Raw genomic sequence first — 66651 nt, 5'->3', positions numbered from 1 at the left:
ATTGATATCTCATTTCCTCACAAAAGTTTCATTTCAACCTTTCCTTTTCATCAAATTCCATCGGGAAACCAATTACTAGCTACAATAATGAACCAAAAGATGAAGAATTCCTTCCCATTGGACTACACTTTTCTTGCTTTCTTCTTTCTCTTGTTTGTTTCAGTAAGCTCCGATGTCATTCAGGAATCTTGCGGCAAAGCTGCAAAGGGTGACCCCAATATAAACTTCGACTTTTGTGTTGCAAGCCTTGAAGCGAATCCCAAAACCAAAACTGCCACCAGCACTCAAGATTTGGTTCCCATCTCAATTGAGATAGCCATATCTAATGCAAAAAGCATCAGCTCCATTGTTTCCAAGCTTTTGAAGAACAAAAATATTGAAAAGTACACAAGGAGCTGCTTGGAAGCTTGCTCTGAACTTTACTCAGATGTAGGGTCTGATTTACAAAGTGGTGGCCAGGCTTTTAAGGCTAAAGATTATGAAACAGCTAACGTGAAAATAAGCGCTGCCCTGGATGTCCCGGTTACATGTGAAGATGGGTTCAAGGAGAAGCAAGGGTTGGTGTTTCCATTGAAAAAGGAGAACAACAATTTCTTCCAGCTGACAGCAACCCTTCTTGCCTTCATAACCATGGTCCAATAAGGATAATAATACCAACGTTTCTTCGTGGCTTTGTATTTGATGTCACCACACAGTCGGTCGCCCCAATAATTAAGCACAATTTGTCTATCTCTGTGTGAATAATTCATGCTTTTAATGCGATATATATTCCATCTGGATGTAGCAAATTAATTTGCTAACTTGTATATTTTCTTTGGGTACGTACTGAACTTTCCTTGTTTTTCTTCTGTTTCCTGAGTTTCTTAAAGGTGAGGAAATTAATTCAGCCAAAAAAAAAAAGTGAGGAAACCTCCTAAAAATATATTGTTCTTAATTAGAAAACTATTAAACATTACAACTGAGCATCGGCTCAGAATTCAGATAGTACACATGTTGGATCAAAACTCAGCTACTACAACTTAAAAAAAAAAGTCTATAGAGCAAAAAATAATGGTATAATTTTTTTTTATAATTTAATGACATTTAATTAACGATGTTATTTGGTTAAGGTTTTTGTATCTTAGCCATATAAAAAATTGCTGAACTGATGGCCTTAGTGAGTTAAGAATAAGAATGGACCATCTGCTAACAGCCACAGGCACTAAATCTTCAGCCCAACAGTATGCAGAAGGGGGAATGACTCGGCCCATTAAAAATAAAATTTCTCACCACACCAGTATTAGTAAAAATGGAATACTCTCGACAAAATTCATCTCTGTTGCTTCAGTAAAGATCTTTCTTAGGGGCTTTAATTACTGTTTTTGGAAGGTAATAGATCACCCAGGCAAATCTTTGGTAATCTTCTTGGAAGCTTCCTTCACTTGCCACTATAATTATACTTGCAACCAAAAATTACATGATCTTGTATCAGTGGATTGTTTATTTATTTATTTATTTATTTATTTTATTTTTATAAGAAATGGACATGTGATCTTAATCAACTACTATATCTCAAGCTTTTTCATTTTTCTTTCTTTTCCTACCTCAGTGGATGCATTTATGGTTTACCATGTACTACCCTATAAGACCAAAAGAGAAAAGTTCTTAATCAAGAATAATTTATCTCTGGTTTTCTTTTACAAAAACAATCAAATTCTTTCGGTCTAGGAAGCTTCCTTGGTATGAGAAAACTCGTATCATTATAAAAGCTTACATGATTATATGTATATAAAGATTTTGTTGCAAGTTGCAGTAAGATCGATAACAAATTACAATACCAAGAAGAAAAAAATGCAGCATGTCTCTTTCTCATCATTCTGCTGCTTCTTCTTGGTTTTCATCTTCTTTCTGTTCACTCCTAAAGATGAAATCTCTGCAACAACCACGTTGTCTGTTGATGTTATCAACAAAACCTGTAAAACATGCTCGGACAAGTCCAGTGTCTTTAACTACAGCTTCTGCTCGGCATCTCTCCAGGAAATTCCTGTCAGCCACACGACAAACCTTCAAGGTCTAGCAATTGTTGCAATGGAGCTAGCTTTACAAAATGCGACCAACACACTTTCAATCATAAAAGAGTTACTGAACAACAAAAGTTTGGTTCCTTCTTCGGCTTGCTTGCGGGATTGCTCTCTGCTTTACTCTGATGGAGTTGAAACACTGGTGGATACCATTGGAGCATTTTTGACAGGGCAGTATGGAAATGCTGGTGCCTGGATGAGTGTAGTGATGGAAGGAACGACAACATGTGAGGAAGGGTTTCAAGATATGGAAGAAGTGTCTCCATTGACAAAACAGAATTACAGTCTTTTCCAGTTATGTGATGTTGCTTTATGCATCATGAACTTACTTGCTTCGGATGTATATCTTCTTAAATCTTAACTCTTTTCACTTATTGTTTTGATAGAAAAATCGTAACTGCTATGTCTTATTGAACTCACAATTCTAATTTTCCTGTTTCTTGGCTGATTTATGTTGCTAAATGCACATGTTTTGGACTTTTGGCAAATCTTTATGCATGCTTCTATGCTGCCATTATTATGAAGGTCAACATGGGGCCATAATACAGAAAAATTCACAAAATTCAATGCCATGCATACCAGCAGACATAGCCGCATACCAATAATTTTTCCAATAATTCTCCTTGTCCCATGTCTTATGAGAACCTCCCTAAAGCCAAGTATTTTCCCTCACTTCGAGAAAATGGATATTGGAAACGAACAAAATGCAAAAGCAAGAAAGTCTAATCCGTTGAAACCTCCAACTTCATTTTCTGAGAAACTCTTAAAAGATTAAAAGAAAAATTTGATGAAACTGGAAATACTAAGTGGAGATGGAAAATAAGCTTGTCAAAAGACCCAGTACTTGAAGTCATTGAATTGAAAATTCTTCTGAAATTCCAAATTTGATATATATGTCAATATTATACAAGGTAGTTGGAAATCTTTTAAATCTTTATTGAAGCAGCAAATCTGTTTTCATCTGCTTCATTTAACCAATAGAAATTCCACTAACAAAGAAGCTCAAAATTTTTAAGCACTGGTTACAAAATCTGTCTTAAATTTGTGAAGCATGAAGCCCTTCTTCAGATTCTTCCTCCTCCTTGCTATTGGGATCATAGTTCTCACGATTTGAACTCAACAACAACCGATGATCTCCTTCTGTATTACTTCCAGCACTTTTTACCAGGGAAAGCTGATCCATCACAATTGCATTTCTTTTGTAGTTCCACACTAGCATTGATATGTAGTCCTGTGGTGAAACAAGCCCCTGCTCTCCAATGCAACTTCTTTGCTCTTCCAGAGTTTTTGGATCATCAAGCCTTATATATTCAACTAGTGCCTTCTCATGATCTGGCCTCCAATTGCTAGGGAAGGGTGTATAATCAGTCTCAGGAATGAGAGACATCCTGGTATACTGAAGGCCATCAATTGACTCAACAAGTCCCATTCTCAGCAGATTCTGGTACTCAGGTGACTGTCCTTTCCTCTCCTTCAGAGGACGGCTCAAATTTCTTGCACCAATTTTATAAACCTTTGCTCGTGAACGAAGTTTGTACTTTGCAGCATAGAGCTTTGCCAGTGAACCCCTAATAATATAAGAACCAAAATTAACAACTTTTTTCCGATTGTCTGCATATCTATACCACTCAACCATTGTTGACAAGAACTTGTTCATCTGGGCATTGGTGTGAGCTTGAGTAGCATGAAACATTCTAAAACATGGTTGTGGGTCTGGTTCTCTATCACCCTTAAGAAAGTTTAACTTCCTAAATTGCTTGATGCATTGTTTCAAACTAGCTGTGACCGACAAAAGGGTGCCAACACCTTTCTCACTAATAATCTTACCACCAGTAGCTGTGTACCGAAGAGTTGGATACACCACTCTTCGACACAGTACATGGTCAAGAAACATTATACCTTTGGTTATGTGTTCAATTGGGAGGCTCTCATTATCAAGCTTGATCATATATTTCTGATCACAAAACTCAATTAACTGTTTTCTCAGCGTTGCTGCATCTGCCCTTGGTCCACGGATACCGATCAAAATGTGACCTCCATAGCGTATACAGTCCATCTTCCGGGTCTTATCTGGCCCACTTGTTGGCACAAATTCTGGCCAAGATGTGTTCCCCTGTTCCGCTTCCCCTTCAGGACTATTCCATATGACATCACTCTTTGATGGACGATAGAACTCCTTAATCTTACCTTCCATCCACTGGTCCAATTCATCAAGACATATATTAGCTAAAAGGGGACTAATAATCCCACAATGCCCCCATGAAGGAAGTTTCTCTGCCTCCTCTGGAGCAAATCCAAAAAAAGTCTCCAACCAATAAGGATCAGGCTTTGGCTCATCCTCTGCCAACACCTTCTTCTTCTGATACTTCCTCTTTTTCTTTTTCTTCTTTTCCTCCCCATCAACTGGACTAGTTATCACAGGTGTAACTAATGCCAACTTGATTAAATCAATAACCTTCTTATCCCTCACATCCCTCATCAAAGCACTTATCACCAACCCCACCTTCAGTCCATCCAAAATTGCACTTAAATTACCCTTTATATACCATAAATAACCAGCAAAACTTTTCCTAATCACCCTCAACACTGTGTGCGCATTCCTCCCTGGCCTAAAGGAATATGACTTCTGTGAAAACCGAGCCTCATATATAGGCTCGAAAATCATAAACAAAACCTCTTGCACTAACTTATCTTGAAATGGGGCGGGCTGAGTAGTGGTTAAAATGGCCTTAATCTTCCTCTTCGACAAAGATTCATAATCGGTCTTGTCCTTAGGTGATTTTATAAAGAATTCTAACCTGGCACCCCACTTAAACCTATTATCAAGAACAGCATTTCTTAAGGCTAACAAATCTTCCAAAGCAGACCTAGTGATCGAACTACGGGGCATATACGATCCTATTTCATCAGCACAAACTTTCTGATAAGCCAATACCCATAATTCAAATCTACGAAGATAAGAGGTCAAATTGGTGACTATCCTATCAGGTTCTCTAAAATTCTCAATCCACATCTGTGAACAAACTGATACACCATCTTCTTTCATTAGGTTTGCAGGGTCATCGGGATCGGGTACACGCCGGTGCACCGGAGTAAATGAAAGTAAGCGAAACAAAGCAAACCCATTTGCTCTACGCGTAAAGGGATTAACTGGGGAGTAAAAAAGGGTACTTTTGATGGGGATAACATTGGGATTTCTACGAATTTGATAGGTTAAAATGGTGATTCCTCGATGCATTTGTGAATTACGAAACTAAGCTAGTAATTCACGGTCATTTTTCGTAATTAAAGAATTATTGACGAGAAATCATAAGGGCAATTGAAGAAAGTGCAAAAGTGAAACAGGATAATGGAAGTTTGAAAGAACAACTGAAGTGAAAAATGAAAATCATAAGAGAAAGAAGATTTTGAGTTCTTACTTGAAAGAATTGAAGAGCCCTTCAATAAAACCCTTTCTCTTCAGTTGAGGGAGGAGTTGGATTGAGCAAACCCTCACTAAACCCTGTGCTCGTTTTGTTCTGATGTTGCGTACTGCCCCTTGCTTTTGCAATAATTACATTGGTGTCCCCCTCCTTTCTTTGCACTACTAATTTATTGAATATTAATATTTTATGTTTTGTGACAAATAAATGTAAACTTAAAAAGTAGCATTATCGTTTATTATTTTTTTTAATGTGACAAAAAGATGTAATTCAAAAAAAAAGTATTATCACTTTTTTTTATCATTTATAAGAAATTACGTCAATAATAACAAAAAAAATGTAATTATAATTATACCATTTAATATTTTTTAATATAATAAAAATAGTTGAAAATATTTGTTTGATAAATAAATAAATAAATATATTAGATGATTTATGTTTGTGCTGAGCTCCGACGTAAGGTATTCTTGAAAGAACAGAAAATTGAAAGAGAACGATTAGATGCAAAAATATGGAGTATTCTTTACGTTTGTATTTTAATGCACAAGTCAAAATAAATGAGGTAAAAAAAAAGGGTAATGTAAAGGATTAAGAGTAGATGAACTTGCTTTAGTGATGTCTGAGTATTTATATTTATAGATAAAATGTAAGGGGCTAATAGGGGACAATAATGATATGGCTAAACTGATGTGGCACTAAGTATGTTATATCAGATCAGCACAAATATTTAAATTACCCATGGCTATCTATTAAGGCCTTCTAATGAGAAAAAAACTATTATACATTTTTTATCATCAAATGCTTTCGACATTCTATCCTTTCATTGAGTAGTCTAAGTATCAGACCGTTAGGTATGTGGTAAACACATTTCATGCACACTAGACAGATGAAGGAGGATGACATGAAATTTGATCTTTTGTAGCTAAGGTCATCATGAAAGTCAGCATTGAAAGATAATTGGCTTTTAGCTATAGTCTGACTTAATGGGGGGTTCGATTTCATGCGTGTGCTTTGAGCTGAGTACATGGCTAGCTTAAGGGTTGCTAAGTGTTAATTATTCGGGATGATCTAAGATATGATAAGAGTTCATCTAGTCAATGTGGGACTAAAACTTTTTTTTTTGAAAGTTTGAATTTGATCTTTATTTTGAATTTTGATGAAAAACTAGACATCAGTTCATCAGGTTAGTTTGGGCTGAGGGCTCTACTTGGTATGTACTGAAGAGCTATTTGGTCTGGCTTGTTTGACCTTGGGAGCTATCTGGTCTAGTCAGTCTGATGGCATTAAATAAGGAAAGAGGTAACTTAAGTAGAAAAATCTAGAACACGTCTTCCTATCTATGCTCTGACATGTGGTGTAATCTAAACCATTTATCTTATCTAAATTGTGATTATATAAAGGGTCGTTAGGGCCTTCATGTTCAACCTTTTTGCTTTCATTGCTCTTAATCTAACCTAAATTTTCTAACCTCAAAAGCTTTTTAGCCTTATAGTTCTTATTATTTTCATCTATTCTATTTACTTTTTTTAGTATGTACTTTCCATTATGTCTTTTAATTTTAGTTTTGGGGAGGCCAGGAGTTTCAGGGTAGAACCTAAGGGAGGTTAGCTTAAGGAGGACGATGATGACCTAATTTCACCAGTCATTGAAGGTCAAGACTATAAGAGGATGGCCTATTAGTTCAACCCTACGTCTAAGAAAAGGTAACAACAAAATGATGATAATACTTGGGAAAGAAAAAAACGTGTTCTGAGCATAGAGGAGCTATATGCTAAGATAAATTTTGATTTAAAAAATCCACTTTCACATCATTATCTTGTCTCTTAGGTCAATTTATCTTCTTTAGTCGACTTTCATTCATCTTTGGCTGTTCCTCCTGTCAGGATAAATTTTTTTTTTTTTTGCTTTGTCACCCATAAATGCTCTCATTGTCACTTTTATTCCCTCTTGATCAACTCTCATTGAGATTATTTCTTTTCTCGAGGGATCTTCACCTTGCCCTTCTTCTCCTGTGGTTGTAATGCTCTCAGCCACTATTCTATCTCGAAATCATGCTATTGTTCAAAGTCAGAGTCTTCTGGTAGTGAAAATTCAAACGATGAGGAGGGTATTGAGAAAGAATAGGAGGAAGGGGTACCCCAGCTAGGGTAACTGACGAGGAGGAGGAGAATCCCTTAGAGTAGGATGAGTTGGCCGAGGTTTTGATATATACTTTTTATGACTTCGGTATGATATCCAAAGATATGATGAAGGAACTAAAAGGCAAGGCTAATCTTGAAGACTATCCTAACTTATGTTTAGCTCATCACATCCATGCTTTAACAATGAACTTTTATTTTTTAGTAGAAGGATACAGTATACTAATGTCGAACTCCTCAGATTGGGTAACAGATAAACTAAAGCCACATCGGCTCTGCATGTATTGGGATTTATTTGTGGCTGGTCTGAAATTTTCATTTCACCCTTTATTTGTTTCAATTTTTAATTCTTATAATTTAAATATCACATAGCTCACTCCTAACTCTATACGGTATATAATATGCTTTATCATTATTTGCCAACACTTAAATATTTTTTTCGATCTTCTTTTATTTAAGAAATTTTTTTCATTAAAAAATACCCTAGTGATAGAGGTGATATTACATAACAGCATGGCCCAATAAAAAATTTTTCGTTGATTGTTCAAGCTCTATAAAAAATTAGAAGTTGCTCTTTCTTTACCTTCAAAAACAAAAAATAAATAAGTATGGTGAGACTGAAGTCGAGCCCAAGGTCGAAGTTGAGCTATGGGAGATAATAAATAAGCCTGACAATTTTATAGATATGCTAATTACTTTATTTGTCTTAGACTTATTAGATCAAGATAAAATAATAGAGTACACTCATAGAAAGAGCTTGTTATCGATGTCTACAAGTTGACCCTAAAATAATAAATGAGTCACAATACTAAGGTAGGTATAAGATAACCTCATAGGATTTTATTTTAACTTGATTTTTATCTAACTCTTAGTTCAGTTTTATATAGATTTTTACTAACAAAGATTTTAACTTTTCCATATTCTAACATAAATTGATGCCCAAAAAGGCCCAAAGTAAGAAGATTCAGATCAGGGCCCTCTCTCATAGGGAAAATAGGCTTATCAATCCCATAGTGGGTATACCACTAAGCATCTCAGCCTAGCACTCCTCCATTGGTCAAAAACAAAGTCAACAGCTCATCAAGAGTTTTTCTTGATAGTATCTTCTCCTATCAAGAAGTTAAATATCAATGTCTCATCTTCTACCTTAGAGAATCTCAAGTCAAAAGTGTTAAAACCCAACTTAAAAAAAATCTACATAAGGTTAAAGTATACCCAAACTGATTATCCCATAGAAAATCTCGACGAAGCGAGAATAATTTGCAAGGTCATAGTTCTTCCCCTTGGTAAGCATTGCTTAACTCTAATTCAAATTTTTAATGTTTTTCTTTTTTATTTTTGGTTAAGTCAGAGGTTTATCTTATGTAGTTCATTAAAAGCTCTTACCTTAGCCCCTTGACAACACTAGTCAAGCCTTTTACCATGTCTACCTTGCTATGACTCACTTACTTAAGGTCAAAAAAGATGTGACTGCCTTAAGTAAAGAGCATAAGAAGAGCTCGGATGCTCTAAGCAATGTTAGGTCTAGCCTTAATGGGTCATATAAAAAGAAGATGAAGTAAATAAAGAGAATAGATGAGTTGATGACCAAATTAGAGACCATCCATATTGAGAAGGCCTAAATAAAGTCAAGAAGAGAGCGGTTAAGCTGAAACTTAATGGCATTTAGGCTGAAATAGCTAGGTTAAGGTCTGAGCTGAAAATGAAAAAGAAGGAAAAAAAGAGCTAAAAAAGTATGCTATTGAGGATTTTAAGGCTTTAGGCAAATTTATCAGGCTTTAGGTAGAGTTTTCTAGGGATAACATGCTTGGTGACTTCGAGTTGGCCAAAGACAAGGTGTAATTCAAATTTGTCAACCTCAACCTCTATCTCATTGATATTGATATCAATAATATCAAATCAAGATTTCCTCCAAATCAGTTTAAAGAGGAAGAAGAGAAAGAAAATGAAGATAGAGCACTAGATGTTGAGCTCAAGGTTGCTCTAAGGGTTGAGGCTGAGGAGGCTCAGGCTGAGGTTATTGCAATTGCTCCTGATGATTTAGGTGCCACTGTTGTTATTACTGTTATTGATTACTAACTTGTTTTTATTTATTTGTTAGTTTTGTAAATTTTTTGTTTAGAACTATTGATGTGTGAGGTCAGTTTTTGTTATGACCTCAAATAAAAATCATATGATGATAATTATTGTATTGATGTGATCATTTAATAGAAGACTGAATTCATTTTGTTGAAGTTTCACTTTAGTTTTATTTTTTCCTTTACTCAAACAAGTTTAAGCTCAATTAACTGACGTTGTGACATGAATTTTGTAGATTTACCTCAGAGTAATCAAAATAAATAAGCCAGTATTTGATTTGATTGAAATTAATCGCAAGTTTAAGGTCAGTTAGAGTGAGTTGAAAGTGAACTTGAATTAACTTGAGATCGAATTTTATTACATTGGTTGGGTCCGAAGCTCAGAGTAAAATATTGGTATATTAACATGTTTTTAGTTGGATGCATCAGGTAAGGGGTTGATAATAAACGTGAGCCCTATCGGATGAATATAATTTTTTTTGATTTCATTGATTTTTGGGTTACAAGTATGAGTTCGATTTAGTCAAGCTATTGGTAAAAAACCTTTTAGTTATTCACATTTCATGTCTTTGGGATGGTATTACTATTCATATCTTGTAGTTTGTAGGTCATGTCATGGATGATCTTCTTAATTACATATGATCCTTTCCAGATCAGAGCTAATTTGTCACCTCGATCATCAATTTTTAGGCTTCAACTTTTTTAAGTACCATGTCATCTTTCAAGATGTTCTTACGTTAGACCTTTTTATTATAATAGTTGGATATCTTATGTTAATAAACTACTATTCGTGTTAAGGTCACATTTTTTTATTTTTCAATGAGGTTTAGGTCGGCCTTTAAAGCCTCATCATTTTTTTCTTCTGAACCTAATTCAACTTTTATGTTTGGAAGGTTGATCTCGATGGGCACCACGACTTTCATTTCAAATGCCAAGTGGAACAGGATTTCTCTTGTTGGTATTTTAGTAGTCGTTCTCAGTGCCCATAATACCCTAGAAAGTTTATCGGCCCACTTTATTTTTGTTGCATCCAATTTCTTTTTCAAGGCTTCTAATATTGTCTTATTCATTGCTTCAACTTGTCCATTAGATTAAAGGTGGATGACCAATGTGAATATCTAGTTGATGTGAAGGTTTGAACATCATTCCTTGAACATTAGGTTTTTGAATTATTTGTCATTTTTTGTTATTATAGACTAAGGTAGGTCAAATTTATAGCCTATGTTCTTTCACACAAATTTCTATACTTAGACCTCTGTTATAGTGGCCAAGGCTTCAGCTTTGTGACATTTCATGAAGTAGTTTATCACTACTAAAATAAACTTTTTCTTACCTATGGTTGAGGTGAATAGTCGAGGATATCCATTCATCATCTACAAATCTCAAATAAAGTAAACTAAAAGATTTTTTCTATAATTTTTTATTGATAATCATGTATTGAGGATCTTTTTTTATTAATGTTTTAGCTCAGACCCTATCTTCAAGTAGCACTCTCGATGTCATCAAAGTTTTTTTTTTTTTTTTACGATTTGTTCTATAAGCTTTTCTTTGGTGTTTTTTTGTACTAGTTCTTTTACAAAGACTTGATCCAAACTATCTATTATTATTCTTGAAGCCAACTTAGATAAGAAATCTATTAGTGAGTTTTTGAACCTTAGTATCTTTTTTATCTTGATTTTCTCAAAATTAACAACCCAGGTTAGTACTTTATCCAAATATTTTTGAATCCCTTCTTTTTGAGCTTCAAAATCTTCATTGATCTAATTGACCACTAATTGAGAATCACTATAGATGGTTATATGTTAGACATTTAGCTTGGTTATCAATCTAAAGTCAGCTATCAATGTCTCATATTTCATCTCATTATTAGATACCTTGAAACTAAACCTCAAGACATATTGGTATTGCAGTCTTTCAAGGATAATCAGAATGAGACCGACTCTTCCATTATGATTCGTGGCTGATCCATTAACAAAAAACTTTCATCTTTCTTTATTTAGAGTTTTTCCATTTTTCTCAGGTTATCTTTCAGAATGGGCTAAGGTAAACTATTCAACAAAGTCTGTTAACACTTGAGATTTGATGGCCGACATGGATAGTTTATATAAAATTCATTGAACTTTATTACCAACTTTATTAATCTTTCTGATAATTTTAGCTTCTATTAGACCTATCTTAGTGGTTGATCATTCAGTGCATGGACCACATGAGTTTGGAAATATGGCCTGAGCTTTTTATTTGAAGTGAAAACTGCGTAAACTAATTTTTTTATACTACTGTAGTTTTTTCTGGCACTGTCAACACCTTGCTCACAAACTAAACCAAATTTTGCTTTCTTTTTTCTTCTTGAACTAAAACTAGGCTGATGGTTAGTCTGTAGTGGCCATGTATAAGTACAAAGTTTCATCGTAAAAGTTTTTTGGCATTGAGGGATCCACCTTATATCAGTGATGTTTTTAAAAATTTTAAAGAATGGCAAACATCGTTCTACTGACTTAAACATGAACCTACTTAGGGTGATTATTCTTTCAGTTAGCCTTTGCACTTTTTTTACCAAAATCGATGCTTTTATGTTTAAGATTGCTTGAAATTTTTTTGGGTTCACCTTTATCCTTCTTTTATTAATCATATAACTGAAAAAATTTTTTGACGTGACTCCAAAAGTATATTTGCTTAGGTTAAACTTCATATTATACTTTTTTAAAATGTTAAAAGTCTCTTCGAGATCTTTTAAGTGCTTTACCAAACTTATGCTTTTGACATCATGTCATCCACATATACTTTTATGTTATAGTCAATTTGATGTTTAAAAACCTTGATGACCAACCTTTGATAGGTCACCCCCGTGTTTTTCAATCTGAAAGGCACTATCTTGTAGCAATAAAGGCATTTCTTGATAATAAAAACCATTTTTTTCTCATTATCCTTCAACATTTTAATTTGGTTGTAGCCATGGTAAGCATTTATAAAGTTAACAAGGTCATGCTTGGCATTATCAACCACTAACCAATTTATGCTAGGGAAGAAAAAATGCTAGGGAAGAAAAAACTATCTTTTAGTAATACTTTGTTCAAGTCAATAAAGTCAACACACATCTTTCATTTTTTACTGTGTTTTTTGACCATGATCACATTGGTTATTCATTTAAGGTAATAAACCTCCCTGATAGAGCCTGCTTGTAATAATCTATCGACTTCCTCATCGATATCCTTTTGTCTTTTTGGGGTAAAAGTTCTCTTTTTTTGCCAAATTGGTTTTACATTAGGGTTAGTATGCAGCTTATGGATTATTATCTTGATATCAATTTCAAGTATATCGGATGGTGTCCAAGCAAACATGTCAGCATTATTTCTCAAAAATAAAATTAACTGATTTTTGTGTTAAAGTTTAATTTTGATCTGTATATGTTTTTCAGGGATGTTATCCCAGAATGGTATAGCTATGAGATCCTCTGTGATTCAAGTTGGTTTTCATTCGAGTCATGCCTTTGGTCAATTATCTCTTTTTGTTCAATTAGGTTAGGATCATTTCTTACGAAGACAAATCTTGAAGTGATGATTCATATGTCATTGATAACTTATTGAAATATTTGGTTGAATCAGTATGTATTTTTCATTTTAAATTATATTTTGGTTAACTTATTTGATTGGTTCAAATGATATGTAATTATTTGTATCAACTTGAGAGCTCGAACATCTTTAGAATTATTTTAAAAATTCAAAAGATAGAAGAAAATATGTCTTTTTATTTGAGTTTAAGAACTCGAAGTGGCTGGAGAGCGCATTTCAATCAGGTTATGTTACGTTGTATGTTCTTGCTCATGCTTTCCTACTTTTCCTTAGTTTCAGTTACTTGCCTTTTTTTGGCATTCTCAGTCTCGTTCGAATTGTCAATCTGCTTTTCAGTCCTCTCTTTCATTATTGTGACATAACATATCGTGTTGTGGATTGGTTTCCTTTTACATTTCCAACCCTATAAGGTGTTGGAAATTTCACTTTTATATGGAGAATTGAGCTTATAAACTGCATAACATAGTGATTAAGTCGATCTAATATCATATTGTAGGCAAATAGAACGTCCACAATCATGAACTCTATGACAAAAGTGGCCTTTTTTGGTTCTGCACCAAAAAAGATTGGTAGCTTAATAATTTTTTTTATTGGCACCTACTCGTTTCAATCCCATTAATGTTGCAGTGATCAATTATAACTCGTCTTCATTAATTTCCATCTTCTTCATAGTGCTGTAATACATGATGTTGGTAGAGCTCCTGTTGTTGAATAAGATTCTCTTGACTACTTAATTATATACCATATTTGTAATTACTATAATATCATCATATGGGTATTGGATTCCTTCCAAATCTTTCAAGTTGAATAAGATCATTCATTTTTCCATTTTTTTTCTTTCTTTGTCGAAAAACCCACGATCATGATCATTTCTGGGTTGAATTTTCTTTTGGCCAAGGTTGAGCTCCCTCTAGTAATCACATTAATTACTCAAGTGATTGGCTTATTATTATCAGTTCAACCTTTTTCTCACTTGGCTAACATCTTCTGACTTTTCTCTTTTGTTTTTTTCGGCCTATTTTCTCTATCCTTGATGGGTTTTTTTCGGTTCTGTATGTAGTTCGATCAAATGGCCTTTGTCTTCACTATTCCATAAACCTCCTCACCTGACCTTTCCTAATCAAAGCTTTAATCTTATTTTTAAGTGAACACCATTTTAAGTATTATAGCCTATATCCCTATAAAAGGCACATATTTTGGTTGGATCTCTTCTCATGTTCTGTTTTAGTGGCTTTGACAATATGAGCTCTGGATTTTTTTCAATTTATATTAGAATCCTCTCTCGAGAGATATTTAGTGTTGTATAGTTTATTTCTTCACTGAAGCTTCTAACCCTATGTCGTCTCCCTCTTAGGGAATAATCATAAAATTTTTTTATTTTTTTTACAATCGATGAGGGGAATAAGCCTCCCTCACCTTGACCACTAAGAGGAGGGGATGAGCCTATCTCACTTCAGTTATTTCTTATTATAACTTTGGTATTTATATACTTTTTGGCTATAAGTAGGACGTTGGCTAGAGTCTTAGGTTGTTATAATGACAAAGTCAACTTCAAGTGGTACTCTTTAGCATTGAGTCCACTTGTCAAGGTGACTACTATGACCATTTGTTCTAGGTCTTTTACTTGGAGAGCTTTTGTATTAAAATACATGACATAACTTTTTAGAGATTTGTTACAACCTTGGTGGATTGTCATAAAACTCAGTCTTGTCTTTTTTGTTCTTCGGCTATTGATAAATCGGGACAAAAATGAGTGACTAAGCTATTTAAATGTAGTGATTGACCTCAGTTTCAGATTGTTATACTAGGATCAAGCTATGCCCTTAAGATGGCAATAAGGCTTTTACATATCAAAGCTTCATACATGCCTTGCATCATTATGTTAGTTCTATAAAGTTGTAGATAATCGAAAGGGTCAAAAGTATCTTCATAGGTTTCTAAGGTTGCTATTTTGAACCCATTAGAAGGTATGGCTTTATCAATCTCTTCAATAAAGGGTAAGGTCTCCAAAAATTTAAGTTTGTCCTTGAAATTCATTACCTTTGCCTTTAGCTTTGTTTCCAAAGCTTGTATCCAAGCTTTCAAGGCTTTTATTAGTTGGGGCTCGATATTTGTTTGTTTGGATTTTTAGGTCACGGTGTGTTGTGTTATGATTGAAGTAGTGGCAAGCTAGGGTGTTATGCTTTTCTTCTTTTGAGTTTAAGAAAGCCTTCATTTTTTCGTAACTTGGCTATCTTTTCATAGCTTATCGATCGGGGGTAACTAAATCTAACACTTTTGAAGCTTGCAGTGAGGTTATGGTCTACAACATTTGTTTAAGGGCTTGTATCTGCATGGTCAAAGCCTAAAACTGCTCCATGGTTAGACTAGCTTATTGTGGGGTAGGTCGGTCCAAATGCTGGCTATTGTGTGTTTTTGTTCGATAGGAGCAATCGTTTCTCCTTCTTCCAAAGTTCTCTTCCTATGTGGCATTATTTTGTGCTCAGCTAATGAATAGAAAAAGTCCTTACTCAGTGCACCAAATGTTTATATCGAGTTTTGACGTAAAGGTATTCTTAAAAGAATAAAAGACTGAAAGAGAGCAATTTAATGCAAAGGCAGAGAGTGTTACTTGCATTTGCACTCCAACGCATAAATTAGAATAAGTGGGGTCAAATAGAAAGTAACGTAAAAGATTGGGAATATATGGAACTTGCCTTAGTGATACCTGGATGTTTGTATATATATATGAGAGGTAAGGGGCCAATAAGGGACAATAATAACGTGGTTGAGCTTATGTGGTATTGAGTGTGTCAAGCTGACTTGACATGTCAGGTCGACATAAATATCCGAATTGCCCCTGACTATCTGTTGAAGGCACGTAATGAGGAAAAAAGCCATTATTCTTTTTTTACTACCAAATGCTCCCAACAATTTACTTAGTTCATATTTTCAATTTTAAAAACTAAAATAATTTTTTGATCCATTATATTAGCTTTAACCAAAATATGAACACATATTAATAATAAAGCTAAGCAAATATGATTGCATAACAAATTTAAAACAAAATAATATTTAAGTGATATTGCAATCAATTTTAAAATTAAAAATTTGGATTGTAATATCACTTAAATAACATTACACTTGATTAAAATCATATTATTTAGTTCAAGTATCATTAAAATCAGTATAGATAAAATTACTCATAATTTAACATTAATTAACAAGATAAATCAACTTTATTAGTAGGGATAAAATATAACACAATAATGATAAAAGAAATAGAAGCTAAACAAAAGATTAATGTATCGCATGGAATGGCCTTATCCTTAATTACCTTCTATTGATGCTTCCAGAATTTCCTATCCTTTTAATTTACATACGTAAAAACCAACTATAGAATTTAGAAGAGATCAGTGTTAAGAGGCTTGTTACTAAAATATATAGTGTCAGCTTGACACTATTCACGCAATTGAAAGTTTTTTATCACTACATTCAATTCAACTTATAATCTCTTCTTTTGATCATGGGCTCTTAAACCAAAATAAGCATGTGCAATTTACCATATCAAATTACACATTACAAATTGAGTTTGATTTGATGGGCATCAAGGATTGCATCATTATGGCATAAAATATAATAATAATAGGATAAGCTGCACAATATTTATTTGCTATTTTTAGTAATATCATCATGTGCCCCCTTGGTTTTCATAGCTGTAGGAGTAAGAAAAGAAGGTAAATCATTGTGCCTAACTTTGCCCAATTCCTTTTCAAATCCGTTAAAGTCTGAATATTGTACTTGTCTCTTAACATTGCCATTGCCATTGCCATTGCCATCGCCATCATATTGCTTAAAAAAATCGTTCATTTTTTCATCATCAAACCTTTCATCATTTTTATCAGAATTGCAAGAAATTTAAGTAATAGCCTTACTATTTACCATTCTTCCATGTAACACGTGATTAGACTTAAACATGATGGTAAGTTGGATACCATGTTCACATTACTTCCATTTTCATACTGAAGCTGCAAGTGATGATAAAAATCAACATCCAAAATAAAAAAATAAAAAATCAAACACTCAAAGTAGGATTCCATACCCCATCAATTAAAGACAAGTCAAAAGGGATCGTTGTGATGTCATTTTCCTTATTTTACTATAATTTAAGAGAAATAAAAAAAAATTAATGATCGAGAAAAATAGTATTAGCTTTTTCAACTGATAATTAAGTATACGAATACTTTGATATATAAAATAAATATTTTAACGGAGAGGTGATCATAAAATTTTTATACGAATACTTATGATAATTAAATGCTAATAATAAAATTTAACTATATGCAAATGATGAATACAATTAGGCTAACATGCAATTACATGACACAGACAATTTCACAAACACTCGAAAAATATGATAAAAGATCACATTTTTATTTCAACAAACATTTAAAAAATTCTTACAATACAACTTTTTTTTTTTTTTGAAAATTTTCATAAAAACTAAGAAAGTATATGTAAAAAAACCATTTTTACAAACAAGAATATTTTGAAACACATAACACACTTCTAAAATAAATAGTTGAAGAAAACATTTTTTTTTAAGTCACAAACCATATAGCAAATAAATCGCAAAGCAAAGAAATATATAATCATATGATTGTATCACTAAAAACTCTTAAAACACATAATGACAACCAACAAATCATCGAAGGAATGAAAACAACCACATGGATTAAGATGAAAAATACATAAAAAGTAAGAAAACTACCAAAGAAAAGTTTTCTTCCACAAGAGAGTTCTTTTTTTTTTTTTTTGAAAATTTTTTAATGGTGGAGTTTTGGTTACTAAAAAATAGACCCTTTCTATAGCCCCATACATGTCAATTTAAAGAGCCAAAGCACCCATCTTAATCATTAGATCAAAATGCATCAAAGACTAGTAATTCTTTTATCTTTTTCTTCAAACTTGATGCCTAAGACTTGCAATGAGGGTCTTTGGATTATTGTACCTTCAAATCCTATGGCTCCAAGAAATTACAATACATCTTCTAGAAACTTACATAAATGTCCCTTAATAACATGCAAATTTGCCAAACTAGCCCTTGATAAAATGTCTTTTTTTTTTCATGCTTTTTTCTTTTTAATTTTGTGATTTAATGATGATTTTTATGATTTTATTGAACCAAAATTGATGAAATAATCTCTAGTCATGATTGAGAACTTTTTCCAAAAAAATTGACCACCAAAGGCTAAATTATAAAAATGTCTTTCAAGATATTTTTCTATTTTCATATCTCTTTTGAGATCCAACATGACTTTTAAAGGATCCAAATCATAATTTTATTAATATTAAGCCTTAATGGTGCTCTTCAATCATGAATTTCAAAGGTTAATCCGGGTTTGATCAAGTTTGATTAAGGAGCATTTTGGTCATTTTAGTTCAATTTTTAGTTTTTCCAAGTATTTTCTTTTTAAACATTAGGCTTTGACAAAACTTGATCAAATCTAAGTAAAACTAGCCAACTTTTACCCAATTTTAGATCATGTGTATTTTGGTTAAAATGTTTATTTTTGCTTAAAACTCAAAATTTATTTTAAAATCTTTAAGAATCTGAAACTTAGTTCAATTCTCTCGAAATGACTCGAATTTGACTCGAATTTGACTTAATTTTCAGTTTTTTTTTTTTTTGCTTCCACCTAAAAATTAACTTATTCAAAAATTTTAAAATCAAATTCTTTCGGTCTAGGAAGCTTCCTTGGTATGAGAAAACTCGTATCATTATAAAAGCTTACATGATTATATTATATAAAGATTTTGTTGCATGTTGCAGTAAGATCGATAACAAATTACAATACCAAGAAGAAAAAAAGCAGCATGTCTCTTTCTCATCATTCTGCTGCTTCTTCTTCTTCTTCTTATTTTTCTTCTTCTTTCTGTTCAATATTAAAGATGAAATATCTGCAACAAGCATGTTGTCTGTTGATGTAATCAACAAAACCTGTAAAGCATGCTCAGACAAGTCCAGTATCTTTAACTACAGCTTCTGCTTGGCATCTCTCCAGGAAATCCCTGTCAGCCGCATGACAAACCTTCAAGGTCTAGCAATTGTTGCAAAGGAGCTAGTTTTACAAAATGCGACCAACACACTTTCAATCATAAAAGAGTTACTGAACAACGAAAGTTTGGGTCCTTCTTCGGCATGCTTGAGGATTGCTCTCTGCTTTACTCTGATGGGGTTGAGACACTGGTGGATACTATTGGAGCATTTTTGACAGGGCAGTATGGAAATGCCGGTGCCTGGATGAGTGCAGTGATGGAAGGAACGACAACATGTGAGGAAGGGTTTCAAGATATGGAAGAAGTGTCTCCATTGACAAAACAGAATTACAGTCTTTTCCAGTTATGTGATGTTGCTTTATGCATCATGAACTTACTTGCTTCAGATGTTTATCTTCTTGAATCTTAACTCTATTCCCTTGCTGTTTTGATAGAAAAATCTTAACTGCTATGCCTACTTGAACTCACAATTTCAATTTTCCTGTTTCTGGCTGATTTATGTTGCTAAATGCACTTTTTTTTTTTACTTTTGGCAAATTTTTTATGCATGCTTACGTGCTGCCATTATTATTATGAAGGTCAACATTGGGCCATAATACAGAAAAATTCACAAAATTCAATACCATGCACACCAGCAGACAAAGCTGCATACCAATAATTTTTCCAGTCATTCTCCTTGTCCCATGACGTATGAGAACCTCCCTAAAGCCAAGTATTTTCCCTCACTTCCTGAAAATGGATATTGGAAACGAACAAAATGCAAAAGCAAGAAAGTCTAACCCGTTGAAACCTCCAACTACATTTTCTGAGAAACTCTTAAAAGATTAAAAGAAAAAATCAATGAAACTGGAAATACTATAACATCTGCAAACTATAGTCCCATTGATATCCTTCAGTCTCCACAGAAAATTTGTCTCCATAGACTGTTGGCATCTCAGGTTTTTTGAGCTGAAGTTAAAGAGGGGCGGAGAAAGAGAAATAAGTTTCAAAAGGAAGAAATATTACTACATGCAATTTATGGTAATAAAACTATTTGAGGAATAAATTTAATAACATAATTGCTTACAGTGACTAAGCAAAAACAAAGAAAACATTTGATAGAAACAAGCAAAACACAGCCAGAAAACGTAAAGTGAGAAAGACAAGGTGCGATGGCTTATGCTAGAAATATACTAATAGAACAGACCAGTGCTAAGAGGCTTGCCCCAAAAATATTTAGCTTCACATAAACAATCCTCAAGCACCTTTTTTTTCCTCACTGTTCCATCTATGTTCTTGAGCTCTTCGTTGTTTATCTCCTCCTTGCCCCAAAAATATTTGGCTTCACGTAAACAATCCTCTGGCACCTCTATTTTACTCACTGTTCCATCTATGTTCTTGAACTCTTCAATGTCGATCTCCTCCTTGCCCCAGAAATATTGAGCTTCAGGTAAACAATCCTCAGGCATCTCTATTTTACTCACTGTTCCATCTATGTTCTTGAACTCTTCAATGTCGATCCCCTCGCTGCCCCAGATATATTTAGCTTCAGGTAAACGATACTCAGGCACCTCTATTTTCCTCACTGTTCTATCTATATTCTTGAGCTCTTCATTGCCCCCAAAATAAATAGCTCCGCATAAACAATTTTCAGGCAACTCTATTTTCTTCACTGTTCCATCTATGTTCTTAAGCTTTTCATTGTTTATTTCCTCCATTGCTTTTAAACCAAAATATGCACGAGCAATTTTCTTCAACTGTTTTTTGGCAAAGTCCACTTTGAATTGGACATTCAGGGCACTATTAATTGCATCTCTCCACAACAACATCTTAGTCTTGTTGACTTGCTCAAGTTTCAGATCATCCATCTCTTGGATTGCAGCACAGAACAGAAAATAGCTAGGCATAGCTGCACAGTCGCTCTGTGAGCTTTCTGAAGTAATATCACCATAAGTGTCATAGATTCTCTCTGAAATAGGAGCCACGGATAATGGAACATTGAATCTCCCAACCATTCTCAAATCCTTTCGTAAATCCTTTTCTAAGATTTTAAAGTCCGAATAGTCTACTTGACTCTTGACATTGGCATCAAGTTGCTCAAGAAAACTTTCCACAAGCTCAACACCCTGCAATTTAAGAGGAACAAATAAATGCATGATTGGAAGATAAGAAAGAACATTGAAATCACTTGGCCTTTGATGATCCATAATTAGATATCTACTTCCCAGTTAGAAAACTAGTATCTGCGCTGATATATCATATCTTACTTAAGAACGCAGTAGAAACATAATTTAATTTTGGTTCATCTTTTTCCCAGAAAGAATAAAAGTAATGACCCTTGAATCTTAGCTGTGCTTGATGTTACACAAAGGGATTATCATAACATGAACCCAGTTATGACAACAAATCGAAGAGAATGCAAGGATCTATTTGTCTCCTGTATGGATAGCGCAAGAAGGAAAGAGAATCAGCTTTCTTCAAGTAAAATCATGAACCCAGAAGCCTTCAAGCCATTTTTAATAAGGACTAAAACTAAAAGGCATTTCAACCGGCAAAAAAGAGAGGGTTCAAAAGAATAACATAGGTTAAAGCAAATAAAAATGTAAATAAGACCAAAAATATGAAACTAGCTGCAGGGAAGACCTGGTTAATAATTACCCTAGCAACCAATTAACCAATATAACTTCTTTTAAAAAAAAAATTTTGAAGATAGGGAAGAAGAGACAGAGTACCGATTTAACTTTTGAGGCAGATATCCCTTTATCTCTCGATAATGCTTCAAGCAGCGTTTCCCTTTTTGCGTTTTCTTCCCTCATTCTCCTAAACTCGGCTTCCAATTTTTTAATTTTTTTTCTCAATCTCCTCCTCTCGTTTTCCAATTTTGCCATGCGTTCCTCTAACTTTTTCATCCCATGCATCCTGTCCGTTTTTTTCTGAATCTTCTTGCCGTGAATTTGCACTAAAAGGTCCGAGGCTAATTTTGTAGTTTCAGAAGTCAAATCTGTTGATGACAGGTCACCAAGATAATTAGATTTTGTTTTATCAACCAGATCTGACAGCCTTTTCTCAATCTTCTCAATTGGGGATGGCCGATCCCAGGCTAATTTTCTAGAAGCTGAATCTCTTAATGGAAACTCACCTTGTGTTTCATCAACCGAAAATTTCCATTGTTGTCCGGTTCGACCCACTCCATCAGCTATTGATGTACACTCCATATCTTTATATGTAGATCTACCGCTGCAAACGGTGCGAAAATCAAAAGATTTAATACAAATTGAAAAGAAAAATATTCAGACAGAACTGGCCCAATTCAATGAAGAGATCTTTGTCACCTTTGGGTAATCCGCAGAAAAAATCTTGTAAACGGAATAGATTATAAACAATACAGATACTGTTGACAGGCCAAGTCAAAGCTACTACAATCAAAACAAACTGAACCCTGATTTAACAAGAATATTTTTCTAGAAATGTTAGTAAAACTGCAGGAAACTAAACAAAAAATTAAGTGAAACAAGAACATCAAAGCAGTATTGCGCAGAAACGATGAATAAAGCAGGTAAGTGAATTTATGGAAAATCAAAATTTAAAACGATTTCATTATAAGAATAAACCATACTTAGTCAAAGAATCAATGGTGGAAAATAAGAGCGAAATCACCGACGTGAACTGAAATTTGGAGCTAATTCATCTTGCAGAGAAACCAAGGCGAATTTCGTCTTTTTAAGCAAGCTCTTTGCAACGGGTCAACTAAAGACAACAAAAAAAAAGAAAAAAAGAGAGAGAGAGAGAGAGAGAGAGAGAGAGAGAGAAAGAAAAAAGCTTCAATTTTGTTCGCGCGAACGTGAGTGAAGTATTATTTATTTATTTATTTACTTGCGCAGTTATGTGATACGAACGCAAGAATATGAGGACAGGACCAATACACGATCGCGCAAAAAATTTAGTACACGAGCGTGCGTTGTTTTATGGAAAAACTTTTAGTCCTCGAGCGCGCGTTGTTTTCTGGGGACTCTAGGGGAATTGGTACTTTTTCTTGGCAGGTTGGGTGGTTTACCGAACCATATGGATTTTTTGCTATTTTGAAACATTTATAGTGATTATATTAAACGATAATCTATAAATGAAATATAATATTATTTAATATATTAGATATAATTTATATTCAATGTTTTATATATTTCTCTAACACTTTATATTGAAATAAATTAAATGTTAATTTTGAAGTATTTTATTTTTAGTTTCTTCTTCTTCTTCTTCTTCTTATTATTATTATTATTATTATTATTATTATTATTATATTTAATAAATATTATATATATAACTTAGTTAACTTCATTTATATTTTTTATTATGAATATATAATACTATTTGAATACATGAATATATAATGGGTTGTGACACTGGTGGATACTAATTGAGCACTTTTGACAGGGCAGTATGGAAATGTTGATACCTGGCTGACTGCATTGATAGGAGGAATGACTACATGTGAGAAAGGGTTTCAAGATATGGAAGAAGTGTCTCCATTGACAAAACAGAATTACAGTCTTTTCTACTTATGTGATGTTGTTTTATGCATCATGAACTTACTTGCTTCAGATGTTTATCCTCTTAAATCTAAACTCTTTTCGCTTATTGTTTTGATAGAAAAATCTTGACTGCTACGTCGTCTTTAACTTACAATTCCAATTTTCCTGTTGCTTGGCTGATTTATATTGCTTTTGGCAACGAACATGTGGCCATTATTATGACAAGACTAACTGGAAACGAACAAAATGCAAAAGTAAGAAGTCTAATCCGTTTGAAACCTCCAACTTCATTTTCTGAGAAACTCTCAAAAAGATTTAAAGAAAAAATCAATGAAACTGGAAATACTATGCAGAGATGGAAAATAAACTTGTCAAATGACCAAGAATTGAAGCCACTGAATTGAAAATTCTTCTGAAATTTCAAATTTGATAAATATATCACTATTATACAAGGTAATTGGAAATCTTTTAAATCTTTATTGAAGCAGCAAATCTGTTTTTATCTGCTTCCTTTAACCAATACAAATTCCACTAACAAAGGAGCTCAAAATTTTTAAGCACTGGTTACAAAATCTGTCTTAAATTTGTGAAGCATGAAGCCCTTCTTCGGATTCTTCCTCTTCCTTGCTATTGGGATCATAGTTCTCACGATTTGAACTCAACGACAATTGATGATCTCCTCTTGTGTTACCTCCAGCACTTTTTACCAGGGAAAGCTGATCCATCACAATTGCATTTCTTTTGTAGTTCCACGCTGGCATTAATATGTAGTCCAGTGCTGAAACAAGACCCTGCTCTCCAATGCCAACTTCTTTGCTCTTCCAGAGTTTTTGGATCATCAAGCCTTATATATTCAACTAGTGCTTTCCCATGATCTGGCCTCCAATTGCTAGGGAAGGGTGTATAATCAGTCTCGGGAATGAGAGACATCCTGGTATACTGAAGGCCATCAATTGACTCAACAAGTCCCATTCTCAGCAGATTCTGGTACTCCGGTGAGTGTCCTTTCCTCTCCTTAAGAGGACGGCTCAGATTTCTTGCACCAATTTTATAAACCTTTGCTTGTGAATGAAGTTTGTACTTTGCAGCATAGAGCTTTGCCAGTGAACCCCTAATAACATAAGAATAAAAATTAACAACTTTTCTCCGATTGTCTGCATATCTATACCACTCAACCATTGTTGACAAGAACTTGTTCATCTGGGCATTGGTGTGAGCTTGAGTAGATGAAACATTCTAAAACATGGTTGGGGTCTGGTTCCCTATCACTGTGAAGAAAGTTTAACTTCCTAAATTGCTTGATTCATTGTTTCAAACTAGCCATGACCGACAAAGGGTGCCAACACCTTTCTCAGTAATATTCTTACCACCAGTAGATGGGTACTGAAGAGTTGGATACACCACTCTTTGACATAGTACATGGTCAAGAAACATTATACCTTTGGTTATGTGTTCAATTGGAAGGCTCTCATTATCATGCTTCATCGTATATTTCTGATCACAAAACTCAATTAACTGTTTTCTCAGCATTGCTGCATCTGCCCTTGGTCCACAGATACCAATCAAAATGTGACCTCCACAGTGTAAATAGTCCATCTTCCGGGTCTTATCTGGCCCACTTGTTGGCACAAATTCTGGCCAAGATGTGTTCGCCTGTTCTGCTTCCCCTTAGGGACTATTCCATATGACATCACTCTTTGATGGACGATAGAACTCCTTAATCTTATCTTCCATCCACCAGTCCAATTCATCAAGACATATATTAGCTAAAAGGGGACTAATAATCCCACAATTTCCCCATTAAGGAAATTTCTCTGCCTCCTCTGGAGCAAATCCAAAAAAATTCTCCAACCAATAAGGATCAGGCTTTGGCTCATCCTCTGCCAACAACTTCTTCTTCTAATACTTCCTCTTTTTTCTTTTTCTTCTTTTCCTCCCCATCAACCGGACTAGTTATCACAGGCGCAACTAATGCCAACTTGATTAAATCAATAACCTTCTTATCCCTCACATCCCTTATCAAAGCAATTATCACCAACCCCACCTTCAGTCCAACCAAAATTGCACTTAAATCACCATTTATATACCATAAATAACCAGCAAAACTTTTCCTAATCACCCTCAACACTGTATGCGCATTCCTCCCTGGCCTAAAGGAAAATAACTTCTGTGAGAACCGAGCCTCATATATAGGCTCCAAAATCATAAACAAAACCTCTTGCACTAACTTATCTTGAAATGGGCCAGGCTGAGTAGTGGTTAAAATAGCCTTAATCTTCCTCTTTGACAAAGATTCATAATCTGTCTTGTCTTCAGGTGATTTTATAAAGAATTCTAACCTGGCACCCCACTTAAACCTATTATCAAGAACAGCATTTCTTAAGGCTAACAAATCTTCCAAAGTAGACCTAGTGATCGAACTACGGAGGCATATATGATCCTATTTCATAGGCACAAACTTTCTGATGAGCCAATACCCATAATTCGAATCTACGAAGATAAGAGGTCTAATTGGTGACTATCCTATCAGGTTCTCTAAAATTCTCAATCCACAACTGTGAACAAACTGATACACCATCTTCTTTCATTAGGTTTGCAGGGTCATTGGGATCAGGTACACAGCCAGTGCACCGGAGTAAATGAAAATAAGCGAAACAAAGCAAACCCATTTGCTTTATGGGTACAGCAATTAAATTGGAGTAAAAAAGGTGCTTTTGATGGGGATAAAACTGGAATTTCTGAGAATTTGATGGGTAAAAATAGTGATTTCTTGATGCATTTGGGGATTATGAAACTCAGCTAATAATTCACGATCATTCTTCATTGTAATTGAACAACAATCGACGAGAAATCACAAAGGGAATTGAAGAAAGTGCAAAAGTGAAAAACACGTTAATGGAAAGTTTGAAAACTCAATTGAAGTGACAAATGAAAATCATAAGAGAATAAGATTTTAAGTTCTTACTTGAAAGAATTGAAGAGCCCTAAAATAAAACCGCTTTCTCCCCTGCTGTAAGGGAGTAAATCCTCGCTAAACCCTGCGCTCGCTTTGTTCGGCCGTTGCGTACTGGCACTTGTTTTTGCGGTGGAGTAGTATTATGGTTTTTTTCCTTTTTTTTTTTTATAAGTGAAAAAAAAATTAATTCAAACAAAAAATAATATCATCACTTTTTTTTATCATTTATAAGAATTACGAGATTAATGCTTAATAACAAAAAAAAATTTGTAATTATAATTATATACCATTTAATGTTTTTAATATAATAAAAATAGTTGAAAACATTTGTTTGATGAATAAATAAATAAACATATTAGATGATTTACTTAGTTCATATTTTCAATTTTAAAAAATAAAATAAAATTTTGATCCATTATATTAGCTTTAACCAAAATATGAACACAAACTAATAATAAAACTGAGCAAATATGGTTGCATAACAAACTTAAAAGGAAAATAATATTTAAGAGACATTTCAATCAATTTTAAAATTAAAAATTTTCAATTCAATTCTTAATTATAATTTAAAAAATATAAAAAACAAAGTGTTGCGTTTGTTGTCGCTATTTTATTCTTGACTCTGATTCAATTATGGCAATGCAAGAAATTAACAATCCTCCTTGAATAATTTTGATCTTTATAGGAACATAATTAGTAAACATTGTTCACGTAACCTTCATCGTGTTCATTATAAGACTAATTTTCGTGCGAATTGATTGCCTTGCCTTCATGAATTTCCACGACCTCCAACGGCAATTAGACAATATCTGATTTATCAACTAAAAAATTATATTTCATTTAATTTTTATTTTAAAATATATTTAAAATATTAAATATTAATATAAAACATTGTTTAATATTTTAATGATATGTTAAATAATAATAGATCTAAATAAATTTTAAACTAAAATTTAAATAGCTTAATCGAACTTAGTCTGATCCATAAACTTAAAAGGTTAAGAGTTCAAGATTAAAAGTAAAAAAGATGCTTTTGATGGGGATAATATTGAGATTTTTAAAAATTTCATAGATGAAAATAATGAGGTTTGGATATATTTGAATTTATGAAAACCTAGTTATTCATGTCATTCTTGAATTTGTAATTAAAAAATTAGACGAGAAATTATATGAGAATTGAAGAAAGTGAAAGTGCGAGGAAATCCTTGGTGTAAATTTTCAATGTTTAATTGCAGTGAAAAATGAATTTGGTATTTTTAATATATTTGACAACAAAAAAAGGAAAATGAAAATGTTGTTGACAAAAGAGAAAGTGAATATTTTGGGGAAGTTCATGAGATTTAAAACCAAAAACTTGAATACATAAGTCATTACCAATAGTAGTTGAAATCGTCTCTTCCCTCCTTTCCTTTGACTACACTCAATTTAAATACATAAATAAACACAACAATGATTATGAGACTTAGAAGAGATCAGTGTTAAGAGGTTTGTCACTGAAATATGCTGCTTGATCTAGACATTGTTGACGCAGTTGAACTTTCTTTCTCACTGCATCCAATTCAGCCTTTAATCTCTTCTCTTTATCAGAAAGCTTTGAATCAGAAGCTTTTGAACCAAAATAAGCAAGAGCAATTTTCTTCAAGTGTACCATGGCAAATTGCACATTGAGTTTGATTTGCTGGGCATCAAGGATTACATCTCTCCACTTTCCCAATTTAGACTCAGAAACATCCTCGAGATCTTTCAGCTCATTCATCTCTTTTATTGAGGCGTAGAACATAATAATAGTAGGGTAAGCTGCACAGTCGCTCTGATTGCTAGTTTCAGTAATATTACCATGCGCCTCCTTGATTTTCTTAGCTATAGGAGCAAGAGAAGAAGGAAAATGATTGTGCCCAAGTTTTCCCAATTCCTCTTCTAATCCGTTGAAGTCTGAATACTGTACTTGTCTCTTGACATTGCCATTGCCATCACATTGCTCAAAAAAATCATTCACTTGCTCATCATCAAAACTTTCACCATTCTGATCAGAATTGTTAGAAATTTCAGTAATAGGCTCACTAGTTGCCAAGTTTTCCATGAAATGCGCTGTTGGACTTGAACTTGATCGTAAGTTGGCTACCATGCCTACAATACTTTCATTTTGATACTGAAAATGCAAGTGATGATAAAAATTAAAATACAAAATAAAAAAGAAAAAAATCAACAAATATTGTATACTCAAAGTAGGATTCCATACCTCATCAGTTAAAAGCAAGTCACTTTCGTTATTTTGCTGCAATTTAAGAGAAATTAAAAAAAATTAATGATTGAGATAAACAGTACTAACTTTTTATTTTTACTAAAATTTATCAGAATTTGTTTTTTATATAAGTTTTAAGCCAAGTATGTAATATATGTATTACAATTAAAATATGAATAATAAATATAAATGTAAGAATGCAATAATAATTTATAAATATTAATGAACGTAACAATTTATCAAGAAATGCAAATGCATGAAAATAGATATAAGGTTAACTTTCAAGATTTCAGTTAGGTTTATGTTTTGATTTAAGTTTTAGAGTTAGAAAAAAAAAAGCATCAATAATAATTAAAATCTCTTTATAAATCTTTAATATTTAGATAAATTTTTAAAGCAAGTTCAATTAACATAATTCTTACTTTTTCTTATGCAAATGCTTATAATAATTAATTGTTAATCATGAAATTAAATTATATGCAAATGATGAATGCAATTAGGCTATCATGCAATTACATGAAAAAGATAATTTCACAAACACTTGAAAAACATGATAAAAGATCATATTTTCATTTCATCAAACATTTAGAAAATTCTTACAATATTATTTTTAAAAAAAAAAAAAATTTCTTCAAATACTTAGAAAGTATCTAAAAAACTATTTTTATTAACAAGAACATTTATCAAACACATAACAAATTACCAAATCATGATTTATGAAATATGCATGAGCTCCTATAATAGTAAAAAAAACCACTATCATAATCTTTAATAGGGTATATTCCCACCCAAATTTTAAAATAACAATGGCAATTCAACCCCTAAGTATTAGACTCAACTAGAAATACATGCATGTGAGATGTCAAGATTTTGTGATCACTTTAAAAAACTTGAGTTAATGACAGTATATCTCAGTGTGTGATTTTGTCATATTATTGCTGGCACCTGTTCAACCAATGGCATTCCTTGATCTGTCTGTATAATATTCTGATCATTTGGCATCGTGACCGTTGTATCGTGTTCGGGCATAACCGGCGCCATTACCTTCAATCCATTAACAAGAACATTTATCAAACACATAACAAACTATCAAATCATGATTTATAAAATATGCATGAGCTCCCATAATATTAAAAAAAATCACTATCATAATCTTTAATAGGGTATATTCCCACCTAAATTTTAAAATAACAATAGTAATTCAACCCATAAGTATTAGACTCAACTAGAAATACAGGCAAGTGAGATGTCAAGATTTTGTGATCATTTTAAAAAACTTGAGTTTACGAGAATATATCTCAGTTTTTGAATTTGTCATATTATTGCTAGTACCTGTTTAGCAAATGCTGTCGCTTCAGCTGCCTCCGTAATATGCTGATTATTTGGTATCACGACCATTGTTTGGCATCCGTTAACCAACGACACTATTTGGGGCACTACGTGGGCCATAGCCGACGCCACTGATCCATCGATCACGGCCTTTGTTCATAAAAAGAAAATAAAATATTGAGTTAAAATATTTTTTCTTTATAAGAAAAATTAAAAATAAAAAAAAAACTACAAATGTTAAAATTAAAATTAAAATTTATTAATTGAATCAGTTGATTAATTATGATGTATCGTGACAAAATAATCCCATAAAATCCAATCACATCAAAATCTAAACCAAAGTAAGTGCGTGTGCCTATGAATAAGTCTTGTCATAATTAGCACGCACCTTTAAGTTTTGTGTAAGATTCTGCCCATCATTTTGCAACAGTTGAAGAAGTGGCACTACTTCCCTTAATTCTGTCACCGCGTCCTTCATTTTATAAATCAGAGAGCAAAAATTTATTAGTTGTTAGTTTTGAATCATATTTTTTTTCCTTACAAAACAACCTTAAACAAAGTAATTGAATTGGTCCTCTCGCAAATTGCTTGCACCTTTGTCTCTTGAGCACTCTGTCTGATCTGAATCATCAACTCCCCTGGATTGCTTTGCCTAAGCGATTCCTCTAGTTGCGAAAGCGCCGGTGCTACTTCCTTAAATCTCTCGATGGCATCCTTTGTTTATAGAAAAAAGAAAGCAAAGACTCAGTTTTTGAAAAGAAATGTGATTTTAATATAGATAATAATCATACATGCTTTAATAAATAAATAAATAAATATATAAAATTTATATTTAATGTATTATTAGTGTACAAATACTATTCATAGTTAGTAAATTATAAAATAACACTTCATTAAAAATTAATTTTAAAATCTTAAAAATAAATATTCTTAATTCTAAAAATATATGTAAAATTAATTTTTTTTTATGAAATATCAAGATTCATTGACACCATATTAAATATGGATTTATATTTGTATTATCAGTATATAAATTTTATACACTATTAGTAAATTAAATGATAATATCTTATTAATAAAATAAATCAGATAATATCACATCATTAATAAGTAAATTTTTTTAAAAATATTAATTTTTGTATATTTATTTAAAAATTGATATTTATTAATTAATAAGATAATATTATCTAATTTATTAATAGTGTATAGAGTATATACACTGACAATATATCAAATATAAATTCATTAAATATATATATTTACTAAATTAGGTAATTTAACTATTTTGATTTTTGTTTATTTTCAAAACTAAAATGATTCGGTTTGATAAGTTATTTTAGCTTACATCCAACTAATAGTTAAAGTCTTAGCATTCATGCAGATCCAATGTTAACATGAAAAACCTAAAACAAAGTACTACGTCTGTGTGTGTAAATCGTAAATAGATCTCTCACAAATTGAGATCATTACCTCGCTTAGATTGTTGTTGGATACCGCTTCCACTAGTTGTTTGAGAACCGGTGCTATCTTCGTAAGTCCCACGATTACTTCCTTTGTTATTATAAAACATAGAGCAAAATTTTATCAGTTGCAATAGAGTACAGAAAGCATTTCATTTTTGTATATTTAATTTATTTTTCTTCATTCAAGATATATTTTTTTTCTTAATTTCAATATCACGGCAAGCCAAAAAAAAAATAATTATAAGCATAGATAAATCACGAAATTAAAAAAAAAAAAAAAGGATGCAAAGCAACAAACCCTGTTCTCTTGCCGAGATTGTTTATCAGTGACTCTCTTCCTTGAATTTCGATCGCCTTCTGAAGGTTGAGGAGGTCGACCTCTTTTTCTATTTCCCTTAGAAGGTTCACCCGAGCCTTCCATCCTTTCAGAATTTGCATCATCGGAAGCTTCCATGCTTTGTAATTGTAGATCTGAGAACTAAGGTACTAAAATAGAATTGTAGGCAGCAAAAACTGTGAAAATCAGCTTCAGTCTTCAGGGACGGATTTAGTGAGAGATGGCGCTTAGTTGCATAGAGTCAACGGTTAGCACGAGCAAAGAGGAAATATGTTTTTCAAGTTGGTCCGCGGGGCGCAGGAATAGAATTATCTTTTTCATTTTTGTTTTGCTGAAAGAGCGCAAGATTTGAGAGAATGTAATACTAATACGGTGCGCGCAAAAATTTTTTATTGCTTTTAAATAATTAATTTCTTAACTAATTACTACTTTATAGTTTGATTTATAAAAATAGACCTCACGGGCTTTATATCCAGTTTCTTTAGTTTAGCATTATTGTTAAAAATAATTTTTGTAGGTAAAAATTTTTTTTATTTAACTTTCAGTGTTAAATAAAAAAAATTTAACTTTTTAATTTAAAAGTTTAGTTTTTAAATCCAAATAAAAAAATTCAATAGGAGTTTTGCTTTAAAAAATACGTTTGGAGATAAAAAAAAAACACTATATTATTTTTATATATTTTTTATTTTATTATTGTATATATATTTTTAAATACTTCAATTACTTATAATACTTTTTTAAAGTAATACTAAATATTTAAAATTTTTATTCATATTTTATTAAAAATACTTTTTCTAATCTATATTTTTTTCAACTGTAATAATAATATTAAATTAATCATTAATTTAATTGATTCATATAACAAATTTTAAAACGTGATGTATAATATGTCTAAAATTTAAATCCTATCATTTACAATTATGTTTTCTATTCAGCAACCTACTTTATTAAAAAAAAAATGGTTGCTTCCCAAACTCTCTCTTGGCATTTCTTTCCCAAAATAGATAACATTGACGTATTTATTAGAACTGAAAAGGGGATTACATTACCAGAAGTTTCCAGTATTGGTTGGCTTTGGAATTAAATGTTGCATTTATCTCATATTGTAAACTAACACAGCTAATTAACATGGATTTAAGTTAATTAACATCAAATTATGAATAATTATAGTGATATTATATTGTGACGTACCCAATTATGTAGAATAATTTTAATTGTGATCTCGAATTAATTTTACATTTAAATTTATAATGAGTTGATGAATTTTAACTAATGTGTTAAGAGATGTTTATCTTTTCATCCTACATATGAAACCGCCAAATTAAATTTTTTAACTTCAATTTTTAAAAAAGAGCAGTTCTCTCTCTTATTTATTTTTATGGAGGTCTCCATTTGAACTCTCAGAGGAAGCATCGAAAAATTCATGATGGTGACAATGTTTCCGTGGAGCTCGTTGAAATAAGATTAAGCTTTTGCTTGCATACAAATCAGTTTTAGTTTCAGTTAAAATTGTATTAATGACTCGGTGAAGTTTCGGTCAAATCTGACATCTAAAAACTAGAGTCCCATTGATATTCTTTGGTCTCCACAAAAAATTTGTCTCCATAGACTGTTAGCATCTCAGGTTTTTTGAGCTGTGTTGAATAGAAGTTGAAAGAACGGCCGGGGCAGAGAAACAGAGATGGTTTGAAAATATGTATTTAGCTTGACTTTTAGAAACAAAGAATCGAAATATGCGTCGAAACAGAGAAGTTAAACAACTCGCCACTCAATTTTGCAATGAATCGAAATATGTCTTTAGCTTGACTTTTAGAAACAAAGAGAAGTTGGGCATTAGAAAATAAGTATGGAATAAAAAACTCTGTTGTCAATGTTATTGGAGTCTCAACTTGTTTCAAGAAAACAGATACGCAAAGGTATGCGAGTAACTGACCTCTTCTTTGCAGTTCAGCCATTTGAGTCTCTTCCATGAAGATACAGATGATGATAAGCCAATAGTTAAGCAAGAGATAATATATTTCTTTCCCTTTTGGGGAAAGGACAAGTAGGAGCAGAAAGAATCAAAACAGATCTTGAATAAGCCAACTCATATAGGCTGATCAGTCATGTTCACAGCAATCTGGAATAACGACCTATTTGTTTCTAAAAGTCAAGCTACATACATACATATATACATATATATGTGTATATTTCGATTCATTGCAAAATTGAGTGGCGTGTTGTAAAAAAAAAAAACGAGAGAAAAAGAAAAATGCTTTCAATTTTGTTCGCGCGAACTTGAGCAAGGTATTATTTATCTATTTATTTATTCATACAATTATGTAATATGAACGCGAGCAAATGATAACCGTGCCAATATAAATCACAGAATCACACAAAATTTCTTTCGAGCGTGATATTTAAAATGTTTTAGTACGTGAGCATGGTTTCGCGGGGATTCTAGGGAACCTTTTCTTTTGCATTTGACGTCTTGGCAAATGGATGGTTTACCCAACCATATGGATCTTTCTGCTACTTCGAAACATTCAGAGTGACTATATTAAATGATAATCTATAAATTATATCTAGTAGAGTAAATAATATTATATTTTAATATATTAGATATAATTTATCTTCAATATTTTATATATTTCTCTAACACTTTATATTGAAATAAACTAAATGTTAATTTTGAAGTATTTAATTTTTAATTTATTATTATTTTATATTAAATTTAATAAATATTGTATGTATAAATTAGTTAATTTCATTTATATTTTTATTGTGAATATATAATATTATTTGAATACTTAAATACTATTCACTCACTCATTGAGAGAGTCAAAAGCACAAATATATTTTTAAAAAGAAGAAAAATTTTATTCTAATAATTTTTAAATTTTGCTTTATTTAAAAAAAAACATATTTTCTGTTGTTGTGTTAAAAAAAAAAACCGAAAATCCAAAACAAAAAATATAAAACAAAAACGATGTCGAATGATCCAAATTTGAAGGTTAATCTCTTGCAATGCAGGGGAAAGGCAATAGGCAGACAATTTAGACCAAAATAAAGATTTTGACTGAATTTAACATGTATTTGAGGTATGCAACACAAAGACGTAACTCTTAGCCTTATGATTTTCAAGTAGGTCAAGTAAGCATATCCTCAACCAGCCAAGTTCAAACAACTTGCCACTCAATTCTGCAACGAACCGAAATATATATGTATTTAGCTTGACTTTTAGAAACAAAGGTCGTTATTCCAGAGTGCTGTGAACATGACTGATCAGCTTATATGAGTTGACTTATTCAAGATCTCTTTTAGTTCTTTCTGCTCCTCCTCCTTTCCACAAAAGGGAAAGAAACATATTATCTTTTGTTTAACTATTGGCTTACAATCATCTGTATCTTCATGGAAGAGGCTCAAATGGCTGAACTGCAAAGAAGAGGTTAGTTACTCGCATACCTGTGCTTATCTATTTTCTTGAAGCGAGTTTAGACTCTAATAACATTGATAACAGGTCTTTTTTATTCCATACTGATTTTCTCATGATAGTGCCCAACTTTTCTTTGTTATTTTTTATAAAGAAGGTCATAGTCTAGGATAAAAAAGAGATTACACATATTTGGATTCGAATCTCAAGTCTTTTTGGGTTATAGAGAACAAGGTTTTATTCAACATTGATTTTATCCTAAATTTGTTGTTCAACTTCTATCTTTGTTTTACTAACAGTTCTTAACCAGAAATTTTTTTTTCTTTTTTTGGCTCTGACTTTTGACTGCAAATTTTCTGTAGTTGCTGTTGTAGCTTTGTTCTTGACCAGAGCCGATTTTTTTTTCTTCAGCTGTTGATGAGAGGGAGCAAAACTCACATGGAGACGCTCCTTTTACAAATCTGCCTCAACTTTCAAGATTCAAAAGTTACAGGCGGTGGATTCGTGTAATTATTTACATCCTGTTTCTTCTTGCTGGCCAATCAACAGCTACTCTCTTGGGAAGATTATACTATGACAAAGGTGGGAATAGCAAATGGATGGCAACATTTGTTCAATCAGCTGGCTTCCCAATTTTACTCCCCCTCTTGTTTTTCTTCTCACCATCCACCAAATCAATCACCACCGACACCCCCATCAGTTCCTGGATCACAAGCCAATCAAAGACTTCGACCCTTGTTTTTCTCTATGTTGCCTTTGGCTTCCTCTTGACAGGTGATAACATGATGTACTCTTATGGCCTTCTATACCTTCCAGTCTCTACATATTCTCTACTTTGCGCAACTCAATTGGCCTTCAATGCTGTCTTTTCCTTCTTCCTCAACTCCCAAAAGTTCACTCCTCTTATAATCAACTCCATCATCCTCCTAACCATCTCAGCTGCTCTGCTAGCAGTCAATGCAGACTCCGAGAACACCTCAACAGTCTCCAAAGGAAAGTATGCAATCGGATTCCTATGCACTGTTGGGGCATCCGCGACTTACTCTTTGTACCTTTCCCTGGTGCAATTGTCTGTTGAAAAAGTTATCAAAAGAGAGACTTTTTCTGCTGTCTTGGATATGCAAATATACCCTTCATTTGTTGCAACCTGTGGGTGCGTGGTTGGGTTATTTGCAAGCGGGGAATGGAAAAGTTTGTCAAAGGAAATGAAGGAAGACCAGGAAGGAAAAATATCATATCTGATGACTTTGATTTGGACGGCAGTGACATGGCAGGTTTCATCAATAGGTTTGCTGGGATTGATTTTTGAAGTATCTTCTCTGTTCTCCAATGTCATTAGTACATTGGGTCTGCCTGTCGTCCCCATTCTCGCTGTGATATTCTTTCATGATAAGATGGATGGAGTTAAGGTGATGGCTATGTTGTTGGCCATCTGGGGTTTCCTTTCTTACATCTATCAGCACTACTTGGACGACTCTAAATACAAGTTGAAGAAAAAGGCAAATTCCAATGAGGTTTCTTTGGCTATTATAGATAAGGTCTAAAGATTGCAATGTGCCATTGAATTTACTAGAATGATTGATGAAAATATTCATTTAAATGGACAATGGAAAATTATTTATTTAGACGGTCGATAATTTTATTTTATTATTATTTTTATCTTAAAATTTTTTTTCATAATTTAAGTAGGGATTTGAATTTCATTGCACTTTCAATATATTATAATTGAGCTCACATTATCAATTGAATTCAAATATTAATTTTAATTAAATTTATTTAATATAAATTTCTTTATAAATTTTTATTTTCAATGACAAATATAATAATTTTTTTAATCAAAGATACAATAATTTTTAATATTATTTTTAATTTCACCAAAATCAATTTTATCACTTATTCAAAATCTTAATCGATTTGCATAAGAAATTACATAGTAATTGCCATTAAGGTTTCTAGGAGATTAAAATTAAAGAGCAAGTTGGCCAACATGTGTGTGTGGGATAGGAAGTCCGCCTAAAATTCAAAATTATTCAAATCACTAGCTTTCCATGCCCAGCTTCAGTTTTTGAGTAACGGTCGCAATGCCGCCTGCAAAAAGCAGAAACCAACAAACTCCTGAAACGGTAACAAGAAATATCTGCTTACGTGGCGCATTTATATACCATCTCCCATTATCTCATCATTATCAACTCTAAGGCCCACTCCAAAAAAAAAAATAGCGAAGATAGCTTTTCTACTTCCCTACTTCTTCCTCTTCCTGTACTGTTTCCTCTCAATCTCTTTCGTTTCATCCGTTATTGCAATTTCTATCCGTCTGAACTTGAAATCCGGCCTCGATTCTTCATCTGTTAGGGTTTCTAAAAAATTAGAGGAAAAAGGAGAGAAAGGTGGTGGAATGGCGACAATGGAGAGCTTGATTGTGACGGTTAATAGGATACAGAGAGCTTGTACGGTACTCGGTGATCACGGTGGCGACACCGCTTTGCCTACTCTTTGGGAAGCTCTTCCCTCTGTTGTCGTCGTCGGAGGCCAGGTTTTCTTTTTCTCTGAGTGTGTGTACGAATAACGTGTTGTGACTTTGCTGCTTCTCTCTCTGTTAATTTATATTTTGATCTGAATGTAGAGTTCGGGAAAGTCATCGGTGTTGGAGAGCATTGTAGGACGCGACTTCCTTCCCAGGGGATCAGGTTATGATTCTTTCTTTTAAAAAAAAAAAAAAAAATTCTATGCTTGTTTGTTGAATTTTCCGCTTTGAAATCTGTCTGGCGGGCGAGAAAATCGAAAAGAAAAGTTTAAAAATAAAAAAGAAAGGAAGGAGAAGCGTCTTTATGTTTTCTTTTGTTGTTGATTTACTAGACTGGAAATTCAAGTAAAAAAGGTCAATCTAAAGTCAATACTGATTTAAGAATTTTCTAATTGATCCTTCAACTCCTCGTCAACAAAAGTCAAATTTGTGTGGCATGCTTAATTCGGTTTCATTGGAAAGATGGATAAATAAAATATTATGCAAATGTTTTCGTTTGTTAGTAAGCAGAGAAGCTTAAATGCTGTCTATTCCTTTATGTCTGTATTTGAAATTTCAGGGATTGTGACGAGGAGACCTCTAGTGTTGCAGCTACACAAAACAGAACAATGGGTACAAGAATATGGAGAGTTTCTTCACTTGCCCAAGAAAAAATTCACAGACTTTTGTATGTAATTTGTTATATGAACCTATTTATTGTTGATTTAGTTTCGAAACTTTCAGATTTGTTCACCTTTGTATGAAATTCTACAAACATGATCAACTATTTCACATATTCGGATTTGGTGCTAGTTTTCTGTTCATGCAATTTATCTGGCAACCTATTAATTTGTTCATGATTATCTGTTGTCATTGTAAGAAACTGTCTTGTAATGATTTCTGACTTCATTTCCTTGCTTTCACAGCTTGTTCATAAGTGTTTATAATGATGCATTTATCCAGTTGGAATTGATATGTGTGATTTTCCTGTTTCGTGATGCAGCCATGGTTCGGAGGGAAATCCAAGACGAAACTGATAGGATGACTGGGAAGTCAAAACAGATTTCTCCTATACCCATTCACCTCAGTATCTACTCACCAAATGGTAACAGCTTTTAGACTTTGAAAACTTGCCTGCCTAGGTTCATTCTTTGGTGTCCTTACATTTCGTGTAATCTTGCCTTCTATCATCTGACAATTCTGGTTTATGTTTTGGCAGTTGTCAACTTAACTCTAATAGATTTGCCTGGTTTGACAAAGGTTGCTGTAGGTATGCTTCCCACTTGCCTCCTAAAGTCATTCCCCTTTCTTTTCATTTTTTAGATTGTAAATAAAAGTCTTTGTTATTGGTAGAGGGACAGCCAGATAGTATTGTTCAAGACATAGAAAGCATGGTTCGCTCCTATGTTGAAAAGGTAATTGAAACTTTTTTCCTTTTTCACAATAATTTGTGTTGGATGGCTGCAAGAGGGAAGTTAGTGGCATGCTTCCTGGATTTATGTAATATGACTAAAGATTGTTCCCATCAGACCCCTAGAACCCAATTGCTAGGTTAATGATTTGGGAAAAAGTTTATCTTTATGATTACTCCACCATCCAGTATCTGCTTTTCCATATCCTGAGTTTGTGGGTAAAGATTTATTTTATGATTTCCCTTTGTAGTTTGTTCAAGGAATAATCAGTTTACCATCTAAGATTAGAAACAAGCTTTAAAAGAGGGGAGGGGGCAGAGAGAAAAACAATTAGATCTTTGGGGATTCAAATGACTAATTTTTTTTTATATTCAATCGCAGCCAAACTGCATCATTCTGGCCATAACTCCAGCTAATCAGGATATAGCAACATCTGATGCTATGAAGCTGTCTAGAGAAGTTGATCCAACGGGTATCTCTCTGCTTATCATATCTGGTTATAGTGCAGTTTGACTGGCTTGTAATAATATATTATCATAGTCATTGTTAATTGCACCAGAGGTTAAATATTTGGTGTTTCTTTCCCAGGTGAAAGGACATTTGGTGTATTAACCAAGCTTGACTTGATGGACAAGGGAACAAATGCTGTAGATGTAAGCTTTCTTCCTATTTTAATATGCATTAATAATAGGTTTGTGACTTGACTGGGCATGTGCTGCGGCGTATAAAGCCTAACCAATTATGTTTTTTGTTAAACATTGACGGGCATTGATACATCTGATTTATTTCTCCTTACCCAATGTACATGTTTGTTTTTATTTTTAATTAAAGGTTCTTGAGGGAAGAGCTTATCCGCTTCAGCACCCTTGGGTTGGAATCGTGAACCGTTCACAAGCTGATATTAACAAAAACATCGACATGATTGCTGCTAGGCGGAAGGAGCGTGAATATTTTGCCACTAGTCCTGATTATGGACATTTAGCCAGCAAAATGGGCTCAGAATATCTTGCAAAACTTCTCTCAAAGGTTTTGTTTCCTAGTTATTTGCATAAATATTTCTTTATAGCATGTCTGTCTACTTATTAGAATGTTTCCTTGGTGTCAGCATTTGGAGTCTGTAATTAGAGCCCGCCTTCCTGGCATTACTTCTTTAATTAACAGAAGCATTGATGAACTTGAAGCAGAGTTGTCCCATCTTGGTAGACCTGTTGCCGTTGATGCTGGGGTGAGGAGCCACTAAATTGCTGTCTTACTCCGTGATATTGGGATATCCATCAGTTTCATTTATCATTTTAGATTCTTTTGCTTTCATGTATCAGGCCCAGTTATACACGATCCTAGAGTTATGTCGAGCATTTGATCGGATATTCAAGGAGCATTTGGAGGGAGGGTATATTTTAGCTCCTTTTCTTCTCACTTCCATTTCTGAAGAAAACACAGCACAAATTAAAGATATAATCTGATACAATCATAACACTTTATTATCATGTTTCCAATCTTTTTCTAGGCGGCCAGGTGGAGACCGCATTTATGGAGTTTTTGACCACCAGCTGCCTGCTGCTTTAAGGAAGCTTCCATTTGACCGTCATTTGTCACTGCAAAACATAAGGAAGGTAGTTTCAGAGGCAGATGGGTACCAGCCTCATTTAATAGCTCCTGAGCAAGGTTATCGACGCCTCATTGATGGTGCACTTAATTACTTCAGAGGCCCAGCTGAAGCTTCTGTTGATGCTGTAAGTTCCCTTTGCAAGGTGGCATTTTCTAGTCATCTGGCCAGTTCTCTGTTATTAGTTGGTATAGGGCCTCTGACTGCTTCTTGGAGGTGGGTGAAATGAAGAGGGTATTATAGGTGTTTTCTTTACTAAGGGTTCACCGAATGCTGTTTGCTGGCTTTAAAATAAAAATAAATATTTCTTGCATTTTCACGCATTAAAAGCACTAGACACGAAATTTGTCTTTAGTGAATGGTGATCTTTATTGCAGGTTCACTTTCTTTTAAAAGAGCTTGTAAGAAGGTCAATTGCAGAAACTCAGGTTAGGAATTTTGAAACCTTACTAGCTTCCTGGAAGACCTAATGATACTTTAGGGACAAAAAAAGAACTTAAGCTGGTCTTTTGGAATTGAACAGGAGTTGAAGCGCTTTCCTACTCTCCAAGCTGAAATAGCAGCAGCTGCGAATGAAGCATTGGAGAGGTTTCGTGAAGAGAGTAAGAAGACAACTTTGAGATTGGTTGACATGGAGTCCTCATATTTGACAGTGGATTTCTTTCGGAAACTCCCTCAAGAAGTGGAGAAAGGTGGAAATCCAACTTCTTTATCTGCAGATAGATACGCAGAGGGCCACTTTCGCAGAATAGGATCAAATGTTTCTTCTTATGTGGGGATGGTGTCTGATACACTTAGAAATACCATCCCTAAGGCGGTGGTTTATTGCCAAGTGAGGGAGGCCAAGCAATCGTTACTTGATCACTTCTATATACAAGTGGGCAAAAAGGAGGTACCCACCGCATTATAATTTCTTCTTCATTCTCGTGTATGTACATGAATTTGGACACATTCATGTTTCTGTGCACTAGGAAATTCGAATGTGAAAGGAATTCCCTTCAAACTGTTGCATTGCCCACGGAGGGGGAGGCATGCTGGTTGGATAGAGAGAAACAGATACTTCTTTGCTGACTATTTTCATATTTTCTTGTAGGGCAAACAGCTTGCACAGTTGTTGGATGAGGATGCTGCATTGATGGAAAGGAGGCAGCAATGCGCCAAGAGGCTTGAGTTATACAAATCTGCAAGGGATGAGATTGATTCAGTCTCATGGGCCAGATGAAACTACCCGAGTGCTTGATAAAAAATCGTCCTTATCACAAACTAAAGCACAAGGGAGGTGCTGAAAAAAGGTTTAAGTTGTTGATTGTTCACTTTCATTTGTTGCATTTTCTGTGCAGCTCCTGTTTTCAACCCGCCAAACCTAAAAATTTCCTGAATATTGGTCTATGCTTGCTTATTGTTTTCTTGAATCAGAGTCGTTAATGTAATCCTTTTGTAGAAGTGTGACGTAAATAGCTTCTCTATCCATGTGTATGGCATCCCTTTAGTGAATCTGGAATGTTTCTGTTCCTATTTTCTTCCCATAATCTCTTTCTGAAAATATGGCGTCAGAAATTGAAATGAGAAGAACCATCATGTCACTACACTCCAGGAATGAAGAATGAAGTCATGCAACGAAAGTAATTAACCTCATCATTGACTGGTGATTAAAATGAGTATAGATATATACAGCCAATGCTCTTCGAATATTACGTGGTACATGTGAGGGCATGAGAGTGCCTGCACAGTTTATTCGAATAAAGTTCTAAATTTCTATGGAATTCAAGCTGCTGTTTTAAAAGAACCTCCTCTCTTATCAAGCTCCTCTAAGGCCGCCCATAACTTTGGATCCTCATAATCCTTTATGAGAATAGTAGGATCTGCTTCCATAAGCAGATTTTCAGGATTTCTGGTAGTTAACCCCACAACAGGCATTCCAGCTGCAACTCCTGCTCTTATCCCTGATACAGAGTCCTGGACAATCAAAAAACAGAGCAAGTTTTCAGAATCATGTTCTTATTCATCAGTTCATTATGCCAAAAACATGGTTTGGAAAGAAAGGCACACCTCACACACAAATGTGTGATCCTTTGACACATTCAGTGCTTCAAGTGCCTTCAAGTACGGGTCTGGGTATGGTTTGGCATGCTCGCAATCACTTCCTAAAATCACAACATCAAAAAAATCTTTGAGACCAAGTTTTGAGATCATGAGCTCAGCATTCGGTTTTGGAGCATTTGTAACAGCTGCTCGCTTTAACCCACGATCTTCAATCCATTTCGTTAATTTGTACAGGCCCTTAACAGGTGGTAAGTTTTCTGAGGCCAACCTGTTCATCCATACAAAGGAGTGAAAACCTTGTATATATATGGCAAATTGGAAACTTGAATAGTTTGCAAAAGGGGTGAAAACCATTTTACCTCCGAAACATTGCTTCCTTATCTTCCACGAACTTTGTGCCCTTTGGTATATCATCAGGGAAGAGAAGCATAGCAATATCATGATTGTGCTTCCCTGCAATATTTTTGACAAAGAATTCTTCATCGATTGGAACTCCATTATTGAAACCAATCTGTTAAACACATTCAGGTAATCGACTGTGAATTAAACAAAAGAAAATGCTTGAGCTTGACAGAAATTGAAATTGTATAGGATGATGATTTAGTTAAACAGAAAACTCCGGAGTAAGAACCGATTCTTTATTTGAGAGATAGAAAGAGGGAAGAAACAATTACCTCTTGGAGCATTTCGCGAAAGGCATAATGGTGGAGAGGATCTGAATCACATAAAGTTCCATCAACATCAAACAATACTGCTTCCACAGGAGCAAGATCAGGAATAGATTTCTTGCTGCATTCCAAAAAGATAAAGGTGTTCAAATTACTGGTGATGTTCTTCCTCACAAAAACATAACCAGGGAATATAAAATGATTTATGGTAGGTTCTTAGATCAAGTAACAAGGAAGGCTTAAATCACAAGTCTGACAGCAAAAAACCAGCTATAGAAGACCCATGACTTGAAGTAGTTGAAGAAATGAACTAAATCAGAAAAGGAAGTATGGATTTACCTAAACAATCAAAAGCATAGGAAGGAAAATAAACATGAACTCACAAGAACAACCAAATCCCCTCATAGAAAAAGAGATTTTGGCCTCGGGAAAATAAATGCTTAAATAGAGAAGCAATGAACATACATAAATAGACTTTAAATGATCAGTTGTAGAATATAAAGAATTCTCACAAAAAAAATTATAAAATAAAGAGAAAGATCATCCAGCACGAAATATATGAAAGAAAATCAATATACTCCCAGCTTTTAGCCATGCATGAGCCTAATAAGAATATCAGCATAAAGAAAAAAGAATCTAGATTGCTTACATTGGTTCAATTACTCAATGGTTGTTTGTGTATAAAAACTTTAGAAAAAGGAAAAATTGAGAACAATCCATCTCAAATCCAATACAAATCTTCCGCTATATATAAAATCAAAGCACAAAAAAAAAAAAGAAAGGAAATTGCATTTGAATTTGCATACCTCTGCACAGAATTTTCACCAGTCGTCATTGTCAATGAATTTTGTTAGGCAAAATCTGGTTTCGAAGTGATTGAGTATTGAGTTGGAGATCGAAAAGAAGGTGGCGACGAATATAAAGAATAAATTTTTGAGAGAAGGAATGTACCAAAGAATCCAAGACCGGCAGAAAATTGGCACTCACAATTTCTTTTGTTAGTTTTTTTGCACTTCAATTAAATATGCATGAAAGTCTTACCAATTTGCCAATAACCCATTTATTATTCAATAATTTCAGTTGGGTCCGCCAAGGTTCTTTGACATTTTTTATAAGACCCTGAAATTTTAATTGGACAACTTATATATTTATTCATCTTAATTTTCTATAATAATAATAATAATATATAAGATTAATGTCCAATTAAAAGATATTAATTATAATAAGAATTTTTTTATATATTAATAGTAAATATTTTTAATTTCATAAGTGAGATTAATAAATTATAATACATCTCACTTTTACAATTATTTTTTTATTTTTCTTATATTTTAAAGAATATGTATCAATTTATTAATTTTATAGTAGAATTTTAAAAAATTATGGTGTAATTGGATATATCATTTAAAACTTGGAGATAAATTTATTGTTATAATCTAGATGACCCAATCTCAACAATTTATCAAAATTTTAATTTTGTTATGATAATATCTCACAATTCACTTTCCATTTATGAATTAAATTATAGTTCATATCAAATGTTATAGGTGTTAAACAAAAATATAGAATAATAAAAAGAATATTCCAATTTCATTTCTAGGTGCTTGAAAATGGGAAAAACAAGTGGGGGTGCTTTTGTTATTTACAAAAGGCATCAGGTTCTTCCACACTTTTTAGGAAGTTTCACATTTTTAATGGCCACCAACACATTTACTTTTCAACTTTCCTGGAAACTTGGGGTCCTCCATGCCAACCAGCTTGGCACTTGGCTGCTAGTGCTACGCAACACACCAACCCATAACTAACTATATTTTCTCTCTCCTCCTTGATCACGTTTCGGCTTACTGTGTATTTTTCAATTAAATCTTAGCAAAGTTCATAGACTTTTATATAGAAAAAAGTGTGGTAAAATCAAAGTTGGCTACGTCCTCTTGCACTTTCTTTTTCTTTTGGAAAAAATAGCCCATGTTATTGGAACAAAAGAGGCCATAAAATTATATAAAAAAAAAGGGTTAAAGGTAAATTTGAGTCCATGTAATGTAATGTAATCTACAGTAGAGTTATTGAACAAAATTTCAACAATTAACCATTTCATAGTTTCATAATTTTGGCAAGGCTTTGGCTTGCATTGATAAAAAAAATTAAGCTTAAAAAATTGGATGGAATTTAGATTTAACATATTTCATGCTTTGTTTAGAGCAGTGATGGCCTTGGAAAAGTTTAGCCACCTACTTTCAGCTGTCCAACATGTAGCTAGAAACATCTATTAGTTGGAGCTTTAGCCAACATTGAGACCAGGCCTGCAGAGTTGAACTCATTTTGGTTTTAAAAAAAGCCCTTTGGTGGATTGGATGGGCTTGTCTTAAATATATGATATACAGAAAAGAAAAGGAACGAAACAAGTTTGATTGATGAGCCTTCTCCTCCAGGATTTTTTTTTTTTACTATTCAAATATTTTTTAATTAAATTTTTTATACCTACAATCTACGAGTGTTAAGATTTAAATTTTAAATTTTATATAATTTTTTTAAAAATGATTGCATGAACTAAAAAAAAAAAGATTTATTGCTATTATTGTTTGACAAGTCTTAAAATTTGTGTTTGATTGGGACAATACACATTTGGTTGAATACCTGCATAACTTTCAACTTGCAAGGAATTATCATCTTTTACTTTAACTGACAGTTGACAATTATATGCTACAAACTTGTTGCATTCATTCTTTCCCATTGTTTGGTTTCCCAGAAATGCATCTGATCATATTGTGTCTACATCCAAAACCACTACTAAACATGGTGGCAAAAAGTTAAGAATTGAAGTTGGAGAGGCACCAAATTGTGGGGATTTCAACTATTCAAAGTGATCCAAAAAGTTGAAAAGGGTGTTAGAGATCTACTTGTACATAGAATTTAGGAAATGCTTTTGAAATCTTGGAGAAATAATTACTATTCTTTCTGTTCCATAAATACTGTTTTAATTTGACTTTTGAAACAGAATTAGTAACAAAGAATTCACAGAACTACAGTCATCCCACACTTCCCCAAAATAACTTGTTGCTGTTTAATGACATAAACAATCAAAAACTTCAAAATATATAAATGGAGAAATGCAAAGTAACTTTGGTACACTCTTGTTTCTTAGATGGGAAAAAAAATATAGAAAATCTGATTACCTAGAAGTGAGTGGAGGACTTGGCTTTGTTGCTTTCAAATTTCAACATGCTCCAGTTGCTTTCTTTCTTTCTACAACTATAGCTTCAACTCAAACGTGGGAGAATCACAGAAGTACGTACCTCTCCAAGATGAGAAATTCTCTTTGTCCGGCTGCTTTTGACAAAAAGTTAAAGAGTGAAATTAACGAGATTAGCACAAGAGCAATACCTGGATCATGGTAAAACTCATTGTCTTCCATGGTTCAAGTGCTTTGTTGGGTGTACATTAAAACATTGCAAGAAAATTTCAAAATACTTTATCCATCCAATAGAACTTTATAAGCATTATTTTGAGTTAAATTTAAACTAACCGGATTTTACTTTTCAAGATGTTAGTCTTTCCTTTTCAAACATCACTTAATCTATTAATAAAATATTAAATATTTAATTTAAATAATTATGATTGAAAACTTGTTAACTTCGAATAAAAAAATAAGTGATGCATCATAAATATTTAAATAAAGAATGACTGATATTAAAAATAATTGTTATGGTAACTGTAATGCACCAAAATCTTAGAATATAACTCTTAGACCTATAGTTTCATTTGTATGAGAGCAACTACATGATTTGTCTTTATGAAGGCAAAGGTTAATTTATTCCAATTTAATTTCCACTAATGGAAATTGACGCCAACAGAGGGGGTCCCTTTGCCAAAATGGTTTCCATGTCACAGGTGATGTGGTTCACTGGATTTCTTTCACGTCGGTCTACGTCGGCGTGCTGTGTAAGCGTCATTTCTTCGACCCCTCCGAACAAAATTTCCAGCCAGCTTGGGTACTCAGTCAGCTGCTATCAATTTCAGCAGGCTCCCAATGGATTGCTGGGGTTAGCACACCTTATCTGATAGTTGATGATACTGAGGTGAAACGTCTATTTGGGATTGACAAGCCAAAGTAATCTTTTGAAATCAACTTGAGAAATGAGTTATCATCAATATCCACAAGAAAGTCTAATCTAAAATCCACAAGAAAGGCTAATCAAAAGAAAGTAAAGATAGAATTGTTTATATGATAGAAAAATATTATATCATATGCTTAAAAAGCACACTACTGTAGTGTATAGCTATTTGAATTGACGCTAAAATAACATAGAAACATAGTTGAAGCAACACGATGTTGGACAAAAGTAGAGATGGGCGTTTCACTTACACCTTCCGCCCCCCAAGAAAATCGCAGCCCATAGCTAATGGGAACACCAAGAAAAATGACTCACCAAGCTAGGGTTCTTTAGTGCAAAAGCACCAAACTCTCCTCCATCTGATTAAACTTGTGGCTCGAAACAAAACCATTTCACATATTCTCATTCAAAGTACTTAATTGGTCATCATTTCAACTTTCAACCTACTTGCAACCCCCCACCCTCTTCTCTTGTTAGGTGAGGATCAATAACCTGTCATGGTCGAAGAGCTTGAATCTAAGAATTAGAAAACGTTTTGAGAATCAAACAAATTTACCACATTATTCTTATACATAACATTTCACACTACAATAAAGTCTAGCTGCATGACCGTTGTCTAAAAACTCGTCAGAGATTTCAATAAAGGAAGGAAAAGTGCTTTAGAATTCAAAAGTCAAGAGGGATGTTTCCACATAATTTCATGTCAAATACTTCTTAAGTCTAAAAAGATAGCTCGGAAATACAATCCTAACAGAATTCCACTCAATATTATTTATGGAATGTCAAAGTTGGCAAGGTTTACCAAACTAAGATATTTTGGCTGCTTGTTTCACTATAAATACGAGCTGCAGACCCTGTTATTCCATGCACTACCACCTTATCTTCTTTGCTTTCATTGTAATCTTTGCTCATTGAATCCTCAATGGCTTTCTCTCTTCAATCCCTTTTGATCCTTTTCACAACTTTGCTTCTGATACAAACTCTGGCAGAGGCAGCAACGTGTAGCAACTGTTTCACCCATTCGAGAGCAGCATACTATCCAAACTCTGATGAAAAGGGAACAGATGGTAAGAGAGACAGGGACTGCAGATACCATGTATTGTGCATAACACAAACATAAATGCTCACTAATTTTCTTAACTGAATTCCAGTAGGTGCATGCGGTTTTGGTTCTTTTGGAGCAACAATAAACGGTGGAGATGTATCAGCAGCATCTGACCTCTACCGAAATGGCGTTGGCTGTGGTGCTTGCTACCAGGTATTAAAGAAAGATATGCCCTGGCACATGTCATGAAATTTTTATGTATAATGCTTAAATAATACTAAACATGCTCTTGAATAATGCAAATGGAACTTTCAATATACATTGAACCAATGCTTACTTTGCAAGGTGAGGTGCACCAACAGCAACTATTGCTCGGACAAAGGTGTGACTGTGGTTATAACTGATCAAGGTTCAGGTCACAACACTGACTTTATCCTGAGCAAACAAGCCTTCGGTAGGATGGCTCAGACAACAGATGCAGCTGCATCTCTATTAGCCCTTGGAGTGGTCGACATTGAATATAGGCGGTAAGATTTCTCGATATTGAGGATCACGGATGAGATAGAAGCAACTTCAGGAAAAACGATAATGAATGTTGTTCTATAAGTAGAGGGAAAAGGGAGATCTTAATCTTTTTTTTTTTTTTTTCAGTCTTCAACACTCTTCTTACATGAAATTTTCAAAAAACCCCCCTTTTCTCTCAAAAAAAAAAAAAATCATAAAAAAGAATGTAACAAAAGTTCTCTTTTATTATTTTTGCTGTTGTTTGCTTTTATCCCCCGTAGTCACAAGAAACAAGGAGTATACCACATAATGATAAGACAAAATCATGGATCTCTTACCCTATTCCTCTCTTTATACAGTGTTCCATGCAGCTACCCCAACAAAAATATTACTATCAAGATTGATGAGAACAGCAACTACCCCCATTATTTGGCATTTGTTCTATGGTATCAACAAGGTGACAAGGATATCACAGCTGTACAGCTATGTGAGGTATTATGCTTTTTCCGAACCTAACATTCTATTTAGTCTCAACCGGTATGGATTAACTGCAGAGTTGTAAAAGGAGAATAAATTTGGTGGCCAAATCTACAAGAGCCAGTACAATACTTACTAACGGATACTTCTAATATGTGCAGACTCAAAGCTTTGTATGCAAGCTCTTGGATAGGAGTTATGGAGCAGTATGGACAACCACTTCACCCCCAAGTGGTGCATTGTCTTTAAGGATGTTATTGAGCGGAGAGGATGGAGATGAGTCATGGATTGTTCCTGTTAATAACATACCAGAAAATTGGAAAGGTGGAGAGACATATGACACAGGAGTTCAAATTAATGTCTAGAGATATACATCAGAGTCATTCATTTCTTTGTTTTAGCAATAAAACTAAAAGAATAAGTTCCTAGCTTTCTTCAAATGTCTTCTTTCATTATGTTTTATGGATTAGTATATATTTTATTATTTTGTGTCAAGGAAGGGATGACAAACTTTAGTAAGAGAAAATCTTATGTAATCTTTCTAATATTGAATGAAATTTTATGTTTCTTAATAAAGATTTAAATTTCTCAAAGCAGTCATCGTAGAAAACAGCACTATCCATATAGTCAAGGAAAAGACCTTGACTTTTTTCTTCTAAACATATTTTTCAAGTTTTACTGTTTTCAGTCCATTTCCATTTTTAGCCAGTTTCCTGGTTTTATCCACACACATAGTATTCCATTACTTAACTAAACAAGACAAATTTCATAATTTTCATGAGAATTCAACATACCCTGTTTGTTCAGACAGCAAATCCTTCAGCAGTTCTCAAAGACCAAATAACAAAGATGACCTTGTATTCATCATCATAATGCTTCTTAATTCTACTAGTTTCCAATAGATAAGGTATGGATAAATCTAATTAATATCAACAATAATACAGTGCCTTATAATGATGATAATCAGAAGCACCACAAATATCAGCTCAGAATAGATTGCCAAACATCCTTGGCTGAAAAGCCTTAGTAAAATCTGAACAAACCATAAACAATAACCAAAAAGTATGAACTTCAGTATTCATCATAAGCGCAAGGGCAAAAAAAGGAAAAAACTTGAAGGTTTAAGGTTAAGGTAATGAAAATGAATTATTTTATGAATGCAAAAAATATTGGTGATTATCTCCACTTGAAGAGGGTGGAGAAAGAAGGAAAGCTCTTCAACTAGATTCTAAAACAGCATAACATAAGCTGAACCTGCTGAATCAACTTCATAGAGATTTATATCTCAGTGATCTATGACCTATAAAAAAAAAATTCAAAATAAATATTGAAACAAGAAGAAGTGGCTCAACACACCTCTTCAGCTTGCTTTATGTTGTCATTGCCTTATCCTAATAAATTGCAGTTGGATATTCTAAGCCTATCCAGTTCTGATGTTTATAGAATTGTAGCCACTGCCTTAACTGTGGCATTTTCCAGAGACGTTTTCTTGGAATTTTTATTCTTGATCGGCTATAAAATTCCCTTTGTGCAGTTTTCCAATTAGTCCATCATTCCTAAAATCTCAAACCCCAATAGAATTTCCACAAGACAGTTTCAGCTGAACACCCAACTCCATCGACATAGAGTATACCATGGTTCTCCGATGTGGTGACTCACTTCTTTCTGACAATCCCCTATCCTTGATAAGCTTTCTAATGCTTTCTACTTCACCCCATTTCCCTTTCAGAGAATATATGTAAGATAATAATAAATAGGGTCCAACATCCATTGGTTCCAAGTCAATTAGCCGCTTGGCTACAACCTCTCCAAGCTCTAAATTTGAGGGGGTCCTATATGTAGAAAGCAGAGCTCTCCACAGGGTTGATCCTCCTTCCGCAGACATCTCACTCTTAAGCCCGTCTGAATGTTCCATCAAACCAACCTGATTAAGTAGATGAAACATGCAACCAAAGTGCTCCACCTTGGGTTCAATTTCATAAACTCGGCACATTATATCAAAGCACCACCAACCCTCTAAAACCTTTCCTGCATGCTTGCATGCAGATAAACAACTGACAAAAGTAGCAGCATTTGGCGTTTGACCACTCTTTTCCATATTGATGAACATATCCAAGGCTTTCTCGACAAGGCCATGCATACCATATCCCATGACCATGGAATTCCAAGACACCACATTTTTGTCAGGCATGTTATTAAAAACATCTCTAGCCAAATCCATAGCACCACATTTTGCATACATTGTTAAGAGAGCAGTCGAAAGTAACGTATCACATTTAATCTTGTTATTTTCAATAAAAGAATGAACCCACAAGCCCTTATCAAGCCTCCCCAACTTTGCACATGCTGTCAAGATACTAACAAGAGAAGCACTGTTAGGCCGAAGCTCCCCTCTTTCCATCATCCTATCAAACAAGATTAAAGCCTGGGTGACATACTTCTTAGATCGAACATATAAAGCCAACATGGTGTTCCAAGAAACAACATTCCTTGCAGGCATCCGATCGAAAAGCTTACGAGCCTCTGAAACATTTTCAATCCTAGCATACCCATCAATCATACAATTCCAAGAAACAACATCTCTAAATGGCATCTTTTCAAACAACTCTCTCGCCAACTCCATTTTCCCAACACCCACGTATCCGGCAATGATTGAATTCCAACTAAAAGTATCCCTGTGAGGCATCTCATCAAACAGCCCACGCGCAACACCAACCTGCCCATTCTTCACATAGCCATCTATCATCGAATTCCAACTCACTAAATCCAACACAAACCCATCATCAAACACCTCACGGGCACTCCCAATCTGCCCACAAACCGAATACAAGCGAATCAATGAGTTCTTAACAAACAAATTAGACTCGAAGCCAAGTTTCAAAACCCGGGCATGAACCTTTTCCCCTACTTTCAAAGACCTAATCTCAGCACAAATTTTCCCTAACAATGGAAAAGTATACTCATTATGCTCAACAAATTTACCCACCATTTTTTCATAGTAAAAACTCAAAGCACTAAATGGGTCATCAAAGTTCAAAAAACCCTTCAATATAATATTACAAAGAAACGTATCAGGTTCTTTGATACAATCAAATACCACAACGGCATAAGAAACTGAGTTTAAAGAGTTGCAAAGCTTTCTTATCACCCGACTCGCCACGGAAGGGTGTTGGAGGAGGCCAGAGATGAGGAGTTGAGTGTGGATTTGGTTGAATTGGTTGAAATTGGTGCATGATTCTAAGGCTTGTAAAATGGGGTGGGTAAGAGTTAAAATGGGTGGTGGCCATTGTTGGTTGTTTTCTGACGGTGGGATTAGGAGTTGGGATTCGTTGGGCCACAGCTTTGGCGGGGGTTTAGAGAGGTTTTTCTGGGATTTCAGGAATTTGTCGAGAGTGAGTGAGGATAAGCGTACTGAAGCTGGCTTGGGTAAGTTGACGCCGACAGTCATTGCTGTTTCTGGTTTCCGTTATTTGGCGGGAAGGGTATGGCTTCCAAATATATAGGTAGAATGTAAATACTCAGATTGTTGTGATAAAAAATAAAGAAGTTCAGAAAGTAATACCATAAATAAACATTTAAGTTGATTTTAGTTAACGAATGAAAAAGGCTGGTTATTAGCATCCACATTAATTATCTATGCGGAACCATTGATCAGGAAATAAATAAATGTATACAGCTAGCCATATATATGTGATCATAATGAAGAAACAAGGGCAACAACTTTCGGTGGAAGAAGAAAAACCAACGGCCACACCAAAATGTACAAAACATTCCTATCAAAAAAATAAATAAATAAAAACTCATATTTGTATCCATATTCTACTTTGAAAACTGTTGCAATAAGTACATCATCTAGCAGTCCAAGAAAGAAAGAAGCTAACTATTTGAGTGAATCCTCTCCGTGGCTGGCACTGTTGGACGTCATTCCACTTCGGGCAAACTCTGTTTGTTCATCATTTTCTTGTTACACGTTCACTGGCACAAGAATCTCTGAGTGATCAAAGGATGACTGTTTTTTAAATCGGAAATATGAATTTTCTGCAATAGTTTTAAAGCAATGTACCAAAGTAAGCACTGAACTATCTGTAATTCAGGTCACTGACAAACAAGTCAAATTAATTACCTTGACCATATGTGCCATGGGACCACCCCATCTTGCCTTCAACATTTTTCATTGAGTCCTATGTCATCTTTCTCACATAGCTCAAGCAAATGGTTAGTTCTTCTAAAGTTCTAATTCTTACAAAGTCGGCATCTTGCTTTTTGTCTCTCACCTTTGCCCAATTTCAACAGCTAATAAAGAAAAGGATAACAGATCGTTTAACTCTTTTGCTATAGGTATAAAAGTACAGTGCTAGATGAAAACAGTAATAAAACTTTTGTTGTATCAGCCTACTCTTACTCCAATCAACAATGATTTTGAAGGGTGATGATATCCTGTCAGAATGCAGAGTAACTAAGAAAAGAATCACTGTTTGTGCAGTATGTTGTTGTCATTTATCAGAAATCCCAAATAAAAGTGATAAAACTTCAGCTGCTTGTGGATGAGGTTTATCTCCTGACTTGAACTCATGGACTCTCCCATTCAGCTGCATCCAACTACACCCAGGGACTTTTCTTACTCCTTTCAAACCCATTTCTTTTCTTAACTTTTGCTCTTCCATGTGCAGACCTCTTGCTGCATATATATTGCAGAGAACCACATGGGCTGGTGCATTCGTTGGGTCCAGCTCAAGCAGTTTCTTGGCAGCATGTTTAGCAATCTCAACACCTGTCTCACTGAAGCCACATACACCAAGTAATGCCCCCCAAATAGCACAACCTGGTTCAAAAGGTAGACTCATGACAAACTCTTCTGCTTCCTCTACTCTCCCTGCTCTGCCCAACAGATTGACTATAGAAACATAATGCTCTAAACCAGGTTGAATTCGATAAATATCTCTCATTGATTTAAAAAATCCCAATGCTTTACTAATAAAGCCTACATGACTACATGCTGATAGGATACCCAACAAGGTAACCGAATTTGGGTGACTTCCAGATTTCAACATGGCTTCAAAAATCTTTAGAGCTTCATTTGCTAGCCCATGATGTGAAAATCCCATGATCATTGAATTCCATGAAATCAGATCTCGAAAGACCATAGTTGAGAATATGCTATATGCATTATCTATTAACCCGCATTTTGCATACATGGTGATAAGAGAATTCTCAAGAATCAAATCAAATTCATATTGTGTTTTCACTAGCATGCAATGGAGTTGTCTCCCCTGATCAAGATTTGCTGTTGCTCCAGCAGCCGCAAAAAGAACAGAATATGTGGCATTCAAAGGGAAAACACCTTGCGCCCACATCTCCAAAAATAAAGAGGTAGCTTCTATAAAAAGTTCATTTTGGACATAACCTGAAATCATTGCTGTCCATGCAACTGCATCCTTTTCTGGCATATTGTTAAATAGATGACAAGCCTGTGATACTTGTCCAGTGCTCAAATAACCATCAATCATTGAAGTCCATGAGATCTTATCTCTAATAGGTGATATATCAAACATATATTGAGCCTTTTCCAACTGTCCAATACGAACATAACCAGTGATCATGGAATTACAAGATTGAACTGAAGAGTTATTCAAGTTCTTGTTAAATATATAACATGCAAAGTTCATGATACCAAATACTGAATACATCTGAATGAGGCTCCTAGATAACCTGCCATCATAATCATCATACTCCAAGCCAGCAACGATAACTTGAGCATGTAACTGCTTGCCAAGATAAGGAAATCCCATGCCAGCACAAGCATAAGCAAGCGATATAAAAGTCTCACTATTTGGTCTTATTTCATAGTTAGCCATTTCTAGAAAAAGCAATAGCGCTTCTTCATAGAAACCATTCCAAGTAAACCCTCCAATCATGGCTGTCCAAGAAACAATATTCCTCTCAGGCATTCTACAAAACAAACAATACCCTTCATTCACATCACCAGCTCTGCAATAACCTGCCATCATACTAGTCCAACTAACCACATTCCTATCCTCCATTTCCTCAAACAAAACTCTAGCTTCTTTCATTCTACAATTCTCAGCATATCCAGAAATCATGGTATTCAATGAAATTATGTTGCGGACCGGCATTATATCAAAAACCAACCTTGCCTCCTCCAAATCCCCATTCTTAATCAGCCCACCAATCATAGAATTCCATGACACAACATTCTTTTCAGGCATATCTTCAAAAAATCTCTTTCCCTCACAAACTCGACCACTTTCCAACAACCCACATAACATGGAAGTCCACGAAACCACATTCCTTTCGGGCATTTCCTCAAAAAACCTCCTCGCTTCACTAATCCTCCCACACTGCACAAAACCCGACAACATGGCATTATAACTGACAATGTTCCTCTCAGGCATGATTTCAAAAAGCGCTTTGGCTTCATTAATAAAACCATTTCTTGAGAACTTTGAGATAAGAGAAGTTAAGTGAATAACACGGCCATGGTTGCTTCTTTGAGGCATTCTGTCGAGCAGGTTACGGGCTTCCCTGAAACGGTGATCGGACAGGAGATGAATGAGTTGGGAGTCATTGAAAGTGAGTTTTGAGTAATAGGTATTTAAGAAAGTGGGTTGGGATTCGAAGGAACGAACATGGAGGAGATAATATCGACCAAGAGAAAGTAAGGGTTTTGAAGAAGAGAGCGGGCGCATTAGCCGTTACTTTGCAAAGGAGTCGTTAATGAACAAAAATGACAATTTAAAACTATAAATATAATTGGTCAATATTTTGCATTCTATGTTAAACTAATTTAATTATACTGACAAAATAATTAAATTGAAAAACTTTTAATTGATAGATTTTATTAGTAGAATTTCATCCCATATAAATACTCTAAATGTAACTGATAGTATATGATAGTAATAAAAGTACTAGAAATTAAAAAATATTAAAAATTGTACACGTTGAAACTTAAATTTTGAATTTATTAAAAATGTTAGTGAATTTGAATCTTTAATAGAACAAAGTATTCAGGTAGAATTTTTAAGCAAATATATTGGATTTATATAGTTAAGTAGCATTAACATTATGTTTGACTGATTTATTTAAATCCAATTTAAACGAGCAAATTAAGAAACTTAATGGAAATGGTAATTAGCTTTACCAAGCAAACCAAAGTAAAGTTCTATAGTTCTAGTTTTATACATATTAATATTTAGTTGGGTTCAGATGTCCATTCATGGCAAGACATTAGCAATAGATTTTCAATATGCTGGACTCTTCTAAAGGAAGTAATCTTGCCGTATTTGATTGTATAAATTCCACTAGCTCTAATTCTGAACCAAACCCGTCACTTTACCTTAATAGCAATTTAAAGGAAGCTTTCATGGAGTATTAGAACCATTTCACTCCGCAATTAGTTGGAGGACATTTGTTAGGTGCAAATAGAAAAATGTAATTTAAAGAGAAAAGAAAAAATTGTATGGGTTTTGATTTAAATTAAATTTATTGAATGTTATTTTTTAATAATATTATATAAATAAATTAAATTAAACTCTAAATTTAATTGAACAATATTTTTTTCAAAATTATCAACGGTTTGAGTGATAAAAAATTTGATTTTTTTTAAGTAAAGTTTCGATTTCGAGTTTTGTGAATGAAAAAAATAAATTTAGAAGAATTTGCTTTTTTTATAAAATTTGATTTTAAATTAATTAAAATTCAAAATGATTATTAAATACCACAAAATCTGACAAAAAGAAAAGTTCTCTTTCAAGATTCATATAATTAGTGATTTCTTAATGCTGGAATCATTTCGTATAGGATGCACAAATTGACATGGCGAACCTTCTTTGGTTTATTCCAAAATAATTCATCAATCACACCTAGCTTGGGTGTAAGAAACAAGAAAATCACTAATCCCGTATTTGTTCTAGTTTAAAATATTCACTCTTTTCTTGGACTAATGAGCCTTTCGATCTTCCTATAAAAGCAGACAAGAACCAGTTCTGACCACCTCAAATTAAGGTTTCTCTTGTTCTTTTGGAGAATGATGGCTTCGAGAATCAGAATCCTTGCTCTGGTTGCTGTTATGCTTCTTCTCTTGCTTGCTTCAGCTTCAAATGCAGCGATTTCGTGCAGTGATGTAATCAAGGACTTGAGACCTTGTGTGAATTACCTTGTGAATGGAACTGGGAAACCACCAGCCGCTTGTTGTGCTGGAGCCTCCGCCGCATCATCCTCCGCTGACAAGAAAGCGGCTTGTGAATGCATTAAATCAGTAGCTAAGAACATAAACCCAAAATCCCAGTTAGCCCAGGCTCTTCCTTCTAATTGTGGAATCAATTTGCCTGTCACCGTTTCACCAACCGTGGATTGTTCCAATTACGTAATCCATCAAAAAATTTTGCTTTTCTTGTCGTTTTGGTAAGTAACATTTTAGTTAAAGGCCAGAAAAAAAATAAAAAAAATTAAAAATTGATTTAAAATTATAATATTTAATTTGATTTGAATTATTTTTTTATTTGATTTGGATTAAAATAAGATATTAAATGTATATATTAAATTCGAATTAAATTTTGAACTGAGACGTAAAAAATTAAAAAAAAATCAAAACAAAATTTATATTTTTATCAATTATATATATTTTAAATTTTTATGAAATAAAAATAATTGTTATATATAAAAATCTATTTAAATATATCAAAATTTTATTAAAATAATATATAAAAAATTAAAATTTAAAAATCGATGAATTAAATTAAATTGAATCGATTAAATTTTATTTACATCAAATTAATTATAAAAAATATTATTCAAATTTAAATTAAAATTTAAAATTTTATAATATTATATATTATAAAAAAATCGAATCAAATTATATTCGAGCCGAATTATTACCACTTTTAAGTTTGATTGGTTCAAGTTTTTTCACGGTGGTATCCTTTTGCAGGGTCGGTTGAAACATAAAGCGGCCTCAAGGAAGAGCAGGAAAATCCTCCTTTCATGGAAGCTTAACTATTTTGTACTCGAAATAAACTGGAATCCAATTACCACTTTTGGATTCCTTCGATGAATAAAGCTTAATGCCACCATCCAATTACCACTTTTCCTATTATATGCCTTGTATTCTAATATTTATTATTTGATATGTAATCTCTTATTTTATTTTAAGATTATAATTTAAAAAAAAAATAATGTTTAACATCAATTAAGAGTTGTTGTATATTGCTTGTTTAACATACATCTTAAATTTGGAAAAAAAATATAAAAATAAATGATATGATAATAGTTGTAAAAAAGGTTATACAATAATATTACTTTTATTATGCATACGCGTAAGAAAGTTTATTAAATTTTGTACGTAATATGATTAAATATGAAGATATTTGTGAGATTAAAGGTTTACTTATAACATAAGTTAATTCTTAACTACAAATCTCAGACTTCTCATTTCACCCTCAAAAACTTTCAAATGATGTGGAATCCCATTTAAAGGAAAAAGCATTGATTGGTTTTTAATTTAAAATTTTAAGTATTTTCCTATGCTTATGAATAAATTTTGAGTAATTTTATCATCTCATTATTTCTAAATTAATTTTATTTGTTAAGGATTTTCGTTTGACCGGTATAACACGATTAAAGTATTAATAATTATTTAATTAATGTTAATTAATTAATATATTTTTAAATTCATTGATGTATCATTACAATTAAAATTGATATTTAAATTTACAAATTTAAAAAATTTTAAATGCATAATATCACTCTCGGTTATATATATCTAATTAGTTAAGGATTTAAGGTAGGTTAAAAATAAAAAATAATAATGTTAATTAAGAAAAGGAAAATATAAATTGACAAAGTCAGAGTTGTCGCCTGTTTTCTGATTTAGCCATCGCCATTCCCATTTTAGCCTGTGAAAATACACTAGAATATGGAGTTCTTGGACGAGGACGCGAGACCCAGATTTCTCTTCCAGTCACGCCCTCAACCCTCCTCTTCATCCCAAGAAAAAACCCCACAAAAACCTACCAAAACCTTACTTTTCATTTCCCTTTCAATATCTTCCCTTTTTCTTTCTCTTTCCCTCTTTTCACTCCAGAATGAGCCCTTCAAATCCCTCCTCTTTTGGCTCTCTTCGTCCTTCCTTCTCGGCCCTTTTGCTCCTCCTTTGCTCACCGGCGGTGATATTCGTGTTGGTCATGGACCAATCATCCCTGATCCCGTCGATCAAGAACCCCCACCTGAGCCTGAGTCCAAGAAAAAATCTTCCCAGAGGCGGTCAAAGCCTGATAAAATAGACGAATTGAGTGGAAATCGTGGTTCTTTAGTGGAAAATGCAAATGGGTTTTCGAATTTAGAGGTGAAAAGTAAAAATTCAAATGGGTTATCGAGTTTAGCGGTGAAAAAAGAAGATATTGGGCGTGGTTTTGATGGGGAGGAAAAGGAGTGGAGTGGGGCAGATCTGGAGATTTTGAAGAAACAAATGGTGAAGAATCCAGTTGGGAAGCCGGGTAGATGGGAGGCTATAGCTGCAGCCTTCAAGGGGAAACATAAAATGGAGAGTGTGATAAAGAAAGCAAAAGAACTTGGAGAGAAGAAAGTGGATGATGCTGATTCATATGCGAAGTTTTTGAAGAATAGGAAGCCAATGGATATGAGAATTAGTGGTGGAAACGAAGGTGTGATAATGGAAAATCAAGGAAATGGCAATGTTGACAATAATGCTGAAGTAATAGGCTGGAGTTCAGGGGAAGACATTGCTTTGCTTAATGCTTTGAAAGCGTTTCCGAAGGATGTGCCAATGAGATGGGAGAAGATTGCTGCTGCTGTCTCTGGGAAATCAAAGGCAGCTTGTATGAAGAGAGTTGCTGAGCTGAAAAGAGATTTTAGGAGCTCAAAAGCTAGCAATGAAGGGAATTAAAGGTTCTTGTCTTTTAGGAAATTTTGATTTGAAGGTAGAGGTAACTGATGTTCTCCAATTGAATTCCTGTTTTGAGAGGATCCATTTTCCTGCATGTATTTGATATGAATTTGAGTTCATTGATAGATTTGTTTGTTATTAGAGGCTTAACCTTTCACAATGGCGAAATTTAATTGAGACATGGCAATGAGATTACTCTCTTTTAGTTTTATTGACATTGTTTTATATTAATAAAAATTATATGCTATTCAAGTTCATCAATGGTTTTATTGGTTGTTACTTGTTAGAGATTTGGCTACTGATAATTTAATTTTATAATTCTGGGTAAACTCTTTAATCTATTGATTGTGTTGTGATTTGCAGTTAATAAGCTTGAGTCGAATGTTTGTAGTTATAATTCAACGTAGAATTTTGCTTATATTATTTTGTCTATACTTGCATGTATAAACTCATAAAATTTTGATCTTGTTAATGAACTTTTTCTTGCTCTATAAAGTTCAATTCTAGCACCCTCGTGAAGCTTTCTGCAAATCAGCAAATGCAAAATATAGAGAATTACATTAAAATAAAGAAACTTGACATTAGTATATTACAATATTGATTTTACAACGATGTGTATATGATATAGTAGTAATAATATATAATTGCATCCAAAGATGATGCATATAAAAACGTTTCAAGCCTTTCAAGTTTTCAACCAGAAATCTCAATGGCTTTGACATCAGGCTTCTTCACTTCCTCCTTGGGAACAGTAACAGTAAGAACCCCATTTTCCATGGAAGCTTTTATCTGATCCATCTTCACATTCTCACGCAACCTGAACCTCCTCATGAACTTCCCACTGCTACGTTCAACCCGATGCCAAGTGTTGTTCTTGTCTTCCTTCTCAACGTTCCTCTCTCCACTGATTTGAAGCACCCTGTCGTCTTCAATCTCCACTTTCACTTCTTCTTTCTTGAGACCGGGAAGGTCAGCCTTAAAGACGTGAGCTTCCGGGGTTTCCTTCCAGTCGATTCTGGTGTTAATAAAAGCACGAGTTTCGGGTATACGTGTGCTAAGTGAAGAAGAGAAAGGAAGGTCGTTAAAAGGATCCAATAAGTCAAGAGAGAACGGATCGAAGATGCTGCTCCTTCGGTTGCCAAAGAAACTTGGGATCATCGCCATTTTTTCTTTTTTCTAATGAAATCTAAGGACTTTGATGTAGAACTGGATGAAATGGCAAGCTCTTTATTTGCTGGCAAGATCTCTCAAAATCTGTTGCTTTGTTCTTGATGTCGTTAAGGTAGGAAATGTTGGGTATATATAAGAAGCTGAAGAGGAATCTAGTTCTTTCTCGTACATGTGTCTCGAGCCTCAAGAAAACTTTTGACTTATTCACGAATGTTGGAGATTTTGCTTGAATGTTCTGGTCATTTGTGTACTAAAATTAAACTCAATGTTTGAGTGGGCTGCACTACATTTTCTTGGGTCCAGGTGGCCTGGTATACCCAAAAAGCTGACCTTCTTGCCAAAACGCAGCGTTCTGTTGTAACACCATCTGAAATTTCATAAACACGAGGTCATCCTCTCTAGTTACCTTTCTCCAAAAACCCTACAAGCCCCCGAAGAACTCGCACAATCAACCATGGGTCTTCTCTCTTGGTTCAGAGGTGACTCCAAACCTCAAACCCAAACCATACCCAAGTCCAACGAGACTCCGAAACCCGTTCCGGGAATGAACGGCGCCGTTGAAGTGCCCAGACCCGAGAGTGTTACGGTGTTCGAATTCGGGTCTGTAGCTGCTACTACAGATAAGGTTACGTTAGCGGGATTCTGCCCCGTGTCCGACGAGCTCGAGCCTTGCCGCTGGGAAATTCTGCCCGCGAATGGATCCGACGCTCCTCAGTTTCGCATCGTCTTTTGACAATGAAAAATCTGTTGTAATTCGGTAAAAAAAAAATTTGATTATAAGAAAGTCGAACCTTAAAATAGACTTGTTTTTATAGACTATTGTTTTTCGGTTAATAAGAAGTACATTTTTCTTATGAATTTTGATTGTTTTATTTTTATTTTAAGAATTTAAGTTAATTTAGGGTAGAAAAATGCCCAAATTATTATGTATTCTCATTAAGTTATTTCAATCGGTAATTTTCAATGCACTGATCAAAATCATTAGCTTATCTCATTCTGCTAAGTCTTATGTATAGTTGAAATTTTTGGTCAAAATTTGTATGAAAAATTATGGTTAGGTGAGCCCTTGGCATTTTGGTGATTGAAGTGTTACTGTGGCACAATGTCATACTTTTCTCACCAGAGAGGAAGGTCTTGTCCTGGTTTTGCGTTTGATTGTTATCTTTTACTGCACATAAGCCAAAATCTTTATCTGTTAAGCTTCATGTAACTTTTTTAACTTGAAAAAGGCTTTTGATTGTAAACACAATGTCAAATAGAGCCTCGTAACAAAAACGATTTTTGGCTTTTGATCATGGAAGCTGTTGGTCAATTCAAAGCTAAACCAAGGTTATAACTTGTTTTGTGGTTAAGAAAAGTATGGTTATGCCATCATTTACTTCGTTTTTTTTTTTTAAATTAAAAACATTTTAATCATACATTTCAGAAGATTCAAGTCCCCCATGTAAAATACGAGGGCCGCCACATTCTCTCTGCTATATTAAATGGCTCTTCAAATTCATCATATTCATTTGTTTCTTGAGTATTGGTTTCACAGGCACGCCATTGCATCTTACTTGAACAAACAAACTTCATTGAATGTATTCCACAGACTCTGACAATGAGCAATATATATGAAGCAAATGATAAGGAAATGGTATAGTTTTAATTGCAAGGTACTAGCCAGTTGAATCAGGTTATTGTTTTTTTTTTAAAGATGACTTTTGATCACTGTTTAAGACAATTATGGGAATGCAAAGTAGGTTTTCTCAAGAAAACAAGCATGCCTGCAGATTCTTTATTCCACCCATCACTTTATAAATGTTAAATCAAGATCAATCTCTCAAATGTTAGAGCAAATTTTTGAACACAATAATGGCACTCATTACAAAGGAAAAGAAAAAATCAACTGATCAATCGGCATGAACAAACATGGAAATGAGGCTCATCAAAACAGGAAATATTTAGCCTAATCTGAACTAACTTTGATAATCAGTCATCTTTCAGAGGAAACTGTAATCATCATCATCATTCATTCGAATACAACACATTATGGCTAGAACAAATATGAAATATGATGAAAGTTCCATGGCCAGGGCGCCCCAACCAATAACTCCAGCATGCTTTAGGATAGCTGGTATAGCTATGCTTCCAACCGCAGAAGCTCCAGTCAAGAATTTGGTTGCATTGACCCAACTGTTCATTGGCAAGAAAATAAAGAGTATTCTAATTCTCAAGTTTAAACTGAAAACGAGGATCAGATCTTGTATATGAACAAGTTTAAGGCAAAAAAATTTTACCTATTGTCTGATTCAGATAAAAGAGAAGAACCATCAGAGCCAGCAAAGAGCATCAAAGGCATTGGAAGAAGGACATACATTATTACTGCAACAGCAATGACCCATGTCAGCATGCTTAAATGAAGTAATATGATCAACTACTTGGAGGTTCTAATGCTTTAACGAAGTAACATGATCAACCACTTGGAGGTTCTATCTTAATCAAACAAAAGAAGTGACATGAAGATCTCAAGCCCTCCTTGCTTATACACACACTCGCACATGCAGTCACAAACTTCACACTTACTCAAACATTGCCTCTAATGTGCATTTAAGCAGCAAACTGGCAAGAGATTGTAACATGCGTAATGCATGTCCCTACATGCTCACTTCAATTGAATCCTATGATACATAACTTTGTAGATTCAAGAGCAATTGTCTTCTTGAAATCATAGGAACAACGAACTGAATTATAAGCATCAGCTTTTGAGGTAGATGTACAAGGACATGTACCATTAACAACTCAATCAGTAATAGACAGCCATGAATGAGTTACAAAACTGAAATTTTAAATCTTAAACTTGGAAAGAAACTAACAAAATTCATTTGAGAATAAGTAGCTCAATTGTCAGGAACAGAAAACCAAGATCACAACCTTCACATCTGCTTACCAGTCAGCATTGGCCACCAATTATTGTACAGAGCACATGCCTAACACATCATGCACAAGGAATCAGAGCGAAGAAATGGTACGAAAACTTAGGGAAAAACAATGCAAAGGTAATTAATTAACAGAGAAATGCATTACTAACCAAGATTTGCAATACAATTCCTCCTGAAACTAATATTGCCAAAACTGCAAGTTTTCCAGTGTGCGAGCAGTTGCGCATATAACCTGGTAAGTCCGCCATCATTCAACTTGTCTCACGTCATAGATAACACCTGAAATGAATGAATTCTCTGTTTCACTCCCCAGCCCTGAAAACAATAAGCTAGACAATTCTCGTCTAACACTGGAAAAATCATAAGCTACCAGCAAATATATAGTACGGCAATCATATTTTCATACTACTCACTTTGCATCAATTAGTTCCACAATTTTCTTGCAAAAAAAAAAAAAAAAACAACCAATCATAAATTTAAAAGATTAGCTAATAACATAACTAAAATTGATTATGGGGTTTCCCATACATCATTCAAAATTTAACCACAAAGAAAACTACATATATCAGTGTGAGACATTTCCTTTCTTAATGCTTAACAGCTTAAAGAAAAGAATTTTCTTATCTTTTTTTTTTTTTTGAAGTAGATCTCATGTTAAGTTCTTTTCAAGTCCCATCCTTTAGAAGTTATACATTCATTTCGTTGAATCTCATTAAAACCCAAGAAAGGAACACCCAAAAACGGAATTCTACGATGGACCCAAGAAAATTCAAACTTTCATAAAATTAATTTATTTCTGTAAAAGAACAATTGAGTTGAATTCCAGGTACAATTCCATGCAAATATAACCAACAAAGACAAAGAAACCAGAATTTCGAATACTTTACCAGGGGTGGTTGATCTGGGTAGAGAGTGTTAATGAAAATTTGGGAAGATTAGGGTTTTGACTGAAGGAATCTAAGAATTTGGGTGTTTTTCTGAGTACAGCTACAGAACAGACTACATTTATATTAGAGAATAGTCCCAAAAATATACTAACGAAAACTAGCTATCATGTGGTCGATTGAATTGGTTAAGTTCGTTTTTTTTTATCAAAAAATTTTGAGTTTGAATCTTATTAATTATCATTTGTTAAAATTATTTCTAATATATGATTTGTAATTATTTATTTTAAATTATTAAATATAATATATTTTATCTTAACTTAAAAAATTAAATAATCTATTTAATTCGAATTAAACAAAAACTCTCAAATAATATTATCTTATTTTTAAAATTATCAGATAAAATATATTTTACTTTAATATAAGAAATTAAATAATTTATTTACATCACAATTTTTTTTTTAAAAAAAACTCAAATGGTATTACCTTATTTTTAATTAAAATATAGTGAAAGTTATTTTAAGAAAAAAAAATAGAGATAAACATTTATTTGGAATTACATCACATTAAATTTATAAAGTTGTGTTATTTATTTATTTATTTTTCTATTTGATTGATGGTGGGAATCAATAATAGAGTAAATAAAGAAACAAAAAAAAAAAAAAAAAAAAGGCAGTTAGGCATGTGGTATCAGCCTAAAAGCAGCTCAACGCTTTATATTCAATTAGCATTTTGTGATTCTTGAATTTGAAATGAAACATGCAGATGCAGCAGCCGAAGGAAGAAGCCTGTACAAGTCAGATAGGTAGGGGAATAATTGAATTTGGACTTC

At 33.7% G+C, this 66651-nt stretch overlaps 12 protein-coding genes and 6 pseudogenes across 24 annotated transcripts in view; 9 read left to right on the top strand and 9 right to left on the bottom strand.

The window, feature by feature from the left end:
• LOC111289894 (putative invertase inhibitor pseudogene) overlaps window positions 1-848 on the top strand; it is an 898-nt pseudogene extending 50 nt beyond the window's left edge. Inside the window, exon 1 of the transcript XR_016346118.1 lies at window positions 1-848. This exon is cut by the window's left edge and continues 50 nt beyond it. The product of XR_016346118.1 is annotated as a putative invertase inhibitor pseudogene (transcript).
• An 810-nt stretch (window positions 849-1658) lies between these two features.
• Window positions 1659-2828, top strand: LOC111291058 (putative invertase inhibitor). The gene has a single exon (XM_022882606.2). It carries the CDS (start codon window positions 1762-1764, stop codon window positions 2419-2421), a length of 660 nt encoding a protein of 219 aa, XP_022738341.2. The 5' UTR covers window positions 1659-1761; the 3' UTR covers window positions 2422-2828.
• An 85-nt stretch (window positions 2829-2913) lies between these two features.
• LOC111291113 (nuclear intron maturase 2, mitochondrial pseudogene) lies at window positions 2914-5547 on the bottom strand (annotated as a pseudogene). The gene has a single exon (XR_016346117.1). The product of XR_016346117.1 is annotated as a nuclear intron maturase 2, mitochondrial pseudogene (transcript).
• A 13430-nt stretch (window positions 5548-18977) lies between these two features.
• Window positions 18978-20058, top strand: LOC111290030 (putative invertase inhibitor; annotated as a pseudogene).
• Window positions 20059-20285: 227 nt separating this feature from the next.
• LOC111290786 (uncharacterized) lies at window positions 20286-23122 on the bottom strand. Of its 3 annotated transcripts, XM_022882254.2 has the most exons (5): window positions 22902-23122; window positions 22618-22724; window positions 22425-22522; window positions 22018-22286; window positions 20286-21411 (listed from the first exon to the last, which is right to left on the bottom strand). In XM_022882254.2, the coding sequence occupies exons 3-5, from the start codon at window positions 22498-22500 to the stop codon at window positions 20479-20481; spliced, it is 1278 nt and encodes a 425-aa protein (XP_022737989.2). In that variant the 5' UTR covers window positions 22501-22522; window positions 22618-22724; window positions 22902-23122; the 3' UTR covers window positions 20286-20478. The 3 variants fall into 3 exon arrangements, with proteins under 3 accessions (XP_022737989.2, XP_089623685.1, XP_022737991.2); XM_089767559.1 differs by having other exon boundaries at window positions 22425-22724; XM_022882256.2 differs by lacking the exon at window positions 22618-22724.
• A 1094-nt stretch (window positions 23123-24216) lies between these two features.
• On the bottom strand, window positions 24217-26917 carry LOC111290013 (nuclear intron maturase 2, mitochondrial pseudogene; annotated as a pseudogene).
• A 1462-nt stretch (window positions 26918-28379) lies between these two features.
• LOC111290670 (uncharacterized) lies at window positions 28380-32492 on the bottom strand (annotated as a pseudogene). The gene is made up of 8 exons (XR_016346116.1): window positions 32103-32492; window positions 31812-31892; window positions 30936-31055; window positions 30730-30813; window positions 30345-30491; window positions 29958-30056; window positions 29010-29045; window positions 28380-28919 (listed from the first exon to the last, which is right to left on the bottom strand). The product of XR_016346116.1 is annotated as an uncharacterized LOC111290670 (transcript).
• A 2920-nt stretch (window positions 32493-35412) lies between these two features.
• Window positions 35413-37210, top strand: LOC111290563 (putative purine permease 11). Of its 2 annotated transcripts, none has more exons than XM_022881912.2 (2): window positions 35413-35568; window positions 35965-37210. In XM_022881912.2, exons 1-2 carry the CDS (start codon window positions 35532-35534, stop codon window positions 37095-37097), a joined length of 1170 nt encoding a protein of 389 aa, XP_022737647.2. In that variant the 5' UTR covers window positions 35413-35531; the 3' UTR covers window positions 37098-37210. The 2 variants fall into 2 exon arrangements, with proteins under 2 accessions (XP_022737647.2, XP_089623684.1); XM_089767558.1 differs by having other exon boundaries at window positions 35460-35568; window positions 35916-37210.
• A 530-nt stretch (window positions 37211-37740) lies between these two features.
• On the top strand, window positions 37741-42486 carry LOC111290141 (phragmoplastin DRP1E-like). The gene is made up of 15 exons (XM_022881509.2): window positions 37741-38086; window positions 38177-38240; window positions 38637-38744; window positions 39060-39161; window positions 39276-39326; window positions 39410-39471; window positions 39850-39940; window positions 40057-40121; window positions 40300-40494; window positions 40574-40693; window positions 40788-40858; window positions 40976-41201; window positions 41452-41502; window positions 41598-41966; window positions 42168-42486. The coding sequence occupies exons 1-15, from the start codon at window positions 37949-37951 to the stop codon at window positions 42294-42296; spliced, it is 1842 nt and encodes a 613-aa protein (XP_022737244.2). The 5' UTR covers window positions 37741-37948; the 3' UTR covers window positions 42297-42486.
• Window positions 40860-44772, bottom strand: LOC111290142 (2-deoxyglucose-6-phosphatase-like). 3 transcript variants are annotated; one of them, XR_016346115.1, is made up of 6 exons: window positions 44592-44760; window positions 43792-43906; window positions 43477-43628; window positions 43124-43385; window positions 42706-43030; window positions 40860-42610 (listed from the first exon to the last, which is right to left on the bottom strand). XR_016346115.1 is itself a non-coding variant. In XM_089767556.1 (5 exons), the coding sequence occupies exons 1-5, from the start codon at window positions 44618-44620 to the stop codon at window positions 42839-42841; spliced, it is 750 nt and encodes a 249-aa protein (XP_089623682.1). In that variant the 5' UTR covers window positions 44621-44772; the 3' UTR covers window positions 42687-42838. The 3 variants fall into 3 exon arrangements, 2 of the variants coding, with proteins under 2 accessions (XP_089623682.1, XP_089623683.1); XM_089767556.1 differs by lacking the exon at window positions 40860-42610 and having other exon boundaries at window positions 42687-43030; window positions 44592-44772; XM_089767557.1 differs by lacking the exons at window positions 40860-42610; window positions 44592-44760 and adding an exon at window positions 44435-44476 and having other exon boundaries at window positions 42687-43030.
• A 3842-nt stretch (window positions 44773-48614) lies between these two features.
• On the top strand, window positions 48615-50404 carry LOC111289648 (expansin-like B1). Of its 2 annotated transcripts, none has more exons than XM_022880876.2 (5): window positions 48615-48964; window positions 49052-49155; window positions 49288-49469; window positions 49806-49938; window positions 50085-50404. In XM_022880876.2, exons 1-5 carry the CDS (start codon window positions 48820-48822, stop codon window positions 50286-50288), a joined length of 768 nt encoding a protein of 255 aa, XP_022736611.1. In that variant the 5' UTR covers window positions 48615-48819; the 3' UTR covers window positions 50289-50404. The 2 variants fall into 2 exon arrangements, with proteins under 2 accessions (XP_022736611.1, XP_022736609.1); XM_022880874.2 differs by having other exon boundaries at window positions 48627-48964; window positions 49049-49155.
• Window positions 50405-50522: 118 nt separating this feature from the next.
• LOC111290029 (pentatricopeptide repeat-containing protein At5g43790-like) lies at window positions 50523-53415 on the bottom strand. The gene has a single exon (XM_089767555.1). The coding sequence runs from the start codon at window positions 53369-53371 to the stop codon at window positions 51488-51490; it is 1884 nt and encodes a 627-aa protein (XP_089623681.1). The 5' UTR covers window positions 53372-53415; the 3' UTR covers window positions 50523-51487.
• A 123-nt stretch (window positions 53416-53538) lies between these two features.
• LOC111289647 (pentatricopeptide (PPR) repeat-containing protein) lies at window positions 53539-57045 on the bottom strand. 2 transcript variants are annotated; one of them, XM_022880873.2, is made up of 3 exons: window positions 54326-57045; window positions 54047-54216; window positions 53683-53961 (listed from the first exon to the last, which is right to left on the bottom strand). In XM_022880873.2, the coding sequence occupies exon 1, from the start codon at window positions 56628-56630 to the stop codon at window positions 54417-54419; it is 2214 nt and encodes a 737-aa protein (XP_022736608.2). In that variant the 5' UTR covers window positions 56631-57045; the 3' UTR covers window positions 53683-53961; window positions 54047-54216; window positions 54326-54416. The 2 variants fall into 2 exon arrangements, with proteins under 2 accessions (XP_022736606.2, XP_022736608.2); XM_022880871.2 differs by having other exon boundaries at window positions 53539-53961; window positions 54047-57045.
• A 715-nt stretch (window positions 57046-57760) lies between these two features.
• LOC111290998 (non-specific lipid-transfer protein 8-like) lies at window positions 57761-59641 on the top strand. The gene is made up of 2 exons (XM_022882525.2): window positions 57761-58344; window positions 58871-59641. Exons 1-2 carry the CDS (start codon window positions 57968-57970, stop codon window positions 58878-58880), a joined length of 387 nt encoding a protein of 128 aa, XP_022738260.1. The 5' UTR covers window positions 57761-57967; the 3' UTR covers window positions 58881-59641.
• Window positions 59642-59854: 213 nt separating this feature from the next.
• On the top strand, window positions 59855-62872 carry LOC111289499 (transcription factor MAMYB pseudogene; annotated as a pseudogene). The gene has a single exon (XR_016346114.1). The product of XR_016346114.1 is annotated as a transcription factor MAMYB pseudogene (transcript).
• Window positions 61384-62008, bottom strand: LOC111289500 (17.3 kDa class I heat shock protein-like). Its single transcript, XM_022880602.2, has one exon. The coding sequence runs from the start codon at window positions 62006-62008 to the stop codon at window positions 61538-61540; it is 471 nt and encodes a 156-aa protein (XP_022736337.2). The 3' UTR covers window positions 61384-61537.
• On the top strand, window positions 62469-62872 carry LOC111289502 (uncharacterized). Its single transcript, XM_022880606.2, has one exon. The coding sequence runs from the start codon at window positions 62469-62471 to the stop codon at window positions 62745-62747; it is 279 nt and encodes a 92-aa protein (XP_022736341.1). The 3' UTR covers window positions 62748-62872.
• A 904-nt stretch (window positions 62873-63776) lies between these two features.
• LOC111289501 (vacuolar protein sorting-associated protein 55 homolog) lies at window positions 63777-65976 on the bottom strand. Of its 2 annotated transcripts, none has more exons than XM_022880603.2 (5): window positions 65823-65976; window positions 65085-65214; window positions 64944-64983; window positions 64294-64378; window positions 63777-64189 (listed from the first exon to the last, which is right to left on the bottom strand). In XM_022880603.2, exons 2-5 carry the CDS (start codon window positions 65184-65186, stop codon window positions 63997-63999), a joined length of 420 nt encoding a protein of 139 aa, XP_022736338.1. In that variant the 5' UTR covers window positions 65187-65214; window positions 65823-65976; the 3' UTR covers window positions 63777-63996. The 2 variants fall into 2 exon arrangements, with proteins under 2 accessions (XP_022736338.1, XP_022736339.1); XM_022880604.2 differs by having other exon boundaries at window positions 65085-65250; window positions 65823-65975.
• Between the last annotated feature and the right edge of the window lie 675 nt (window positions 65977-66651).

Source organism: Durio zibethinus, chromosome 11 (assembly GCF_047325235.1).
Source record: "Durio zibethinus cultivar Kanyao isolate XHJ-2024 chromosome 11, ASM4732523v1, whole genome shotgun sequence".
Lineage (NCBI taxonomy): Eukaryota > Viridiplantae > Streptophyta > Magnoliopsida > Malvales > Malvaceae > Durio > Durio zibethinus.
This window is presented reverse-complemented; position numbering and strand designations above follow the sequence as displayed.

What these genes read in the sequence shown, in the direction of transcription:
- LOC111291058 (XM_022882606.2), top strand. Translation starts at nt 1,762, where the DNA reads ATGTATATAAAGATTTTGTTGCAAGTTGCAGTAAGATCGATAACAAAT.
- LOC111290786 (XM_089767559.1), bottom strand. Translation starts at nt 22,500, where the DNA reads ATGGAGTGTACATCAATAGCTGATGGAGTGGGTCGAACCGGACAACAA. An exon ending in TTCGGTTGATGAAACACAAG is followed by an intron (nt 22,287 to 22,424) that starts GTGAGTTTCCAT and finishes TGTCATCAACAG; the next exon opens with ATTTGACTTCTGAAACTACA. An exon ending in CTGCCTCAAAAGTTAAATCG is followed by an intron (nt 21,412 to 22,017) that starts GTACTCTGTCTC and finishes CTTAAATTGCAG; the next exon opens with GGTGTTGAGCTTGTGGAAAG.
- LOC111290563 (XM_022881912.2), top strand. Translation starts at nt 35,532, where the DNA reads ATGGAAGAGGCTCAAATGGCTGAACTGCAAAGAAGAG. An exon ending in GGCTGAACTGCAAAGAAGAG is followed by an intron (nt 35,569 to 35,964) that starts GTTAGTTACTCG and finishes TTTTTTCTTCAG; the next exon opens with CTGTTGATGAGAGGGAGCAA.
- LOC111290141 (XM_022881509.2), top strand. Translation starts at nt 37,949, where the DNA reads ATGGCGACAATGGAGAGCTTGATTGTGACGGTTAATAGGATACAGAGA. An exon ending in TAGAGAAGTTGATCCAACGG is followed by an intron (nt 39,941 to 40,056) that starts GTATCTCTCTGC and finishes TTTCTTTCCCAG; the next exon opens with GTGAAAGGACATTTGGTGTA. An exon ending in CTGAAGCTTCTGTTGATGCT is followed by an intron (nt 41,202 to 41,451) that starts GTAAGTTCCCTT and finishes TCTTTATTGCAG; the next exon opens with GTTCACTTTCTTTTAAAAGA.
- LOC111290142 (XM_089767556.1), bottom strand. Translation starts at nt 44,620, where the DNA reads ATGACGACTGGTGAAAATTCTGTGCAGAG. An exon ending in GGTGAAAATTCTGTGCAGAG is followed by an intron (nt 43,907 to 44,591) that starts GTATGCAAATTC and finishes TTTGGAATGCAG; the next exon opens with CAAGAAATCTATTCCTGATC. An exon ending in TTCGCGAAATGCTCCAAGAG is followed by an intron (nt 43,629 to 43,791) that starts GTAATTGTTTCT and finishes TGTGTTTAACAG; the next exon opens with ATTGGTTTCAATAATGGAGT.
- LOC111289648 (XM_022880874.2), top strand. Translation starts at nt 48,820, where the DNA reads ATGGCTTTCTCTCTTCAATCCCTTTTGATCCTTTTCACAACTTTGCTT. An exon ending in TGATGAAAAGGGAACAGATG is followed by an intron (nt 48,965 to 49,048) that starts GTAAGAGAGACA and finishes ACTGAATTCCAG; the next exon opens with TAGGTGCATGCGGTTTTGGT. An exon ending in GTCGACATTGAATATAGGCG is followed by an intron (nt 49,470 to 49,805) that starts GTAAGATTTCTC and finishes CTCTTTATACAG; the next exon opens with TGTTCCATGCAGCTACCCCA.
- LOC111290029 (XM_089767555.1), bottom strand. Translation starts at nt 53,371, where the DNA reads ATGACTGTCGGCGTCAACTTACCCAAGCCAGCTTCAGTACGCTTATCC.
- LOC111289647 (XM_022880871.2), bottom strand. Translation starts at nt 56,630, where the DNA reads ATGCGCCCGCTCTCTTCTTCAAAACCCTTACTTTCTCTTGGTCGATAT.
- LOC111290998 (XM_022882525.2), top strand. Translation starts at nt 57,968, where the DNA reads ATGATGGCTTCGAGAATCAGAATCCTTGCTCTGGTTGCTGTTATGCTT.
- LOC111289500 (XM_022880602.2), bottom strand. Translation starts at nt 62,008, where the DNA reads ATGGCGATGATCCCAAGTTTCTTTGGCAACCGAAGGAGCAGCATCTTC.
- LOC111289502 (XM_022880606.2), top strand. Translation starts at nt 62,469, where the DNA reads ATGGGTCTTCTCTCTTGGTTCAGAGGTGACTCCAAACCTCAAACCCAA.
- LOC111289501 (XM_022880603.2), bottom strand. Translation starts at nt 65,186, where the DNA reads ATGATGGCGGACTTACCAGGTTATATGCGCAACTGCTCGCACACTGGA. An exon ending in GAATTGTATTGCAAATCTTG is followed by an intron (nt 64,984 to 65,084) that starts GTTAGTAATGCA and finishes ATGATGTGTTAG; the next exon opens with GCATGTGCTCTGTACAATAA. An exon ending in TTATCTGAATCAGACAATAG is followed by an intron (nt 64,190 to 64,293) that starts GTAAAATTTTTT and finishes GCCAATGAACAG; the next exon opens with TTGGGTCAATGCAACCAAAT.